This window comes from Triticum urartu, chromosome 7A (genome assembly GCF_056163025.1).
Source record: "Triticum urartu cultivar PI428250 chromosome 7A, HENAU_Tu73, whole genome shotgun sequence".
In the NCBI taxonomy this organism is placed as follows: Eukaryota; Viridiplantae; Streptophyta; class Magnoliopsida; order Poales; family Poaceae; genus Triticum; species Triticum urartu.
In genome coordinates, this window is record NC_141879.1 from 174,882,180 (window position 1) to 174,954,268 (window position 72,089).

At 46.8% G+C, this 72,089-nt stretch overlaps 2 protein-coding genes across 3 annotated transcripts; one reads left to right on the top strand and one right to left on the bottom strand.

Annotated features, from left to right (window-relative positions):
* Positions 1–25,386: 25,386 nt before the first annotated feature.
* On the bottom strand, positions 25,387–27,399 carry LOC147958845 (uncharacterized). Its single transcript, XM_087532331.1, has 4 exons — positions 26,894–27,399; positions 26,097–26,599; positions 25,933–25,987; positions 25,387–25,837 (listed from the first exon to the last, which is right to left on the bottom strand). The coding sequence occupies exons 1-4, from the start codon at positions 27,397–27,399 to the stop codon at positions 25,387–25,389; spliced, it is 1,515 nt and encodes a 504-aa protein (XP_087388457.1).
* Positions 27,400–55,474: 28,075 nt separating this feature from the next.
* Positions 55,475–57,090, top strand: LOC125524145 (acyl-[acyl-carrier-protein] desaturase 7, chloroplastic). 2 transcript variants are annotated; one of them, XM_048689217.2, is made up of 2 exons: positions 55,475–55,667; positions 55,775–57,090. In XM_048689217.2, the coding sequence occupies exons 1-2, from the start codon at positions 55,549–55,551 to the stop codon at positions 56,871–56,873; spliced, it is 1,218 nt and encodes a 405-aa protein (XP_048545174.2). In that variant the 5' UTR covers positions 55,475–55,548; the 3' UTR covers positions 56,874–57,090. The 2 variants fall into 2 exon arrangements, with proteins under 2 accessions (XP_048545174.2, XP_048545173.2); XM_048689216.2 differs by having other exon boundaries at positions 55,484–55,667; positions 55,772–57,090.
* Positions 57,091–72,089: the final 14,999 nt, after the last annotated feature.

Here is a 72,089-nt window from a genome sequence, read left to right on the forward strand (position 1 = left end):
CAAATCAAACAAATTATATATGAAAAATGATCAGAAAAATTCAATATTTCCATCTGTAATGGTTTCATGCATGACAAAATACTTTAGACTTGTTGTTTAGGTGAAACAAGCTAATACACTTATAATGCATAAGAACTTAAGCTTCCATTTGAATCTTTGATTCAAATGGACCCATTTCAACTTGTTTCACATTGCATTAGGCAGGACACCTCATTTTACCATGTCATAGCATGCATCATGTTGTTGCATATTGCCATGTGATGATTATATTCTGTGGTGTTTTTCGTGGTAGGTTCTGCCTCCGAGGATATCTCCGAGTATCCAACTGAAGGGCAGAACCCTACTACTACTCCATCAGGCAAGCAGCCCCATTGATCATATCGATACAATCCCATGTTCTCGCCTCTGCTCTCACTTACTGCCTTAAGACAACAACGTTTCAAACTGCTGTGTGCTACGGTAGTTGAACCCTTATCATCTGCATGACCTGTCATTGCCACAGTAACTAGATGAAACCCACTAGCATGTGTAGGAGTTGATTGAGCCATGTATGTGTTTCCTACCTTGCTATGCCTGCTATGCTTAGAGTTGAGTCAGGTCTGGTTCATCTGGGTGATGGGCTAGAGTGAAATGATTATGTCGGTAATGTGAGAGATGTGTTGAACATGATTTGGTAAAGGTATCGATGAGAGGCCATGTAGGAGTACATGGTGGGTTATTTCATTGAGGCCGTCCCTAAGAACTGAGATCTGTATGTGTGATTTAAGATTCAGTTACCACCATGCATTGGGATCCTTAATTGACCCTCTCGGCTTCTTAATCACCCTAGTACTCTGTCCAGGAGTTGCAACTAGTTTCTGGTGTTTGTAGGTTATGTGTTGGCGGCCGTGTGTAGCGCTGACCCTAGGGGTTGGCTATGATGCGGTAGATACACCGTGGCATGGTGTACCGAGTCACCCGTTTGGTGTCTCAGGAACCCTGCTCACATCGTTCGGGGCTGTATGTGGAAACCTCGGCCGGACACCCTGCGGATGGAACCTGGATAGGCGACAAACCTGGACTAGAGACTTGAGTGTTTAGGTAGGCCGTGGCCGACACCCTCGTTGGGCTTCCTCTTGAAGGTTGCCGAGTACATGTCGTGTAAACGACGGTAAGTGGTGAGAGCGTGTATGAAGAAGTACACCCCTGCAGGGTTAACATCATCTATTCGAATAGCCGCGTCCGCGGTAAAGGACTACTTGGTTGCCTATACAGTTCATAGACAAGTTAATGGTTACTACTAAAAGACTCAAGATAAGTGTGAGTACTGAGAATGGCCCTCTCGTAGGATGACGAGGGAGGATCCCCGGTGGAGTATTGTGTTGGTGATTAGTGGACTCGTGTGCGAAAACTATTTTTACTAGTGGTGTCTCGTAGGATAGCTTAGCCAAGAGTCAAAGCTGGCTTGCTGCAATAACTCCACCACCTTCTTGAGAATGAGCATGTATAGTAGGTTCTGTTGTTAGACTTGCTGAGTACCTTTGTACTCATGTTGCTTTAATTACTGTTTTCAGACGACAACACCGCCCCCTCCGATGGGTTTTATGTAGAACTCGACGTGGATGAGTAACTTGCCACCCAGGTGGTGATTCTGGCCCTGGAGGGCCCTATGTAGATAGGCAGACTTCGACAAGCCTTCTTTCTTTCTAGTGTCTGTACTCAGACTATTTGCTTCCGCATGTGCTTGTATGCTTGTATGACTTGAGTGTCGGGTCATGTGACCCCTACCTGTATGAACATGTTATGTATGGCTCTCTGGAGCCTTTAAATAAAGTACTTGAGTTGTAGAGTTTTGTCGTGATGCCATGTTGTATTTGCACATATCGAGCATATTGTGTGTATGATTGAAATGCTTGGTATGTGTGGGATTCGACAATCTAGTTTTTTATCCTTGGCAGCCTCTCTTATGGGGAAATGTAGTCTAGTGCTCCTTGAGCCATAGTAGTCCGCTACAGCCCGGTTCACCGGATCCTGCTAGCCCAGCACTACTGCTCAGGACACTTGACTGGCCGACATGTGTTTCACTTCGTTCCTATGTCTGTCCCTTTGGGGAAATGTCACGCAGTGACATCTGGAGTCCTGCCTAGCCTGCTACAGCCCGGGTTACCCGGAGTCCTGTTAGCCCAGTGCTACAGCCCGGATTCACACGCTGTTGACCGACATGCTCGATGTGATTCATGTATGCCTGTCTCCATAGGTCTGTGCCGCTTTGGGTTCACGACTAGCCATGTCGGCCTGGGTTCTCTGTCATATGGATGCTAGCGACACTATCATATATGTGAGCCAAAAGGCGCAAACGGTCCCGGGCCATGGTATGGCGACACCCATGGGGATACTGTGCGTGAGGCCGCAATGTGATATGAGGTGTTACCGGCTAGATCGATGTGACTTGGAATCGGAGTCCTGACAGCGTTGGCATCTTAGCCGGATTGCCTGTAGGTTCGTTGAGCCAAACTGGTCGATGTCGAGTCTAGAAATGCTTTAGTTATATGTACGGGAATTGATTGTGGGAGGGAACGTAAGGCTCTTTTACTCCTTTACCTTATGCCCTCTGATCCGAGTCATTCTCTTCTCATTCTACGTGGGTTAAGGACTAGGCTCTCTTCTTTCTATCAGGTTCACGTGTTACTAATCCGTAGTAGCTTATAGGATTGTTGTTACAAGCCTCAGTACAGTTTCTACTACTTTTAGTATGTTGTCAGTTGAATCAGAACCTTGATATGATGTTGTTGACTGGTATTGCAAACTTTTGTGGATGTCTCAAATCTTTTTCTGAGCATTTACAGCCGTTATGCTGTCCGATTTCCCCTAGAAAATTCTAATGCCTTTGCATTATTCTGTGCTTTCAGATGGCCACCCGTTCCCAGAACCAAGTGGTTCGTTTGACACGGTGCCTCGATGTGCCCGGCTACACGGCCATGTTGGTTCGAGTGATGGTCGAGTCAGGCTATCGGTGGTATCCGGAATATACCGTCGAGGAGCAGTTCAGAGACTTCAACCAGAGCCAGTACCTTTGTACCGTCAAGATATATCCCTCTTATCCTGGAGCCACTGAGCCCCTTCACTGTTCCTATGGACTTGGGGTCACTATTGAGATGTCTGTGAAGGATGCAGCTTACTCAATGATGACTATCATTCGAGCCAGGACTGCCTTGCTTCAAAACACCGATTTCCGTTACATGCCAGCCTTACTCCCTGGAGCACAGGGGTACTATCAGGCTTTGTACTATGACTCTACACATGAGGAGTCACTACTCCGCACCACTACCGAGATGCTCGAGGATAAGGACTGAAAAAATCGGGCCTTGCGTATGGAGCTTTTCCACACTCGTTCTGATCATTGGGCCACTTTGACTCGGTTTGCACCTGCGGTGTAGGCAGGATACATGGACATGAGGGACTTGTACCCTGTACGGTCTGGATTGCCAGATTGTATGGAGTGGCGCGATGTAGGAGGCATCACCCCTCCTCGTGGTCCCCGTCTGTCGTCGCCTGTGGGACCAAGGCCACATCCGAGCCCCTATGGTCCACAGGCTCCGCAGGACCGTCTGTTCCCAGATGATCATGTTCCACTTCCAGGCTTTGGTGGGGACTTTTATGAGGATTACTACGGAGCCGTCTGAGCTAGTAGTAGTTTCACTAGTATTGTAATAGTTGTATTCTCCACAGTCCTGCGTGACCGTGGGATACGACTTGGTGTGTATCACGCTCCGGAGGTGTAGAAAAATGATGTATAGGAGCTTGGAATGCCTCCGATGAGATGTAATGTCTTTCACCGTAGTTGTACTCTAGCTTGGGCTTGTTCTAAACTATGTACGGTGTGTATGACCAATGGTATTATATAGCAGTTTCTATATTACCATGTAGTGCAATGAACATCTTAGCATTCCATGTTATCCATTACATTCTGCACTTCCTTGCCAAGTTTGTGCCATCCTTATCTAAATCGTTGTCTTGTTTTTTCCTAGGATGGTCAACACCCGCAGCAACCCTGCTGCCCCGGAGCAGGGAGAAGCCAGTGCAGCTAGGGGTGAAAATCTGCCTCACCCGCCTTCTCTGGCCGAAGTTATGCTGGAGGCGGAAAGAAACAAGCGTGAGACTAACCGCTTGCTGGAGCAGATTGAGCAGAACACTGCACGCCATCAGCGAAATGACTTGGTGTCAATCAATGACTTCATCAAGTTGTACCCACCAAAGTTTAATCATTCCGTCAAGCCCCTCGACGCGGATGACTGGCTCCGCAGCATCACACACAAGCTACGTTCTGCCAACATAGCCGAAGCTGATAAGGTTACCTATGCTGCCTATCACCTCGAAGGCCCTGCTAGCCTTTGTTGGGAAAACTTTGGGGCTATGCGCCCGGTCGGCCAAATCACTACTTGGGCTGAATTCAGTGAGGCTTTCCGTGAGCATCACATCCTGGAAGGTCTCATAGATCGCAAGAGGGAAGAGTTCTGCAATTTCACCCAAGGAAGACTGACTGTGGATGCATATAGTCGTGAATTTGGGAATCTGGAACGATATGCTCCTGAAGAGGTATCCACCGACGCTAAGAAGCAGGCAAGGTTCCACAAGGGACTTAGCCCCGAGCTTCGCCGCGATCTTCGTCTGAACGAGTGCACCTCCTTTCAGAAGTTGGTCAATAAAGCTATCAGTGCTGAGACAGGCTAGTCTGACTATGACGCTTCACGCAAGCACTCTCGTGATTTTGGTTCTTCATCCGGCTCTGGATCTCAGAAGAGCCGGGTGTGGATTCCAAGCACGGCACTGCCACCCAGGTTCATTCCGAGGCCATCCTTTGAGGTGCCTCGCCCCAACCAGCAGTTTGCACCGTCTAAGCCCTATGCTGGCCCTACTGCTAATGCTGCTCCACGCCCCAATGTTGTGACATGTTTCAAGTGTGGAGAGCCGGGTCACTACAATCGAGAGTGTCCCCAGAACAACAACCCCAATCAGTCTGGAAAGTCCGTTGGCCGTGGTAAGCCAGCGGGAAAGACATTCTACGCCAAGCCAGCCACCACTGCATGTGGCCATGTCAACTATGTCTCAGCTAAGGAGGCTCATGAGGATCCTAACGTCGTCCTTGGTATGCTCCTTGTTAATTGCCATCCGGCATCTATTCTTTTCGATACTGGAGCATCTCATTCATTCATATCAGAGAGCTATGCTCGATTGCATAACACAACATTCCGTGACATGCCCACTTCCATGGTAATTCAAACTCCGGGTTCCAAATGGCAAACCTCTAGAGTAAGCCATGGGAATGAAATTCTTGTCGATAGACTTGTCTTCCTTGCATATTTAATAGCTCTCAAGTCCTCGGACATAAACATCATCTTGGGTATGGACTGGATGTCAGCTCATTATGCTAAGATTGATTGTGCCACTAAAACCGTTCAACTTACTCACCCATCGGGCAAGACAGTCAATGTCTTAACTCGAGTGGCCAAGCGCCAGCTTTACTCCCTAAATGCCAACCCCCTTCCAGACCTTGAAGATATTCCGATAGTCCGAGACTTCCCGGATGTCTTTCCAGAAGAACTGCCAGGTGTTCCACCTGACAGGGATGTCGAGTTTGCGATAGACATTGTTCCAGGAACCGTTCCAATTTCTAGAAGACCCTATAAGATGGCACCCTTAGAACTAGCCAAGCTTAAGAACCAACTCGATGAGTCCTTGAAAAAGGGTTTCATCCGTCCTTGTTCCTCCCCTTGGGCTTGCCCCGTCCTCTTCGTCAAGAAGAAGGATGGAACGGATCGGATGGTTGTAGATTACCGACCTGTCAACTTGGTCACTATCAAGAACAAGTATCCACTTCCTAGGATCAATGATCTGTATGACCAGCTCGCTGGATCCTCAGTCTTTTCCAAGATGGATTTGAGGTTGGGCTACCATCAAATCAAAATCAGAAATTGGGACATTCCCAAAACGGCCTTTGTTACCCGCTATGGCCAATACGAGTACACCGTCATGTCCTTTGGTTTAACCAATGCCCCAGCCACCTTCTCTCGGTTAATGAACTCAGTTTTCATGGAGTATTTGGATAAATTCGTTGTAGTATACCTCGATGATATACTCATCTACTCCAAGAGTGAGGAGGAACATGCCGAACATCTAAGGCTGGTATTGATGAAACTTCGAGAGCATCGCCTTTATGCCAAATTCTGCAAGTGTGAATTTTGGTTGCTAGAAGTGACCTATCTAGGCCATGTAATCTCTGGTAAGGGTATTGCTGTCAATCCCGAGCGAGTTCAAGCCATCCTTGATTGGACTCCACCTGAGACAGTCAAGCAAGTTCGGAGCTTCCTTGGCTTAGCAAGTTATTGCCGTCGCTTCGTCGAGAGTTTCTCCAAGGTTGCTAAACCCCTAACTGAACTCCTCAAGAAAGATAAAAAGTTCGAGTGGACCCCACAGTGCGAGTTCAGCTTTCAGGAACTGAAAAGACGCCTGACATCTGCTCCCATACTGGTACCACCAGATTTCTCCAAGGACTTTTTTATCTATTGCGACGCCTCGCGACAAGGACTAGGTTGCATACTCATGCAAGATCGTCAGGTAATTGCCTATGCCTCACGGCAATTACATCCACATGAGGAAAACTATCCCACACATGATCTAGAGCTTGCAGCGGTAGTCCATGCACTTAAAACTTGGCGACATTCGGTAATCGTTGCGAGATCTTCACCGATCACCAAAGTTTGAAATATATCTTCACCCAACCGGATTTGAATCTCAGGCAAAGACGTTGGGTCGAGTTGATCTTGGATTACGACTTAGGAATAACTTACATCCCGGGCAAAGCCAATGTCATGGCTGATGCGCTAAGTCGTAAATCTTATTGTAACAACCTGATGTTACAACAAAGTCAACCACTTCTCCACGAGGAATTTCGTAAGCTTAACCTTCACATTGTTCCTCAAGGATTCCTATCCACCCTGGTGGCGAAACCGACCCTTATAGATCAGATCATAACCTCCCAGCGGTATGACAAGGGGATATCTCGGATCAAGAAAAACATCGCTAGTGGAGTTGCTAAGTGTTTTTCCATGGATGAGCGAGGTGTTGTATTCTTCGAGAACCGCTTGGTGGTTCCCAAGAAACAACATCTACGCCAGTTGATTCTTAAGGAAGCTCATGAATCCCCTCTCACCATTCATCCCGGTAGTACTAAAATGTATCAAGACCTACGCCAGAGGTTTTGGTGGACTAGGATGAAGAGAGAAATTGCTCAATGCATTGCTAGTTGCGACATCTGTCATCGTTTTAAAGCAGAGCATCAACGGCCTGCTGGCACCCTTCAACCTTTGGCTATTCCTGAGTGGAAATGGGATAAAATTAGTATGGATTTCATTACTGGGTTTCCCAGGACCAAGAGAGGGAATAATGCCATCTTCATCATGATCGATCGTCTTTCCAAGGTGGCCCACTTTCTACCTGTTCGTGAGAGTATCACCGCTAGCTAGCTAGCTGACTTATACATCTCCCAAATAGTGTCTCTTCATGGTGTCCCATTGGAAATTAACTCAGATCGTGGGAGTCTCTTCACCTCCCGATTTTGGGAAAGTTTCCAAAATGCTATGGGAACTCGTCTCTCTTTTAGCACCGCCTTCCACCCTCAATCCAGTGGTCAAGTAGAGCGAGTAAATCAAATTCTGGAAGATATGCTCCGAGCTTCTGTCATCTCATTCGGAATGGATTGGGAGAAATGCCTTCCATTCGCGGAGTTTGCTTATAACAATAGTTATCAAGCTAGCTTGGGCAAAGCTCCTTTCGAAGTTCTCTACAGACGAAAATGTCGAACGCCTCTTAACTAGTCAGAAACTGGGGAAATAAAACTCTTTGGCCCGGATATGATTCAGGAAGCAGAAGAGCAGGTTCGCGTTATTCGTGAGAAATTGAAAACAGCCCAATCTTGTCAAAAGAGCCAATATGATCGTAAACATAAGCTCATGACTTATGAAGTCTAGGAGAAGGCTTACGTTCGGGTTACTCCGTTAAAGGGAACCCATCGTTTCGGTATCAAAGGCAAATTGGCTCCTCGTTACATTGGACCCTTTCGCATTCTTGCCAAACGAGGAGAAGTTGCCTACCAATTGGAACTACCTCCGCATCTTTCCAGAGTTCACAATGTCTTCCATGTTTCTCAACTCAGGCGTTGCTTCGCGGATCCTATCCGTGGAGTGCACCACGAAACGCTTGATCTACAAGATAACCTCTCATATCGGGAATATCCCGTTCGTATCCTTGATCAAGCCGAGCGTACCACTCGACGCCATAACATCAAGTTTCTCAAGGTTCAATGGTTACACCATTCCGAGAAAGAAGCCACTTGGGAAAGGGAGGATCGTCTTCGACTCGAGTACCCCACTTTCTTCCCAATGGATCCTGAATCTCGGGACGAGATTCTTTTGAGTGGGGGTGAGTTGTCACACCCTAGATAGTTCATGCATTAGAGTGATTGCATCATGTTTAAATTTCCCAGAAAGATGAAATGGGGATGATAGAACCCCCAGCACCCCCCTGGAACAACTAGGGTTTACTAAAAAACTTTTCAATGAACCTGAAATGCCCTTCTAAAAAGCCCACCCTTTTTGTTTTGGGTTAAAACCTTTGACAAAAATGGTGAACATTTTTCCAGGACATCTTAAGGTCATTGGATTAATTCATATAGTATTTGCATTTGGGCATTTAAATGCTATAAAATATTTTGAATGCTTAGATAATCATAAACTAAAATGTTTACTGTTGGATATGTTCTAAGCAGTAGCCATGATTAATTTTATGATTTTTGGAAATGCCCTGGCATTTTTAATAAAGCCCTAAAGTTACAGAAATAATAGAAAATATATAAAAACAGAAAAAGAGAGAGGGAAAGGAACTTACTTGGCGCAGCCCACCCAGCACACTGGCCGGCCCAGCACTGTGCTGGCCCGTGCCAGTCATCGCCTACCTCTGCCAGTAGGCAGAGGAGGGACACAGGTGCGTGCCCGACGCGCGCGCACCGCCGTGCGCCACCTCCTGCTTGCCGCTTCGCCACTGGACGGGCTGGACGACCTCCACGTCGCGCCCCCGACCCCCTGGACACATCCACTCTCCCACTGCCTCTCTCCCTCGTTCCCCTCCACCATGGCCGAAGCAGCCGCCACCGTCCCGCCACCGTAGCCGTAGCCACCGTCTTCTCTGCGCCGCCCTACCGTGTCCACGAGCTCCGCCACCCTCCTCTCTGTCGAGCAGGCCGAGCCCCGAGCGCTCGCGTGCCCCGAAGCCACCGCATCGACCTCGCCCGACTCCGCCACCGCCGGAGATCCCCCTTCGCCGTCACCGTCGTAGCAGGCCATCCCTGACCTCGCCGTCAGCTCCCTCGCAATCGCCATGAGCCTAGCTACCTCCCCACCCTCTTTGTTCCCTCTCTTGAGCCCCGTAGCGACTGCACGTAGCTCACCAGCACGCGCCGCCGCGGAGCTCGTCGCCGACGAGGCTCCGGCCACCCAACGGCTGCGCCACCTTGACCACTAGTCCTACCCCACCCCCGGGAACTCAACGCACTAACCCACGCGCCTCTCCGTGCCCCCTATCGACGAGTCCGAGCTCACCCAAGCTCCGGCCGCCGCCAAACTCGACGCCGGTGACAACTCCGGCCACCCCAGGCCCAACCGCCTACCCCACTCGACGCGGACGAGTGCCTGCGTCACGTAGATGCCCTCCGCCAGCCAAATGGTCGCACGGAGGAGGAAACCCGCGTCCCTCCTCTGTCCCTGGCCTTGCCGGCGATGAGCCCCGGGTCAACTCCGGCGAGTTTGACCCGGGTTGACCCCGCCTGAGTCACTGACATGTGGGGCCGGCTCCTAACTAAATTAGATTAGTTTTTAATTAGTGCTAATCACTCTATTAGAGGTTAATGACCTTGTTAACTAACCCTCTCTCACTGACATGTGGGCCCAGGGCCTAACTAATCGAGTTTAGTGCTAACTAAACATTAACTAACTCTGTTAGTTAGCTGAGACACTGACAGATGGGGCCCACCAGTCAGGTTTGACCTAGGCTGGTGCCTTTGACCCGCTGACATCACAGTGACGCAGTTAATTATTTTCTGGAATTATTTTTATATAGGAAATTCCAGAAAATAGCCAAAACTTCTAAAAATCATAGAAAATCAACCATAGCTCCAAATCAAACAAATTATATATGAAAAATGATCAGAAAAATTCAATCTTTCCGTCTGTAATGGTTTCATCCATGACAAAACACTTTAACCTTGCTGTTCAGGTGAAACAAGCTAATACACTTATAATGCATAATAACTTAAGCTTCCATTTGAATCTTTGATTCAGATGGACCCATTTCAAATTGTTTCACATTGCATTAGGCAGGACACCTCATTTTACCATGTCATAGCATGCATCATATTGTTGCATATTGCCATGTGATGATTATATTCTGTGGTGTTTTTCGTGGTAGGTTCTGCCTCCGAGGATATCTCCGAGTATCCAACTGAAGGGCAGAACCCTACTACTACTCCATCAGGCAAGCAGCCCCATTGATCATATCGATACAATCCCATGTTCTCGCCTCTGCTCTCACTTACTGCCTTAAGACAACAACGTTTCAAACTGCTGTGTGCTACGGTAGTTGAACCCTTATCATCTGCATGACCTGTCATTGCCACAGTAACTAGATGAAACCCACTAGCATGTGTAGGAGTTGATTGAGCCATGTATGTGTTTCCTACCTTGCTATGCCTGCTATGCTTAGAGTTGAGTCAGGTCTGGTTCATCTGGGTGATGGGCTAGAGTGAAATGATTATGTCGGTAATGTGAGAGATGTGTTGAACATGATTTGGTAAAGGTACCGATGAGAGGCCATGTAGGAGTACATGGTGGGTTGTTTCATTGAGGCCGTCCCTAAGAACTGAGATCTGTATGTGTGATTTAAGATTCAGTTACCACCATGCATTGGGATCCTTAATTGACCCTCTCGGCTTCTTAATCACCCTAGTACTCTGTCCAGGAGTTGCAACTAGTTTCTGGTGTTTGTAGGTTATGTGTTGGCGGCCGTGCGTAGCGCTGACCCTAGGGGTTGGCTATGATGCGGTAGATACACCGTGGCATGGTGTACCGAGTCACCCGTTTGGTGTCTCAGGAACCCTGTTCACATCGTTCGGGGCTGTATGTGGAAACCTCGGCCGGACTCCCTGCGGATGGAACCTGGATAGGCGACAAACCTGGACTAGAGACTTGAGTGTTTAGGTAGGCCGTGGCCGACACCCTCGTTGGGCTTCTGCTTGAAGGTTGCCGAGTACATGTCGTGTAAACGACGGTAAGTGGTGAGAGCGTGTATGAAGAAGTACACCCCTGCAGGGTTAACATCATCTATTCGAATAGCTGCGTCCGCGGTAAAGGACTACTTGGTTGCCTATACAGTTCATAGACAAGTTAATGGTTACTACTAAAAGACTCAAGATAAGTGTGAGTACTGAGGATGGCCCTCTCGTAGGATGACGAGGGAGGATCCCCGGTGGAGTATTGTGTTGGTGATTAGTGGACTCCTGTGCGAAAACTATTTTTACTAGTGGTGTCTCGTAGGATAGCTTAGCCAAGAGTCAAAGCTGGCTTGCTGCAATAACTCCACCACCTTCTTGAGAATGAGCATGTATAGTAGGTTCTGTTGTTAGACTTGCTGAGTACCTTTGTACTCATGTTGCTTTAATTACTGTTTTCAGACGACAACACCGCTCCCTCCGATGGGTTTTATGTAGAACTCGACGTGGATGAGTAACTTGCCACCCAGGTGGTGATTCTGGCCCTGGAGGGCACTATGTAGATAGGCAGACTTCGACAAGCCTTCTTTCTTTCTAGTGTCTGTACTCAGACTATTTGCTTCCGCATGTGCTTGTATGCTTGTATGACTTGAGTGTCGGGTCATGTGACCCCTACCTGTATGAACATGTTATGTATGGCTCTCTGGAGCCTTTAAATAAAGTACTTGAGTTGTAGAGTTTTGTCGTGATGCCATGTTGTATTTGCACATATCGAGCATATTGTGTGTATGATTGAAATGCTTGGTATGTGTGGGATTCGACAATCTAGTTTTTTATCCTTGGCAGCCTCTCTTATGGGGAAATGTAGTCTAGTGCTCCTTGAGCCATAGTAGTCCGCTACAGCCCGGTTCACCGGAGTCCTGCTAGCCCAGCACTACTGCTCAGGACACTTGACTGGCCGACATGTGTTTCACTTCGTTCCTATGTCTGTCCCTTCGGGGAAATGTCACGCGGTGACATCCGGAGTCCTGCCTAGCCTGCTAAAGCCTGGGTTACCCGGAGTCCTGTTAGCCCAGTGCTACAGCCCGGATTCACACGCTGTTGACCGACATGCTCGATGTGATTCATGTATGCCTGTCTCCATAGGTTTGTGCCGCTTTGGGTTCACGACTAGCCATGTCGGCCCGGGTTCTCTGTCATATGGATGCTAGCGACACTATCATATATGTGAGCCAAAAGGCGCAAACGGTCCCGGGCCATGGTAAGGCGACACCCGTGGGGATATTGTGCGTGAGGCCGCAATGTGATATGAGGTGTTACCGGCTAGATCTATGTGACTTGGAATCGGAGTCCTGACAGCGTTGGCATCAGAGCCGGATTACCTGTATGTTCATTGAGCCAAACTGGTCGATGTCGAGTCTAGAAATGCTTTAGTTATATGTAGGGGAATTGATTGTGGGAGGGAACGTAAGGCTCTTTTAGTCCTTTACCTTATGCCCTCTGATCCGAGTCATTCTCTTCTCATTCTACGTGGGTTAAGGACTAGGCTCTCTTCTTTCTATCAGGTTCACGTGTTACTAATCCGTAGTAGCTTATAGGATTGTTGTTACAAGCCTCAGTACAGTTTCTACTACTTTTAGTATGTTGTCAGTTGAATCAGAACCTTGATATGATGTTGTTGAGTGGTATTGCAAACTTTTGTGGATGTCTCAAATCTTTTTCTGAGCATTTACAGCCGTTATGCTGTCCGATTTCCCCTAGAAAATTCTAATGCCTTTGCATTATTCTGTGCTTTCAGATGGCCACCCGTTCCTAGAACCAAGTGGTTCGTTTGACACAGTGCCTCGATGTGCCCGGCTACACGGCCATGTTGGTTCGAGTGATGGTCGAGTCAGGCTATCGGTGGTATCCGGAATATACCGTCGAGGAGCAGTTCAAAGACTTCAACCAGAGCCAGTACCTTTGTACCGTCAAAATATATCCCTCTTATCCTGGAGCCACTGACCCCCTTCACTGTTCCTATGGACTTGGGGTCACTATTGAGATGTCTGTGCAGGATGCAGCTTACTCAATGATGACTATCATTCGAGCTAGGACTACCTTGCTTCAAAACACCGATTTCCGTTACATGCCAGTCTCACTCCTTGGAGCACAGGGGTACTATCAGGCTTTGTACTATGACTCTACACATGAGGAGTCACTACTCCGCACCACTGCCGAGATGCTCGAGGATAAGGACCGAAAAAATCGGGCCTTGCGTATGGAGCTTTTCCACACTCGTTCTGATCATTGGGCCACTTTGACTCGGTTTGCACCTGCGGTGTAGGCAGGATACATGGACATGAGGGACTTGTACCCTGTACGGTCTGGATTGCCAGATTGTATGGAGTGGCGCGATGTAGGAGGCATCACCCCTCCTCGTGGTCCCCGTCTGTCACCGCCTGTGGGACCAAGGCCACATCCGAGCCCCTATGGTCCACAGGCTCCGCAGGACCGTCTGTTCCCAGATGATCATGTTCCACTTCCAGGCTTTGGTGGGGACTTCTATGAGGATTACTACGGAGCCGTCTGAGCTAGTAATAGTTTCACTAGTATTGTAATAGTTGTATTCTCCACAGTCCTGCGTGACCGTGGGATACGACTTGGTGTGTATCACGCTCTGGAGGTGTAGAAAAATAATGTATAGGAGCTTGGAATGCCTCCGATGAGATGTAATGTCTTTCACCGTAGTTGTACTCTAGCTTGGGCTTGTTCTAAACTATGTACGGTGTGTATGACCAATGGTATATATATAGCAGTTTCTATATTACCATGTCGTGCAATGAACATCTTAGCATTCCATGTTATCCATTACATTCTGCACTTCCTTGCCAAGTTTGTGCCATCCTTATCTAAATCGTTGTCTTGTTTTTTCCTAGGATGGTCAACACCCGCAGCAACCCTGCTGCCCCGGAGCAGGGAGAAGCCAGTGCAGCTAGGGGTGAAAATCTGCCTCACCCGCCTTCTCTGGCCGAAGTTATGCTGGAGGCGGAAAGAAACAAGCGTGAGACTAACCGCTTGCTGGAGCGGATTGAGCAGAACACTGCACGCCATCAGTGAAATGACTTGGTGTCAATCAATGACTTCATCAAGTTGTACCCACCAAAGTTTAATCATTCCGTCGAGCCCCTCGACGCGGATGACTGGCTCCGCAGCATCACACACAAGCTACGTTCTGCCAACATAGCCGAAGCTGATAAGGTTACCTATGCTGCCTATCACCTCGAAGGCCCTGCTAGCCTTTGTTGGGAAAACTTTGAGGCTATGCGCCCGGTCGTCCAAATCACTACTTGGGCTGAATTCAGTGAGGCTTTCCGTGAGCATCACATCCCGGAAGGTCTCATAGATCGCAAGAGGGAAGAGTTCTGCAATTTCACCCAAGGAAGACTGACTGTGGATGCATATAGTCATGAATTTGGGAATCTGGAACGATATGCTCCTAAAGAGGTATCCACCGACGCTAAGAAGCAGGCAAGGTTCCACAAGGGACTTAGCCCCGAGCTTCGCCGCGATCTTCATCTGAACGAGTGCACCTCCTTTCAGAAGTTGGTCAATAAAGCTATCAGTACTGAGACAGGCCAGTCTGACTATGACGCTTCACGCAAGCACTCTCGTGATTTTGGTTCTTCATCTGGCTCTGGATCTCAGAAGAGCCGGGTGTGGATTCCAAGCACGGCACTGCCACCCAGGTTCATTCCGAGGCCATCCTTTGAGGTGCCTCGCCCCAACCAGCAGTTTGCACCGTCTAAGCCCTATGCTGGCCCTACTGCTAATGCTGCTCCACGCCCCAATGTTGTGACATGTTTCAAGTGTGGAGAGCCGGGTCACTACAGTCGAGAGTGTCCCCAGAACAACAACCCCAATTAGTCTGGAAAGTCCGTTGGCCGTGGTAAGCCAGCGGGAAAGACATTCTACGCCAAGCCAGCCACCACTGCATGTGGCCATGTCAACTATGTCTCAGCTAAGGAGGCTCATGAGGATCCTAACGTCGTCCTTGGTATGCTCCTTGTTAATTGCCATCCGGCATCTATTCTTTTCGATACTGGAGCATCTCATTCATTCATATCAGAGAGCTATGCTCGATTGCATAACACAACATTCCGTGACATGCCCACTTCCATGGTAATTCAAACTCCGGGTTCCAAATGGCAAACCTCTAGAGTAAGCCATGGGAATGAAATTCTTGTCGATAGACTTGTCTTCCTTGCATATTTAATAGCTCTCAAGTCCTTGGACATAAACATCATCTTGGGTATGGACTGGACGTCAGCTCATTATGCTAAGATTGATTGTGCCACTAAAACCGTTCAACTTACTCACCCATCGGGCAAGACAGTCAATGTCTTAACTCGAGTGGCCAAGTGCCAGCTTTACTCCCTAAATGCCAACCCCCTTCCAGACCTTGAAGATATTCCGATAGTCCGAGACTTCCCGGATGTCTTTCCAGAAGAACTGCCAGGTGTTCCACCTGACAGGGATGTCGAGTTTGTGATAGACCTTGTTCCAGGAACCGTTCCAATTTCTAGAAGACCCTATAAGATGGCACCCTTAGAACTAGCCAAGCTTAAGAACCAACTCGATGAGTCCTTGAAAAAGGGTTTCATCCGTCCTTGTTCCTCCCCTTGGGCTTGCCCCGTCTTCTTCGTCAAGAAGAAGGATGGAACGGATCGGATGGTTGTAGATTACCGACCTGTCAACTTGGTCACTATCAAGAACAAGTATCCGCTTCCCAGGATCAATGATCTGTATGACCAGCTCGCTGGATCCTCAGTCTTTTCCAAGATGGATTTGAGGTTGGGCTACCATCAAATCAAAATCAGAAATTGGGACATTCCCAAAACGGCGTTTGTTACCCGCTATGGCCAATACGAGTACACCGTCATGTCCTTTGGTTTAACCAATGCCCCAGCCACCTTCTCTCGGTTAATGAACTCGGTCTTCATGGAGTATTTGGATAAATTCGTTGTAGTATACCTCGATGATATACTCATCTACTCCAAGAGTGAGGAGGAACATGCCGAACATCTAAGGCTGGTATTGATGAAACTTCGAGAGCATCGCCTTTATGCCAAATTCTCCAAGTGTGAATTTTGGTTGCCAGAAGTGACCTATCTAGGCCATGTAATCTCTGGTAAGGGTATTGCTGTCAATCCCGAGCGAGTTCAAGCCGTCCTTGATTGGACTCCACCTGAGACAGTCAAGCAAGTTTGGAGCTTCCTTGGCTTAGCAAGTTATTGCCGTCGCTTCGTCGAGAATTTCTCCAAGGTTGCTAAACCCCTAACTGAACTCCTCAAGAAAGATAAAAAGTTCGAGTGGACCCCATAGTGCGAGTTCAGCTTTCGGGAACTGAAAAGACGCCTGACATCTGCTCCCATACTGGTATCACCAGATTTGTCCAAGGACTTTTTTATCTATTGCGACGCCTCACGACAAGGACTAGGTTGCATACTCATGCAAGATCGTCAGTTAATTGCCTATGCCTCACGGCAATTACATCCACATGAGGAAAACTATCCCACACATGATCTAGAGCTTGCAGCGGTAGTCCATGCACTTAAAACTTGGCGACATTCGGTAATCGTTGCGAGATCTTCACCGATCACCAAAGTTTGAAATATATCTTCACCCAACCGGATTTGAATCTCAGGCAAAGACGTTGGGTCGAGTTGATCTTGGATTACGACTTAGGAATAACTTACACCCCGGGCAAAGCCAATGTCATGGCTGATGCGCTAAGTCATAAATCTTATTGTAACAACCTGATGTTACAACAAAGTCAACCACTTCTCCACAAGGAATTTCGTAAGCTTAACCTTCACATTGTTCCTCAAGGATTCCTATCCACCCTGGTGGCGAAACCGACCCTTATGGATCAGATCATAACCGCCCAGCGGTATGACAAGGGGATATCTCGGATCAAGAAAAACATCGCTAGTGGAGTTGCTAAGTGTTTTTCCATGGATGAGCGAGGTGTTGTATTCTTCGAGAACCGCTTGGTGGTTCCCAAGAAACAACATCTACGCCAGTTGATTCTTAAGGAAGCTCATGAATCCCCTCTCACCATTCATCCCGGTAGTACTAAAATGTATCAAGACCTACGCCAGAGGTTTTGGTGGACTAGGATGAAGAGAGAAATTGCTCAATGCATTGCTAGTTGCGACATCTGTCATCGTTTTAAAGCAGAGCATCAACGGCCTGCTGGCACCCTTCAACCTTTGGCTATTCCTGAGTGGAAATGGGATAAAATTAGTATGGATTTCATTACTGGGTTTCCCAGGACCAAGAGAGGGAATAATGCCATCTTCATCATGATCGATCGTCTTTCCAAGGTGGCCCACTTTCTACCTGTTCGTGAGAGTATCACCGCTAGCCAGCTAGCTGACTTATACATCTCCCAAATAGTGTCTCTTCATGGTGTCCCATTGGAAATTGACTCAGATCGTGGGAGTCTCTTCACCTCCCGATTTTGGGAAAGTTTCCAAAATGCTATGGGAACTCGTCTCTCTTTTAGCACCGCCTTCCACCCTCAATCCAGTGGTCAAGTAGAGCGAGTAAATCAAATTCTGGAAGATATGCTCCGAGCTTCTGTCATCTCATTCGGAATGGATTGGGAGAAATGCCTTCCATTCGCGGAGTTTGCTTATAACAATAGTTATCAAGCTAGCTTGGGCAAAGCTCCCTTCAAAGTTCTCTACAGACGAAAATGTCGAACGCCTCTTAACTGGTCAGAAACTGGGGAAAGAAAACTCTTTGGCCCGGATATGATTCAGGAAGCAGAAGAGCAGGTTCGCGTTATTCGTGAGAAATTGAAAACAGCCCAATCTTGTCAAAAGAGCCAATATGATCGTAAACATAAGCTCATGACTTATGAAGTCCAGGAGAAGGCTTACGTTCGGGTTACTCCGTTAAAGGGAACCCATCGTTTCGGTATCAAAGGCAAATTGGCTCCTCGTTACATTGGACCCTTTCGCATTCTTGCCAAACGAGGAGAAGTTGCCTACCAATTGGAACTACCTCCGCATCTTTCCAGAGTTCACACCATGTTTCTCAACTCAGGCGTTGCTTCGCGGATCCTATCCGTGGAGTGGACCACGAAACGCTTGATCTACAAGATAACCTCTCATATCGGGAATATCCCGTTCGTATCCTTGATCAAGCCGAGCGTACCACTCGACGCCATAGCATCAAGTTTCTCAAGGTTCAATGGTTACACCATTCCGAGAAAGAAGCCACTTGGGAAAGGGAGGATCGTCTTTGACTCGAGCACCCCACTTTCTTCCCAATGGATCCTGAATCTCGGGACGAGATTCTTTTGAGTGGGGGTGAGTTGTCACACCCTAGCTAGTTCATGCGTTAGAGTGATTGCATCATGTTTAAATTTCCCAGAAAGATGAAATGGGGATGATAGAACCCCCAGCACCCCCCTGGAACAACTAGGGTTTACTAAAAAACTTTTCAATGAACCTGAAATGCCCTTCTAAAAAGCCCACCCTTTTTGTTTTGGGTTAAAACCTTTGAAAAAAATGGTGAACATTTTTCCAGGACATCTTAAGGTCATTGGATTAATTCATATAGTATTTGCATTTGGGCATTTAAATGCTATAAAATATTTTGAATGCTCAAATAATCATAAACTAAAATGTTTACTGTTGGATATATTCTAAGCAGTAGCCATGATTAATTTTATGATTTTTGGAAATGCCCTGGCATTTTTAATAAAGCCCTAAAGTTACAGAAATAATAGAAAATATATAAAAACAGAAAAAGAGAGAGGGAAAGGAACTTACTTGGCGCAGCCCACCCAGCACACTGGCCGGCCCAGCACTGTGCTGGCCCGTGCCAGTCATCGCCTACCTCTGCCAGTAGGCAGAGGAGGGACACGGGCGCGTGCCCGACGCGCGCGCACCGCCGTGCGCCACCTCCTGCTTGCCGCTTCGCTGCTGGACGGGCTGGACGACCTCCACGTCGCGCCCCCGACCCCCTGGACACGTCCACTCTCCCCCTGCCTCTCTCCCTCGTTCCCCTCCGCCATGGCCGAAGCAGCCGCCACCGTCCCGCCACCGTAGCCGTAGCCACCGCCGTCTCTGCGCCGCCCTACCGTGTCCACGAGCTCCGCCACCCTCCTCTCTGTCGAGCAGGCCGAGCCCCGAGCGCTCGCGTGCCCCGAAGCCACCGCATCGACCTCGCCCGACTCCGCCACCGCTGGAGATCCCCCTTCGCTGTCACCGTCGTAGCAGGCCATCCCTGACCTCGCCGTCAGCTCCCTCGCAACCGCCATGAGCCTAGCTACCTCCCCACCCTCTTTGTTCCCTCTCTCGAGCCCCGTAGCGACTGCACGTAGCTCACCAGCACGCGCCGCCTCGGAGCTCGTCGCCGACGAGGCTCCGGCCACCCAACGGCTGCGCCACCTTGACCACTAGTCCTACCGCACCCCCGCGAACTCAACGCACTAACCCACGCGCCTCTCCGTGCCCCCTAGCGACGAGTCCGAGCTCACCCGAGCTCCGGCCGCCGCCAAACTCGACGCCGTGACAACTCCGACCACCCCAGGCCCAACCGCCTACCCCACTCGACGCGGACGAGTGCCCGCGTCACGTAGATGCCCTCCGGCGGCCAAATGGTCACACGGAGGAGGAAACCCGCGTCAACTCCGGCGAGTTTGACCCGTGGGGCCGGCTCCTAACTAAATTAGATTAGTTTTTAATTAGTGCTAATCACTCTATTAGAGGTTAATGACCTTGTTAACTAACCCTCTCTCACTGACATGTGGGCCCAGGGCCTAACTAATCGAGTTTAGTGCTAACTAAACATTAACTAACTCTGTTAGTTAGCTGAGACACTGACATATGGGGCCCACCAGTCAGGTTTGACCTAGGCTGGTGCCTTTGACCCGCTGACATCACAGTGACGCAGTTAATTATTTTCTGGAATTATTTTTATATAGGAAATTCCAGAAAATAGCCAAAACTTCTAAAAATCATAGAAAATCAACCATAGCTCCAAATCAAACAAATTATATATGAAAAATGATCAGAAAAATTCAATCTTTCCGTCTGTAATGGTTTCATGCATGACAAAACACTTTAACCTTGCTGTTTAGGTGAAACAAGCTAATACACTTATAATGCATAATAACTTAAGCTTCCATTTGAATCTTTGATTCAAATGGACCCATTTCAAATTGTTTCACATTGCATTAGGCAGGACACCTCATTTTACCATGTCATAGCATGCATCATATTGTTGCATATTGCCATGTGATGATTATATTCTGTGGTGTTTTTCGTGGTAGGTTCTGCCTCCGAGGATATCTCCGAGTATCCAACTGAAGGGCAGAACCCTACTACTACTCCATCAGGCAAGCAGCCCCATTGATCATATCGATACAATCCCATGTTCTCGCCTCTGCTCTCACTTACTGCCTTAAGACAACAACGTTTCAAACTGCTGTGTGCTACGGTAGTTGAACCCTTATCATCTGCATGACCTGTCATTGCCACAGTAACTAGATGAAACCCACTAGCATGTGTAGGAGTTGATTGAGCCATGTATGTGTTTCCTACCTTGCTATGCCTGCTATGCTTAGAGTTGAGTCAGGTCTGGTTCATCTGGGTGATGGGCTAGAGTGAAATGATTATGTCGGTAATGTGAGAGATGTGTTGAACATGATTTGGTAAAGGTATCGATGAGAGGCCATGTAGGAGTACATGGTGGGTTGTTTCATTGAGGCCGTCCCTAAGAACTGAGATCTGTATGTGTGATTTAAGATTCAGTTACCACCATGCATTGGGATCCTTAATTGATCCTCTTGGCTTCTTAATCACCCTACTACTCTGTCCAGGAGTTGCAACTAGTTTCTGGTGTTTGTAGGTTATGTGTTGGCGGCCGTGCGTAGCGCTGACCCTAGGGGTTGGCTATGATGCGGTAGATACACCGTGGCATGGTGTACCGAGTCACCCGTTTGGTGTCTCAGGAACCCTATTCACATCGTTCGGGGATGTATGTGGAAACCTCGGCCGGACCCCCTGCGGATGGAACCTGGATAGGCGACAAACCTGGACTAGAGACTTGAGTGTTTAGGTAGGCCGTGGCCGACACCCTCGTTGGGCTTCCGCTTGAAGGTTGCCGAGTACATGTCATGTAAACGACGGTAAGTGGTGAGAGCGTGTATGAAGAAGTACACCCCTGCAGGGTTAACATCATCTATTCGAATAGCCGCGTCCGCGCTAAAGGACTACTTGGTTGCCTATATAGTTCATAGACAAGTTAATGGTTACTACTAAAAGACTCAAGATAAGTGTGAGTACTGAGGATGGCCCTCTCGTAGGATGACGAGGGAGGATCCCCGGTGGAGTATTGTGTTGGTGATTAGTGGACTCGTGTGTGAAAACTATTTTTACTAGTGGTGTCTCGTAGGATAGCTTAGCCAAGAGTCAAAGCTGGCTTGCTGCAATAACTCCACCACCTTCTTGAGAATGAGCATGTATAGTAGGTTCTGTTGTTAGACTTGCTGAGTACCTTTGTACTCATGTTGCTTTAATTACTGTTGTCAGACGACAACACCGCCCCCTCCGATGGGTTTTATGTAGAACTCGACATGGATGAGTAACTTGCCACCCAGGTGGTGATTCTGGCCCTAGAGGGCCCTATGTAGATAGGCAGACTTCGACAAGCCTTCTTTCTTTCTAGTGTCTATACTCAGACTATTTGCTTCCGCATGTGCTTGTATGCTTGTATGACTTGAGTGTCGGGTCATGTGACCCCTACCTGTATGAACATGTTATGTATGGCTCTCTGGAGCCTTTAAATAAAGTACTTGAGTTGTAGAGTTTTGTCGTGATGCCATGTTGTATTTGCACATATCGAGCATATTGTGTGTATGATTGAAATGCTTGGTATGTGTGGGATTCGACAATCTAGTTTTTTATCCTTGGTAGCCTCTCTTATGGGGAAATGTAGTCTAGTGCTCCTTGAGCCATAGTAGTCCGCTACAGCCCGGTTCACCGGAGTCCTACTAGCCGAGCACTACTCCTCAGGACACTTGACTGGCCGACATGTGTTTCACTTCGTTCCTATGTCTGTCCCTTCGGGGAAATGTCACGCAGTGACATCCGGAGTCCTGCCTAGCCTGCTATAGCCCGGGTTACCCGGAGTCCTGTTAGCCCAGTGCTACAGCCCGGATTCACACGCTGTTGACCGACATGCTCGATGTGATTCATGTATGCCTGTCTCCATAGGTCTGTGCCGCTTTGGGTTCACGACTAGCCATGTCGGCCCGGGTTCTCTGTCATATGGATGCTAGCGACACTATCATATATGTGAGCCAAAAGGCGCAAACGGTCCCGGGCCATGGTAAGGCGACACCCGTGGGGATACCGTGTGTGAGGCCGCAATGTGATATGAGGTGTTACCAACTAGATCGATGTGACTTGGAATCGGGGTCCTGACAAAATGCGACTATCCTTCTACCACACTTGTGCTTCAAAGTAGCACCATGATCTTCATGATAGAGAGTCTCCTATGTTGTCACTTTCATATACTAGTGGGAATCTTTCATTATAGAACTTGGCTTGTATATTCCAATGATGGGCTTCCTCAAAATGCCCTAGGTCTTCGTGAGCAAGCGAGTTGGATGCACACCCACTTAGTTTCTTTTTGAGCTTTCATACACTTATAGCTCTAGTGCATCCGTTGCATGGCAATGCCTACTCACTCACATTGATATCTATTGATGGGCATCTCCATAGCCCGTTGATGTGCGGCTATCTTCTCTTTTTTGTCTTCTCCACATCCACCATTCTATTCCACTTATAGTGCTATGTCCATGGCTCACGCTCATGTATTGCGTGAAGATTGAAAAAGTTTGAGAACATCAAAAGTATGAAACAATTGCTTGGCTTGTCAACGGGCTTGTGCATGATTTAAATATTTTGTGTGATGAAGATAGAGCATAGCCAGACTATATGATTTTGTAGGGATAGCTTTCTTTGGCCATGTTATTTTGAGAAGACTTGATTACTTTGTTAGTATGCTTGAAGTATTATTATTTTTATGTCAATATTAAACTTTTTTCTTGAATCTTTCGGACCTGAATATTATTGCCACAATAAAGAGAATTACATGAATAAATATGTTAGGTAGCATTCCACATCAAAAATTCTGTTTTTATCATTTACCTACTCGAGGACGAGCAGGAATTAAGCTTGGGGATGCTTGATACGTCTCCAACGTATCTATAATCTTTGATTGTTCCATGCTATTATATTATCCATCTAGTATGTTTTATATGCTATTTTATATGATTTTTGGGACTAACCTATTAACCTAGAGCCCAGTGCCAGTTTCTGTTTTTTTCCTTGTTTTTGAGTATCGCAGAAAAGGAAAACCAAACAGAGTCCAATTGACCTAAAATTTCACGGAGATTATTTTTGGACCAGAAGAAGCCCACGGAGTATCGGAGATGGGCCAGAAGAGTTCCGAGGCACCCACGAGGGTGGGGCGTGCCCTACCCCCTGGGCGCGCCCCCTACCTCGTGGCCGCCTCGGGGACCCCCTGACTTGTTCCCGACTCCAACACCTCTTATATATACCCAAACTTCTAGAAAGAAACCTAGATCGGGAGTTCCGCCGCCGCAAGCCTCTGTAGCCATCGAAAACCAATCTAGACCCGTTCCGGCACCCTACCGGAGGGGGGAATCCCTCTCCGGTGGCCAGCTTCATCATCCCGGCGCTCTCCATGACGAGGAGGGAGTAGTTCACCCTCGGGGCTGAGGGTGTGTAGCAGTAGCTATGTATTTGATCTCTCTCTCTCTCTCTCATGTTCTTGATATCACACCATCTTGATGTATCGTGACCTTTGCTATTATAGTTGGATCTTATGATGTTTCTCCCCCTCTACTCTCTTGTAATGGATTGAGTACCCTTTGAAGTTATCTTATAGGATTGAGTCTTTAAGGATTTGAGAACACTTGATGTATGTCTTGCATGTGCTTATCCGTGGTGACAATGGGATATCACATGATCCACTTGATGTATGTTTTGGTGATCAACTTGCGAGTTCCGTGACCTCGTGAACTTATGCATAGGAGTTGGCACACGTTTTCGTCTTGACTCTCTGGTAGAAACTTTGGGGCACTCTTTGAAGTTCTTTGTGTTGGTTGAATAGATGAATCTGAAATTGTGTGATGCATATCGTATAATCATACCCACGGATATTTGAGGTGACACTGGAGTATCTAGGTGACATTAGGGTTTTGGTTGATTTGTGTCTTAAGGTGTTATTCTAGTACGAACTCTAGGATAGATCGAACGGAAAGAATAGCTTCATGTTATTTTACTACGGACTCTTGAATAGATCGATCGGAAAGAATAACTTTGAGGTGGTTTCATACCCTATAATAATCTCTTCGTTCGTTCTCCGCTATTAGTGACTTTGGAGTGACTCTTTGTTGCATGTTGAGGGATAGTTATATGATCCAATTATGTTATTATTGTTGAGAGAACTTGCACTAGTGAAAGTATGAACCCTAGGCCTTGTTTCAACGCATTGCAATACCGTTTATGCTCACTTTTATCATTTTTTACTTTGCTATTTTTATATTTTCAGATTGCAAAAACCTATATCTATCATACATATTGCACTTGTATCCAATGTTTCCGAGTCGACGAGTCGACGGGTCGCTCGGGGGGGGGGGCGACTCTAGACTAGTCGTGACTAGTCTAGACTCACGGTCGAGGAGTCGACATGGCGACGAGTAGACGTGAGTTAAGAAGTAGGTAGTAGGGTAGTAGTTAGTAGGTACATTAAGTAAATGCAACCTGATTCAAATGCAAGGAAATAAGTTCAACACTTCAAGTATTCAACACCAAAACATGAATGGCAGATTCAAATGGAAGGAAATAAGTTCAACACTTTAAATCTTCAAGCAATCAAGCCTCAAGCTCCATGTCTTCAAGCTGAAAATCTGTGTCTTCATCATCTGGTGATTAAACATCGTCTTCATTGCTGCTCTCCATGTCTGTGTCATATTCTGCCGCTTCTAATTCAGCCCTCTACTCTTCATTATGCACAACCAGCCTTGTTCTTGCATTGTTCCGAGTGTAGGTGATATAAGGGCCTATGGGTCGTGCAATAGACTCACTAGGATCACCACATGCTCTCCTAGGATAGTTGCGGCCTGCTAGAGAAGTTGATACAGCCATGGCTTCATCAACCTGAGACCAAAGTAGTGGTGTTTCACCGTCCATGACTTGAGCTTGATCTTCATGTACCATTTCAGCATTGATATCAACCCATTCATTATCCCATTCGAATTCTTCTAAGGCAAGTGGACTAGATTTCTTTGCTTTAGAACCTTGGTCACGCAGATTCTGAAACCTAGCTTCCATTTTCCGGTTGTACGAGACATATGATAGCTTGTTCAATCTCTTGTACTCTAGACGGTTTCTCCCTTTGGTGTGGATCTGAAAGCACACAAATATGTGAGAAGCTACTGCAATTAGCCTATCAAACCAGCCAACTAATGGCTACTTACATGAGCAAATACACTCCAATTGCACTCGCAGCCGGATGCTAAACAGCATAGACTAATGATTCACTTTGCAAGAGTTTGGAGGTCAAAAGCAAGGCCACCATAAGCATTCCACCAAAGAACTACAAAACCAAGAAGTCCCACATTAAAGAGAAGGCCACAATAACCAGCAATTAGTGGAGTAATTGAGCTGAACAAGAAGACACAAGCTGCCATAAAATTTATACTTACAAGGGATTTTTTTGTCACGGTCTTTAATTGACAATGGCTTTGAGAAACATTCACTGCCCAGCTCATAGTCATCAGCTTCCCTACTTATAGTTGTTTGCTGCTCATCATCGGGCACCATCTTCCATAGCACATCATTGAACATTGAACAGAGACGGGAAGCTTGTCTTCTGTTGGACTCCTTAATGGCAAAGAATTTATTTGGGTTCAAGAACAAAGCAACCCCATGTAGCTTTTGTTCCATCTGATTATCCCACCTCTTATCAACAATAGCTACCACTTGACCTAGGAGGTTTGGCTTATGTGTCAGAGCTTCCTTTATGTGTGTCTTTGCAAAATCCATGGCTGCCCACATTTCTACCATAGCCGAAGTCTCGTCACCATCAGCGCTCCTCAAAGCTCTAAGAAGTGGTTGTGAAGCTCTCATGCAATGCTCCACTGATTGCCAAAATGACACGGAGATCACAGTTGCTTCAGCCGCCTTCCCTCCTTCGCTGTCCTTTAATCTGTTTGCATACCATTATGGGCTAACAAAGAGAGTTTTCAATGTTTGTCTTTGCTTCCACATGCTTGCCAAAGTAAGGAATGACGTAGTGAAATGAGTTGCTCCAGGCCTCACAATTTCTTGCTTACCATTCAAGCTTCTCATTAAATCAAGAACCTTTCCATGGGCATAAATAAATCCGGGTGTTCTCTTTGCTTTAGCAATGCAATGGCTGAACTCTTTGATCTTCCCAACGTCCTCTAGCATAAGATCCAAACAGTGGGCAACACAAGGTGTCCAATACATTGTAGGATACTTTTCCATTAGAAGTCTACCGACTGCCTTGTAGTTAGACCCATTATCGCTAACTACTTGGACTACCAATTCAGGGCCAATTGCGTCAATTTGTTCGCTCAACAGCTTTTCCACCAGATTTGCATCAACTGTTTCAGAAGAAACATTGGCTGTCCCTAAGAAGAAGGTACCTTCTGGACTATTGACGAGGAAGTTGATCAAGTGCCGCCCGGTCATGTCCGTCCAGCCATCTGACATGAGTGAGCAACCATATTCTTTCCATGCAACTTCATGCTTCCCTTTCAAGTTGTCGGTCTTGATCTTTGCCTTCTCTAGCAATGGTTCCCCCACTTGATGATAAGTACGAGATATATAATCAGAGCCATACTGCCCTATAGATTCTAATAGAATCTCCCAACTCCTTGAATTGACAATATTGAGTGGAAGGCAATTCTCATACAAAAAGTCAGCTACATGACCATCTACATCATTTTTTTGCTCCTTTGTCTTCTTGTTGTAATCCTTCATGTTCTTTTGAGTGCCCTTTGACATATGTCTCTCGGCCACCTCTTCCGATGTCTTCCGAATCTAATCTGCAATGGACTTTCCTTGCTTCTTTGCCATCGTCGCTGCCAAATGAGTAGTCCCCTCTGATTTCATTTTCGTGGAGGCATTGGAGTTGGAGTTGGAAGCTCTTGAACTTCCTGCACAGTTCTCTTGTTCAGCACCTTCACCATCTTCTTCACCACCTTCATCTCCATCAAGATTTTTGAAACGGAATGAGCGAGTCTTCAAGTAGTCGTGCATCTCCTTTCGAATTGCAGGGGTTGTTTTGGTGCACATACTCACAATTGTAAACCCCCCAACAAGGTGTTTCTTCATCCTACAAGGTCCAGAGGTAATTTGCTTGCCGCACAAATTACACTGCAGCAACAACCTCTTGTTAAGATCTGGCCAGAATGCATATTTCCCTGCTGGATCCTTGCTCTTTGTTGGCCTCCTCTTAGGATCTTTGAATGGATCATAGTGCTCATCAGCTTCTTCTGCAGCTTGAGCTGATCGAACAACTTGGGCTATCTCGGGCTGGGAGGACATGGTGCTTGCAGTGAATCTGTGATATAAGGAAAGATAACTCCACTTAGTTGTTTTTTCACCAAATCAAGCCCTAAGCTACCTAGCAGAAACACTAGAGGTCCTCCCAGCAGCAGAAGCATCTAGATCAGAGCAAAAGGAAAAGAAAGGAAAAGGGATACATGATAGTACTTACCAAGTTACCAGGGGAGGAGCACACAGTAGCAGCAACAACCAGGGGAGGAGTGGAGGAGCACAACAGCAGCAACATCAACCAGGGGATGAGTGGAGGAGCATAGCAGCAGCAACCAGAGGAGGAGGGAAGGAACACATCAGCAGCAGCAACAACCAGAGGAGGAGGGGAGGAGGAGCACACCACCAGCAGCAACCAGGGGAGGAGGGAAGGCAGCCGCCAGGGAGAAGGTTAGGTCATGGTGAGGGGGTGGATCCTCTATAGGGTTTCCAGGGGTGGGATGGGCTGATGGGCCAAGCAAATATAGTTAAAAACACATAACTGTTGGGGGCCCAAAATAGTGAGTCGTTCAACTCAGACACAGCAACTAGTCGTGACTAGTCGAGACTAGTCGCTCGAGTCGCTCGACTCATGCCAGGAGTCGAGTCGAGAGCCTGAGTCGCTCCTGCACTGGCGACTCGTCGACTAGTCGACGACTAGTCGCGACTAGTCGAGCGACTCGAAAACAGAGCTTGTATCACCATCTCTTCGCCGAACTAGTGCACCTATACAATTTATCATTGTATTGGGTGTGTTGGGGACACAAGAGACTCTTTGTTATTTGGTTGCAGGGTTGTTTGAGAGAGACCAACTTCATCCTACGCCTCCCACGGTTTGATAAACCTTAGATCATCCACTTGAGGGAAATTTGCTACTGTCCTACAAACCTCTACACTTGGAGGCCCAACAACGTCTACAAGAAGAAGGTTGTGTAGTAGACATCAGAACGCATTAAAATTCAACGGAACAATAGCACGGGCCATCTATCTACAACAACATAGACATGCAAAATACTATCAGTTACTAAGTTCATGATAAATTAAAGTTCAATTAATCAAATTACTTAAGAACTCCCACTTAGATAGACATCTCTCTAATCATCTAAGTGATCACGTGATCCATATCAACTAAACCATGTCCGATCATCACGTGAGATGGAGTAGTTTTCAATGGTGAACATCACTATGTTGATCATATCTACTATATGATTCACGCTCGACCTTTCAGTCTCAGTGTTCCGAGGCCATATCTGCATATGCTAGGCTCGTCAAGTTTAACCCGAGTATGTTGTGTGCGCAAAACTGGCTTGCACCCATTGTATGTGAATGTAGAGCTTATCACACCCGATCATCATGTGGTGTCTCGGCACGACGAACTGTAGCAACGATGCATACTCAGAGAGAACACTTATACCTTAAAATTTAGTGAGAGATCATCTTATAATGCTACTGTTGAACTAAGCAAAATAAGATGCATAAAGGATAAACATCACATGCAATCAATATAAGTGATATGATATGGCCATCATCATCTTGTGCCTTTGATATCCATCTCCAAAGCATCGTCATGATCACCATCGTCACCGGCTTGACACCTTGATCTCCATGGAAGCATCGTTAAGGTTGTCTCGCCAACTATTGCTTCTACGACTATCGCTACCGCTTAGTGATAAAGTAAAGCAATTACATGGCGATTGCATTTCATACAATAAAGTGACAACCATATGGCTCCTGCCAGTTGCTGATAACTTCGTTACAAAACATGATCATCTCATACAATAAAATTTAGCATCATGTCTTGACCATATCACATCACAACATGCCCTGCAAAAACAAGTTAAACGTCCTCTACTTTATTGTTGCAAGTTTTACGTGGCTGCTACGGGCTGAGCAAGAACCGTTCTTACCTACGCATCAAAAACCACAACGCGGTATAGTGATTGCTTTTTGATCTTCAGAAAGAACCATGTTCATTGAATCCGATTCAACTAAATTTGGAGAAACTGACACCCACCAGCCACCTGTGTGCGAAGCACGTCGGTAGAACTAGTCTCGCGTAAGCGTACGCGTAATGTCGGTCTGGGCCGCTTCATCCAACAATATCGCCGAATCAAGAATCAACTAGTGACGGCAAGCAATATGTATATACCCACGCCCACAACTCCTTTGTGTTCTACTCGTGCATATAACATCCACACATAAACCTAGCTCGGATGCCACTGTTGGGGAACGCAGTAATTTCAAAAAAATTCCTACGCACACGCAAGATCATGGTGATGTATAGCAACGAGAGGGGAAAGTGTTGTCTACGTACCCTCGTAGACCGTAAGCGGAAGCGTTATGACAACACGGTTGATGTAGTCGTACGTCTTCTCGATCAACCGATCCTAGTACCGAAAGTACGGCACCTCCGTGATCTGCACATGTTCGGCTCGGTAACGTCCCACGAACTCATGATCCAGTAGAGTGTCAAGGGAGAGCTTCATCAGCACGACGGCATGATGACGGTGATGATGATGCTATCGGAACAGGGCTTCGCCTAAGCACCGCTACGATATGATCGAGGTGGATTATGTTGGAGGGGGGCACCGCACACGGCTGGAAACAATCAACTTGTGTGTTCTAGGGTGCCCCCTGCCCCCGTATATAAAGGAGCAAGGGGGGAGGCCGGCCGGCCCTTGGGGCACGCCAGGAGAGGAGTCCTCCTCCTAGTAGGAGTAGGACTCCCCTTTCCTACTCCTACTAGGAGGGGAAAAGGAAGGAGGAGAGGGAGAAGGAAAGGGGGGTGAGGGAGTCCTGGATTAGGGGGTCTCTGGACAGCCGGACTATATCCTTTGGCCGGACTGTTGGACTATGAAGATACAAGATTCAAGACTTCGTCTCGTGTCCGGATGGAACTCTACTTGGCGTGGAAGGCAAGCTAGGCAATACGGATATGTATATCTCCTCCTTTGTAACCGACCTTGTGTAACCCTAGCCCCTTCCGGTGTCTATATAAACCGGAGGGTTTTAGTCCGTAGGACAACATACAATCATACCATAGGCTAGCTTCTAGGGTTTAGCCTCTCCGATCTCGTGGTAGATCAACTCTTGTAATATCCATATCATCAAGAATAAATCAAGCAGTATGTAGGGTTTTACCTCCATCAAGAGGGCCCGAACCTGGGTAAAACATCGTGTCCCCTGCCTCCTGTTACCATCCGTCTTAGACGCACAGTTCGGGACCCCCTACCCGAGATCCGCCGGTTTTGACACCGACATTGGTGCTTTCATTGAGAGTTCCTCTGTGTCATCGCCGTTAGGCTTGATGGCTCCTATGATCATCGATAGCGGTGAAGTCCAGGGTGAGACTTTTTTCCCCGGACAGATCTTTGTGTTCGGCGGCTTCGCACTGCGGTCCAACTCGCTTGGCCATCTGGAGCAGATCGAAAGTTACGCCCCTGGCCACCAGGTCAGGTTTAGAAGCTTAAACTACACGGCCGTATCCGCGGAGACTTGATCTTCGACGGATTCGAGCCCCTGCCTTGGGCGCCACGCGGTCACGATGAGTATGATTTAGCTCTACCATTGGACAATGTTCGAGAAATGGCACCGGCAGCCGCTCCGACCCTCAATTCAGAGCCAGTTGCGCCATCCATGGACGGGTGGATAGACCCCGCCACGGAGGTCGTATCCTCTTCGGCGATCAAGCCGAATATCGACCTTAGCCTTCATGAGAGCCGTGTCGTCAAACTGCCGGATCCTTCTCCGGCCACGGACTCCGAACCACCTGCGCCCGTTCCTATCGAATCCGATTGGGCGCCAATCATGGAGTTTACCTCCGCGGATATTTTTCAGCACTCGCCCTTCGGCGACATACTGAACTCATTAAGGTCTCTCTCCTTGTCAGGAGGATCCTGGCCAAACTATGTCTGGCGGGATTGGGATGCGTATGACGAAGAAATTCGCTGCCCACCCACCACCCACTTAGTAGCCATTGTCGACTACTTAATCAACATGCTCGACTTCGACTCCGAAGACATCGACGGTATGGACGACGATGCAGGAGACGAAGAGAAACCACTGCCCACAGGGCACTGGACAACCACCTCATCATATGATATATATACATGGTGGACACACCCAAAGAAGGCAATGGCGATGAGACAACGGGGGATGACCCCTCCAAGAAGCAACCCAAGCACCGGCGTCAGCGGCGCCGCTCTAAGTCCCGCCAAGGCAAAAGCGGTGATACCGGCGCAGGAGATAATAGCACTCCGGACAGTGCCGAAGACGGCAAAAATCCCCTCCAGCAAGATTTAGGGTGGGAGGATGGAGAAGCCAGCCCTCCAAAGAGAGCAGCAGATGGAGAGGCGGAGGATGATAATTACATGCCTCCCTCCGAAGACGAGGCAAGCCTCGACGATGATGAATTCGTCATGCCTGAGGATCCCGTCGAACAAGAGCGCTTCAAGCGCCGGCTTATAGCCACGGCAAATAGCCTTAAGAAAAAGCAACAACAGCTTCAAGCTGATCAAGATTTGCTAGCTGACAGATGGACTGAAGTCCTAGCGGCCGAGGAATATAAACTCAAACGCCCCTCCAAGAGTTACCCAAAGTGCAGGTTGCTACCCCGACTGGAGGAGGAAGCACCGAAACCTACATCCCCGGCGTATGACGCGGCTAATCGGCCACCTCATGGCCGCGACAGAGAGGCATTCCAGCCAAAAGCTCAGCCCACACCCCGACGCCATTCAAATAAAAAGGCATGGGGAAATACGCCAGACCTACGAGACGTATTGGAGGACAAAGCAAAACATGCAAGATCGATCTACGGATCACGAGGGCGCGCCACTATGCGAGACGATAATCATCACGTCAGATACAGTAAAAGTAAGTCCGGTCGGGCCGAACACAGCGGGCAAGACCCATTCGAGCTGCGTCGCGACATAGCCCAGTACAGAGGCACCGCACACCCCCTATGCTTCACAGACGAAGTAATGGATCATCAAATCCCAGAGGGTTTCAAACCCGTAAATATAGAATCATATGACGGCACAACAGATCCTGCAGTATGGTTCGAGGATTTCCTCCTGCATATCCACATGGCCCACGGTGATGATCTACACGCCATTAAATACCTCCCACTCAAGCTCAAAGGACCAGCTCGACATTGGCTCAATAGCTTGCCAGCAGAGTCCATTGGCTGTTGGGAGGATCTGGAAGCCGCATTCCTCGACAACTTCCAGGGCACTTACGTGCGACCACCAGATGCCGATGACTTGAGCCACATAATTCAGCAGCCAGAGGAATCGGCCAGGCAATTCTGGACATGGTTCCTAACAAAGAAAAATCAAATCATCGACTGTCCAGATGCAGAGGCCCTAGCAACTTTTAAGCACAACATCCGCGATGAGTGGCTCGCCCGGCACCTTGGTCAGGAAAAGCCAAAATCTATGGCAGCCCTCACGACACTCATGACCCGCTTTTGTGCGGGAGAAGACAGCTGGCTGGCTCGCAGTAATAACATATCAAAGAACCATGGTACTTCGGATACTAAGGACGGCAATGACAGGTCACATCGCAACAAACATAAGCGCCGCATTAACAGCGACAATACCAAGGATACGACAGTCAATGCCAGATTCAAAGGCTCTAAACCCGGTCAGCGGAAAAAGCCATTCAAAAGAAGCACTCCGGGACCGTCCAGTTTGGACCGTATACTCGATCGCTCATGCCAAATACACGGCACCCCCGACAAGCCAGCCAACCACACCAACAGGGATTGTTGGGTGTTCAAGCAGGCCGGCAAGATAAATGTCGAAAACAAAGATAAGGGGTCACATAGCGATGACAAGGAGGAGCCCCGGCAGCCGAACACCGGAGGACAGAAGAGGTTCCCCCCACAAGTGCGGACGGTGAACATGATATACGCAACCCACATCCCCAAGAGGGAGTGGAAGCATGCGCTCAGGGACGTATATGCGCTGGAGCCAGTCACCCCAAAGTTCAACCCATGGTCTTCCTGTCTGATCACCTTCGACCGCAGAGACCACCCCACTAGTATCCGTCATGGCGGATTCGCCGCATTGGTCCTAGACCCAATCATTGACGGATTTTACCTCACTCGAGTCCTTATGGATGGCGGCAGCAGCCTGAACCTGCTTTATCAGGACACAGTGCGCAAAATGGGTATAGACCCCTCAAGGATCAAACCCACAAAAACGACCTTTAAAGGCGTCATACCAGGTGTAGAGGCCCATTGCACAGGCTCAGTAACACTGGAAGTGGTCTTCGGATCTCCGGATAACTTCCGAAGCGAAGAGTTAATCTTCGACATAGTCCCATTCCGCAGTGGCTACCATGCACTGCTCGGGCGAACCGCATTTGCGAGATTCAATGCGGTACCGCATTATGCATATCTCAAGCTCAAGATGCCAGGACCTCGGGGGGTCATCACAGTCAATGGAAACACAGAGCGCTCTCTCCGCACGGAGGAGCACACTGCGGCCCTCGCAGCGGAAGCGCAAAGCAGCCTCTTAAGGCAATCCACTAGTTCGGCGATTAAGGACCCGGACATCTTCAAGCGCGCCCGGAGTAATCGGCAACAGGACCGCCTGGCACGTTTCGAGCTCGCATAGCAATGCGGCCCTCACCCCGGTCCCAGCCAAACGGCGAAATCCGTGCCACACGTACATAATTACGCATTAAAAATACCATGGGCACAGGCGGGGAGGGGGGCACGACTGCGGCACGCTCCAAGTCACGGCTTAAACCACACTAGGGGCTTCCTGCTTTCTTATTTTTCTCTTTCAGGACTTTAATCTCTGGAAACCTTGTACGGCAGCATGATTGCCGAACACATGATGCAGGAAGGCAGAAAGCTACGTCACACCACGGAACTCTCAGGTGGATTACGATAACGAGTGAAATATTTGCTTTAATACTATTCCTCAGCTTGCCCTTGGAAGGGACATTTCAAATAGTCCTACTTTTTGCTTATCGCACTACTTGTATCATCCTGCTTTAACGCACCTTTTTGAATAAACAATGCATAGCATTAAGACTATTATTGCATTCTTCCTTTCTATATACATATATATATATGTTCATTCATGACATCTAGCACCCGTACACTCTAGTACGGCCAATACGCCAGGGGCTTAAGCATACCCCATAATGCGGCGTGAGAAGTCTGAACACTTTCAACAGTGCGGCACCCCGAACTTATAGCATTATATGCATCAGCTCCGAATCATGTCTTGTGTCAATAGTTGGGTTTGCCCGGCTCCCATGTTTTGGTACCTTACGTTCTGCTATATCGGCTAAGGTAGCACTGGGAGAACTACTGCGATTGTGCCCCGGTTTTGCTAGGCTAAGCACCTGAGTAGAGAAAGCTAAAACTGACTGTCATGATAAGGCGAGAGACTGGTCGCTGTTCAAGAGGTTTCAAGTCCCTAAAGACTTATGTCGCTTAGAGCGAGGAGTCGGCTCTGTCCGGCTTAAGGCGTGTATCACGCCCCGAATTCGGCCTTTCGAATACTAGGGGCTTTGCCGAAATTTAAAATTGTAGAATTCTATGGCTAAGTGAGAGTGATAACGCATTATAGTCCGATTGCGTTGTTCGTTGTGCTGAGCACCTCCCTCGAAGGACCCAAAATGGGAACAAGAGTGCTCAGGTTTATCCCGAACACCCCAGCACTCGTGGCGTGGGGGCAGAAGCCGACGACTATCCATCTCTCAGATTTGATAAACAGCCGAATAGAAGGTAATATTTTAAATTCAAACAAGCGTTGCATAGCGCATATGAACATGTTTTCATAATACGGGATTACACGAGCAAGTTTACTCAAATATTACATCTTTCGTACACTCGTCCGCTACGAGACGGGCACCCTTCAGGAAACCCTCATAGTACATCTCGGGGTGGCGATGCTCCTTGCCCTGCGACAGCCCTTCCTTCACCAGCTTCACGACGTCCATCTTGGCCCAGTGCACCTTCGCACGGGCGAAAGCCCGGCGTGCACCTTCGATGCAGACAGACCGCTTGATGACTTCCAGCCGTGGGCAGGCATCCACAAGCCGCCTCACCAGGCCGAAGTAGCTGTTGGGAAGGGCGTCACCAGGCCACATCCGGACTATAAAGCCCTTCATGGCCTGTTCGGCCGCCTTGTGTAGCTCGACTAGTTGCTTCAGCTGGTCGCTCAGAGGCATCGGGTGTTCGGTCCTAGTATACTGAGACCAGAACAGCTTCTCCGTTGAGCTTCCCTCCTCGGCCTGGTAAAACTATGCGGCATCCGACACGCTGCGGGGCAAATCTGTGAATGCTCCTGGAGAGCTCCGGATTCAGGTAAGTAACAAGTAATTTACTTTCACATGCTTGCTTTGCATATAGAATTCCTTACCCGCCGCTATCTTCTTCATCGCATCAATCTCCTGGAGGGCCTTTTGGGCTTCGGCCTTGGCACTCTTTGCACTCTCAAGGGCCGCGGCAAGCTCGGACTCTCATGTCTTCAAGTCAAGCTCCAACGCCTCGTGCTTCGTCACGAGAGCGTGGAGCTCTTGCTGTAGCTCGCCCACCCGTGCCTCTTGTTTTTCCCACTCGGTGCGCTCCTGGGCCGCTTTGTTTTTGGCCTCGGATAGCGCTTGCTTCAGGGTTGCCACTTCGGTCGTGGCCCCTGGCAAATTCACGATGATCCTGTCATTTTGCAATCGCATTCTTTATATATATATCCATAGACTAGGTACTACTTACCTTTGTTCTCCTCGAGCTGCCTCTTGGCAAGGCCGAGCTCTTTCTTGGACCCTTCGAGGTCCTGCTTCAGTGCAGCGACCTCCGCAGTCAGTGCGGCAGAGGCCAGCAGCGAAGCCTGCATACGCATATAGACATACTTATATTAGACTCCTGCGATATTATTTGATCCCCTATTCGGCTTTTCTTTGTGAACACCGAATAGAGCATCAGGGGCTACTGTCTATGCAGTAATATTTTTCCTATATTTCAAATACTTACCTCAAAGCCTGTTAGAAGGCTGGCACAGGCTTCAGTCAGTCCGCTCTTGACGGACTGAACCTTCTGGGTCACCGCACTCATAATAGTGCGGTGCTCTTCGTCGATGGAAGCACTGCGAAGCGCTCCCAACAGATTGTCCGATGCCCCTGGATGGGCAGAGGTCACCGGCACAGGCGTCTTGCCCCTTTTGGAAGGAGGCCGCCTGCCTGAGTCTGGAACCACTGGAGGTTCCGACGCGGTGTTCGGCTGAGGGCCGAACTCGGAGCCCTCAGGAGCCTTACTCCCTCTGCTCCTGGAGTCCGGAAGGTAGCTCTGAGGTGCCTCCGGGATTGTCTCCCCTCGACCCGGTGCCTCTTGAGACAATACCTCGGCATTGTCCGTAGGGCAAGGGGAGGTGGCAGTCGAAAGTGAATCGCTATCCATATCTGACGAGTCCAAGGAGCCGCCCGACGAAGATACGTCGATACGGGCTTGGGGCGGTCTGCATAATCATATTCGGCGTTAGGAGAAGCAGTGCGACAAAGGTATGCTATGAGTTACTCTGGTATCCGAATACTTACAACTTCGCCAGGGGCTCGGCCCTGAGCAGCCACTTGTCTTTGCCTTTGGCGGCGGTGGTGGAGTAGTCCGGAAGGAGGGTCCTCCCCTTCTTGGACCCTTCGCCCCCCCCCCCCCCGGTCGGGGCGGCCTTCCTTTTCTTGTCTCCCCCGACTGAAGGGGGAGAATCTTCATCTTCCTCCTCGTCTTCGGGGGAGGAGTGCATCGCGGAGTTATCGGATGATGAGCCCGATACCACCTGGTGCCGGGAACTCTTTCGGGTTCCCTTGGCCTTCTTGGTCTTCTCTGGCACCTTGTAAGAAGCCGGAGTCAGCATCTCCATCAGGAGAGCGTCCGCAGTGTCTTCGAGCAGAGGGGCCGGACAGTTAATCTGCCCCAACGTTTCCACCCAGTCCTGTCAAAGGCATGGAGCTCAGACCCCGCACATGGTTAAGCTAGGGGAAATAAATATCCTACCGGATGTATAGAACTCACCGAATGCGCTAGGCGCTTCGCGCTTAGCCCGCGGTCCTTGGTAAGAGAAGGAGGGACCTCGACGCCCTTGAACAACACCCTCCAGACGTCCTTGTGCGTCGTGTCGAAGAGCTCGCTTAGGGTCTGGTGCCGGGCCGGGTCGAACTCCCATAAGTTAAAATCCCGTTGTAGACACAGGAGGATCCGGCGGAAGAGCATGACCTGGACTATGTTGACAAGCTTGCTTCTTGCTTGCCATATTCCGGATACATTTCTGGAGTCCGTCCAGCTCCACTGAAGCAGGACCACCACCCTTCTCTTTCAACATGTCATCACATGGTCGTCTCACCAACTATTGCTCTTGCAACTATTGTTATCGCATAGCGATAAAGTGAAGCAATTATTTGGCGCGAAGCCTGCATACGCATATAGACAATCTTGAATCTTGTATCTTCATAGTCTAATAGTCCGAGAAGAACCTTCTCTTTCCAGGAGGTGAGCCGCGTGGGGATTCCGGATCGAAACTTGGGGGCCACCACCCAGTTGGTGTCGCGCGGCTCAGTGATGTAGAACCACGCCGATTGCCATCCCTTTATGGTCTCCACGAAGGAGCCTTCGAGCCATATAACATTGGGCATCTTGCCCACCATGGCTCCACCGCATTCCGCTTGTTGGCCTCCCATCACCTTTGGCTTGATATTGAAGGTCTTCAGCCACGGGCTGAAGTGGGGTCGGATGCGGAGGAAAGCCTCACACACGACGATGAATGCCGAAATGTTGAGGATGAAGTTCGGGGCCAGATCATGAAAGTCCAACCCGTAGTAGAACATGAGACCACGGACGAATGGATGGAGGGGAAACCCCAGTCCGTGGAGGAAGTGGTGGAGGAAAACTACCCTCTCGTGAGGTTCCGGGGTAGGGACGATTTGCCCCGCAGCGGGCAGCCGATGCACGATATTCGCGGCTAAGTATCCGGCCCCGTGCAGCTTTTTGATGTGTCCCTCCGTGATGGAGGAAGCCATCCATTTGCCTCCCGATCCGGACATGTTTGGAGAAGGTTGAGGGGAAGGATGTGGACTTGGGCATTGGAGCTCGAGTGCGCGAGAATGGATGAGCAAGGAGGAAGAAGGCGTGGGTAGAGAAAGGTTAAACCCTATCCCCTTATAAGGGCGGCCGAAACTATGCGCCCCCACTAGCCTGGTAAAACTCGCTTATCCCCCAAGCGCCGTAATTGATGGCGCGGTTGGGTTACCCACGCCCGTATTGATGATAATCCCGTAATAAGAGGGACACGATCTCTGCTTTGACAAGACGTGTCAAGAAACTGCCTTGCATTATGTGCGGGGCTAGTTAAAAGAAACGGTTCGAATAATCACCGGGCCACGACATGATGTCATGTTGCCGAAACATGTCAGCAGATTAGATTTGTGGAAATATTATTCTCTCTACAGTTGTATGTGAAACTTATTTTGCAGGGTTGGACACTATCCTTGTATTCAAATTCTTCTGTGGTGTATTCGGAGGAGGAACCCGCCTTGCAATGCCGAAGACAACACTGCATGCCGGACTCATCGTCATTGAAGCCTAGTTCAGGGGCTACTGAGGGAGTCCTGGATTAGGGGGTCTCCGGACAGCCGCACTATATCCTTTGGCCGGACTGTTGGACTATGAAGATACATGATTGAAGACTTCGTCTCGTGTCCGGATGGGACTCTACTTGGCGTGGAAGGCAAGCTAGGCAATACGGATATGGATATCTCCTCCTTTGTAACCGACCTTGTGTAACCCTAAGCCTCTCCTATGTCTATATAAACCGAAGGGTTTTAGTCCGTAGGACAACAACCACACCATACAATCATACCATAGGCTAGCTTATAGGGTTTAGCCTCTCCGATCTCGTGGTAGATCAACTCTTGTAATATCCATATCATCAAGAATAAATCAAGCAGGACGTAGGGTTTTACCTCCATCAAGAGGGCCCGAACCTGGGTAAAACATCGTGTCCCCTGCCTCCTGTTACCATCTGCCTTAGACGCACAGTTCGGGACCCCCTACCCGAGATCCGCCGGTTTTGACACCGACAGGGGGCACCGCCCCCCTTCCCTAGTCCAATTCAGACCAAAGGGGGAGGGGTGCACGGCCTACCCTGGTCGGCCCTCTCTCTCTCTACTAAGGCCCATGTGGCCCATTAGTTCTTTCGGGGGGTCCGGTAACCCTATGGTACTCCGGTTTTCTCTGAAATCACCCGGAACACTTTCGGTGTCCGAATATACCCGTCCAATATATCAATCTTTATGTCTCAATCATTTCAATACTCCTCGTCATGTCCGTGATCATATCCGGGACTCCGAACTACCTTCGGTCCATCAAAACACATAAACTCATAATACCAATCGTCACTGAACGTTAAGCGTGCGGACCCTATGGGTTCGAGAACTATGTAACATGACCGAGACACGTCTCCGGTCAATAAACAATAGCAGAACCTGGATGTTCATATTAACTCCCACATATTCTACGAAGATCTTCATCGGTCAAACCGCAAAATGATATACGTTGTTCCCTTTGTCATCGGTATGTTACTTGCCCGAGATTCGATCGTCGGTATCTCAATACCTACTTCAATCTCGTTACTGTCAAGTCTCTTTACTCGTTCCGTAATGCGTCGTCCCGCAACTAAATCATTAGTCACATTGCTTGCAAGGCTTATAGTGATGTGCATTACCAAGAGAGCCCAGAGATACCTCTCCGACAATCGGAGTGACAAATCCTAATCTCGATCTATGCCAACTCAACAAATACCATCGGAGACACCTGTAGAGCACCTTTATAATCACCCAGTTATGTTGTGATGTTTGGTAGCACACAAAGTGTTCCTCCGGTATTTGGGAGATGCATGATCTCATAGTTATAAGAACATGTATAAGTTATGGAGAAAGCAATAGCAACAAACTAAATGATCATCGTGCTAAGATAACGAATGGGTCTTGTCAATCACATCATTATCTAATGATGTGATCCCGATAATCAAATGAAAACTCATGTCTATGGTTAGGAAACGTAACCATCATTGATTCAACGAGCTAGTCAAATAGAGGCAAACTAGTGACACTCTATTTGTCTATATATTCACACATGTACTAAGTTTCCGGTTAATACAATTCTAGCATGAATAATAAACATTTATCTTGATATAAGGAAATATAAATTACAATTTTATAATTGCCTCTAGGGCATATTTCCTTCAGTTATGGCTGAAGTGGGGGAGAACAGGAAGAGATCATCGGGGGGACAAAAGGAGGGTGCAACTTTGGCCCTCCCGTCAACCTTGGAAAACAACTTGGCACTTGTCTCTGCAACGGTGCCGGACAGTCCCTCGTCAAAGCAAGATCTGAAAAGACCACGTGTCATCTCGGATAAGAGCAGTTTGAAGAAGGGTGTTGTCCCAGAGAAACTACATGATGCAAAAACGGCTACCTCCCATGTGGAGGATCGCCGAGCATAATGAATCTCCTATGTTGGAATTGTCGCGCCGCGGGCAAAGCCGCGACAATTCGAGAGCTTCGCGAGTTAGCGAAGCAATTTGCCCCTACCATGCTGTGTATAGTTGAAACTCAAATATCAAAAGCACAAGTGGAAAGTCTTGCTGGTACGTTAGGATTTAATCATGCTTATGTAGTTAGTAGCTCTGGACGTAGCAGAGGCTTGGGACTTTTTTGGAATGATGGAATAAAGTTGGAAGTTTTTGGGTACTCTGAGTATCATGTGATGCGAAAGTGGCTATACCGAACTATGCTGACTGGAGACTCACGTGTGTTTACGGTGAGGCACAAGTCGGAGAGAGACATAAAACATGGGACAAGCTCAAGGCTATCTCTAGTGCTAGCTTGCTGTTGGGGAACGCAGTAATTTCAAAAATTTCCTACGCACATGCGAGATCATGGTAATGCATAGCAACGAGAGGGGAGAGTTTCGTCTACGTACCCTCGTAGACCGTAAGCGGAAGCGTTATGAGAACGCGGTTGATGTAGTCGTACGTCTTCACGATCCGACCGATCCAAGTACCGAACGTACGACACCTCCGAGTTCAGCACACGTTCAGCTTAGTGACGTCCCACGAACTCCGATCCAGCAGAGCTTCGAGGGAGAGTTCCGCCAGCACGACGGCGTGATGACGGTGATGATGATGTTACCGACGCAGGGCTTCCCCTAAGCACCGCTAAGATATGACCGAGGTGGATTATGGTGGAGGGAGGCACCACACACGGCTAAAAGATCAACTGATCAACTTGTGTTTCTATGGGGTGCCCCCTGGCCACGTATATAAAGGACTGGAGGAGGGGGAGAGGCCGGCCCTCCTAGGCGCGCCCCAAGGAGAGTCCTACTCCCACTGGGGGTAGGATTCCCCCCTTCCATGTAGTAGGAGTAGGAGAGAAGGAAAGGGAAAAGAGAAGAGAAGGAAGGAGGGGGCGCCGCCCCTCCCCCTAGTCCAATTCAGACTAAGCATTGGAGGGCGCGCAACCTCCCCTCTCTCTTTCCCCTAAAGCCCAATAAGGCCCATATACTCCCCGGCGAATTCTCGCAACTCTCTGGTACTCCAAAAAATACCCGAATCACTCGGAACATTTCCGATGTCCGAATATAGTCGTCCAATATATCAATCTTTACGTCTCGACCATTTCGAGACTCTCGTCATGTCCCCAATCTCATCCGGGACTCCGAACTACCTTCATTACATCAAAACACAAAAACTCATAATGCCGATCGTCACCGAACGTTAAGCGTGCGGACCCTACGGGTTCGAGAACTATGTAGACATGACCGAGACACGTCTCCGGTCAATAACCAATAGCGGAACCTGGATGCTCATATTGGCTCCTACATATTCTACGAAGATCTTTATCGGTCAAACCGCATAACAACATACGTTGTTCCCTTTGTCATCGGTATGTTACTTGCCCGAGATTCGATCGTCGGTATCTCAATACCTAGTTCAATCTCGTTACCGGAAAGCCTCTTTACTCGTTCCGTAATGCATCATCCCGCAACTAACTCATTAGTTGCATTGCTTGCAAGGCTTATAGTGATGTGCATTACCGAGAGGGCCCAGAGATACCTCTCCGAAAATCGGAGTGACAAATCTTAATCTCGATCTATGCCAACTCAACAAGCACCATCGGAGACATCTGTAGAGCACCTTTATAATCACCCAGTTATGTTGTGATGTTTGGTAGCACACAAAGTGTTCCTCCGGTACTCGGGAGTTGCATAATCTCATAGTCATAGGAACATGTATAAGTCATGAAGAAAGCAATAGCAACAAACTAAACGATCATCGTGCTAAGCTAACAGATGGGTCAAGTCAATCACATCATTCTCTAATGATGTGATCCCGTTAATCAAATGACAACTCATGTCTATGGTTAGGAAACATAACCATCATTGATTCAATGAGCTAGTTAAGTAGAGGCAAACTAGTGACACTCTGTTTGTCTATGTATTCACACATGTACTAAATTTCCGGTTAATACAATTCTAGCATGAATAATAAACATTTGTCATGATATATGGAAATAAATAATAACTTTATTATTGCCTCTAGGTCATATTTCCTTCAGTCTCCCACTTGCACTAGAGTCAATAATCTAGTTCACATCCTTATGTGATTAGTTCACATCTCCATGTGTCTAATACCCAAAGGGTTTACTAGCGTCAATAATCTAGTTCACATCGCTATGTGATTAACACCCAAAGGTGATCATGTTTTGCTTGTGAGATAAGTTTAGTCTACGGGTCTGCAACATTCAGATCCTTATGTATTTCGCAAATTTCTATGTCTACAATGCTCCGCATGGAGCTACTCTAGCTAATTGCTCCCACTTTCAATATGTATCCAGATTGAGACTTAGAGTCATCTAGATCGATGTAAAAAGCTTGCATCAACATAACTCTTTACGACAAACTATTTTATCACCTCCATAATCGAGAAATATTTCCTTAGTCCTCTAAGGATAATTTTGACCGCTGTCCTGTGATCTACTCCTAGATCACTATTGTACTCCCTTGCCAGAATCATGCTAAGGTATACAATAGGACTGGTAAATAGCATAGCATACTTTATAGAACCTATGACTGAGGCATAGGGAATTACTTTTCATTCTCTTTCTATTTTATGTTGTGGTCGGGTTTTAAGTCTTTACTCAACTTCACACCTTGCAACACAGGCAAGAACTCCTTCTTTGACTGTTCCATTTTGAACTACTTCAAAATCTTTTCAAGGTCTGTACTCATTGAAAAAACTTATCAAGCGTCTTGATCTATCTCTATAGATCTTGATGCTTAATGTGTAAGCAGCTTCATCGAGGTCTTTCTTTGAAAAACTCCTTTCAAATACTCCTTTATGCTTTCCAGAAAATTCTACATTATTTCCGATCAATAATATGCCATTCACATATACTTATCAAAAATGTTGTAGTGCTCTCACTCACTTTCTTGTAAATACAGGCTTCACCGCAAGTCTGTATAAAACCATATGCTTTGATCACTTTATCAAAGCATATATTCCTACTCTGAGATGCTTGCACCAGTCCATAGATGGATCGCTGGAGCTTGCTCACTTTGTTAGCACCTTTAGGATCGACAAAACCTTCTGGTTGCATCATATACAACTCTTCTTTAAGAAATCCATTAAGGAATGCAGTTTTGACATCCATTTGCCGGATTTCATAAAATGCGGCAACTGCTAACATGATTCGGACAGACTTTTAAGCATCGATACGAGTGAGAAAATCTCATCGTAGTCAACACCTTGAACTTATCGAAAACATTTTTGTGATAATTCGAGCTTTGTAGATAGTAACACTACTATCAGTGTTCGTCTTCCTCTTGAAGATCCATTTATTTTCTATGGCTTGCCAATCATTGAGCAAGTCAATCAAAGTCCATACTTTGTTCTTTATACATGGATCCCATCTCAGATTTCATGGCCTTAAGCCATTTCGTGGAATCTAGGCTCATCATCGCTTCCTCATAGTTCGTAGGTTCGTCATGGTCTAGTAACATGACTTCTAGAAAGGATTATCGTACCACTCTCGTGCAGACCATACTCTGGTTGTCCTACGAGGTTCGGTAGTAACTTGATTTGAAGTTTCATGATCATCATCATTAGCTTCCTCACTAATTGGCGTAGAAATCACTAGAACTGATTTATGTGATGAACTACTTTCCAATTAGGGAGAAGGTACAATTACCTCATCAAGTTCTACATTCCTCCCACTCACTTCTTTTGAGAGAAACTTCTTCTCTAGAAAGGATCCACTCTTAGCAATGAATGGCTTGCCTTCGGATCTGTGATAGAAGGTGTACCCAACTGTCTCCTTTGGGTATCCTATGAAGACACATTTCTCCGATTTGGGTTTGAGCTTATCAGGATGAAACTTTTTCACATAAGCATCGCAACGCCAAACTTTAAGAAACAACAACTTTGGTTTCTTGCCAAACCACAGTTCATATGGTGTCGTCTCAACGGATTTAGATGGTGCCCTATTTAACGTGAATGCATCTGTCTCTAATGCATAACCTCAAAACGATAGTGGTAAATCGGTAAGAAACATCATAGATTGCACCATATCTAATAAAGTACGGTTACGATGTTCGGACAAACCATTACGCTGTGGTGTTCCAGGTGGCGTGAGTTGCGAAACTATTCCGCATTGTTTCAAATGAAGACCAAACTCGTAACTCAAATATGCGCCTCCGCGATCAGATCGTAGAAACTTTATTTTCTTGTTACGATGATTTTCCACTTCACTCTAAAATTCTTTGAACTTTTCAAATTTTTCAGACTTATGTTTCATTAAGTAGATATACCCATATCTGCTCAAATCATCAGTGAAGGTCAGAAAATAACGATACCCGCCGCGAGCCTCAACACTTATCGGATCGCATACATCAGTATGTATTATTTCCAATAAGTCAGTTGCTTGCTCCATTGTTCCGGAGAACGGAGTCTTAGTCATCTTGCCTATGAGGCATGGTTCGCAAGCATCAACTAATGCATAATCAAGTGATTCCAAAAGTCCATCAGCATGGATTTTCTTCATGCTCTTTACACCAATATGACCTAAACGGCAGTGCCACAAATAAGTTGCACTATGATTATAAACTTTGCATCTTTTGGCTTCAATATTATGAATATGTGTGTCACTATGGTTGAGATTTAATAAACCATTCACCTTGGGTGTATGATCATTGAAGGTTTTATTCATGTAAACAGAACAACAATTATTCCGTGACTTTAAATGAATAATTGTATTGAAATAAACATGATCAAATCATATTCATGCTTAACGCAAACACCAAATAACATTTATTTAGGTTCAACACTAATCCCGAAAGTATAGGTAGTGTGCGATGATGATCATATCAATCTTGGAACCACTTCCAACACACATCGTCACTTCACCCTTAACTAGTCTCTGTTCATTTTGCAACTCCTGTTTCGAGTTACTAATCTTTAGCAACTGAACTAGTATCAAATACTAAGGGGTTGCTATAAACACTAGTAAAGTACACATCAATAACATGTATATCAAATATACCTTTGTTCACTTTGCCATCCTTCTTATCCGCCAAATACTTGGGGCAGTTCTGCTTCCAGTGACCAGTCCCTTTGCAGTAGAAGCACTTAGTCTCAGGCTTAGGTCTAGACTTGGGCTTCTTCACTTGAGCAGCAATTTGCTTGCTGTTCTTCTTGAAGTTTCCCTTCTTCCCTTTGCCCTTTTCTTGAAACTAGTGGTCTTGTCAACCATAAACACTTGATGCTTTTCTTGATTTCTACCTTCGTCGATTTCAGCATCATGAAGAGCTTGGGAATCGTTTCCATTATCCCTTGCATATTATAGTTCATCACGAAGTTCTAGTAACTTGATGATAGTGACTACAGAACTCTGTCAATCACTATCTTATCTGGAAGATTAACTCCCACTTGATTCAAGTGATTGTAGTACTCGGACATTCTGAGCACATGCTCACTAGCTGAGCTATTCTCCTCCATCTTGTAGGCAAAGTGCTTGTCAGAGGTCTTCTACCTCTTGACACGGGCATGAGTATGAAATACCAATTTCAACTCTTAGAACATCTAATATGCTCTGTGGTATTCAAAACGTTTTTGAAGTCCCGGTTCTAAGTCGTAAAGCATGGTGCACTAAACTATTAAGTAGTCATCATACCGAGCTTTGTCAAACGTTCATAACGTGTGCATCTGCTCCTGCAATAGGTCTGTCACCTAGCGGTGCATCAAGGACATAATTCTTCTGTGCAGCAATGAGGATAATCCTCAGATCACGGATCCAATCTGCATCATTGCTACTAACATCTTTCAACTTTATTTTCTCAAGGAACATATGAAAAATAAATGGGGAGCTACATCGCAAGCTATTGATCTACAACATAGATATGCAAATACTATCAGGACTAAGTTCATGATAAATTAAAGTTCAATTTAATCATATTACTTAAGAACTCCCACTTAGATATACATCCCTCTAGTCATCTAAATGATCACGTGATCCAAATCAACTAAACCATGTCCGATCATCACGTGAAATGGAGTAGTTTTCAATGGTGAACATCAATATGTTGATCATATCTACTATATGATTCACGCTCGACCTTTCGGTCTCAGTGTTCCGAGGCCACATCTGCATATGCTAGGCTCGTCAAGTTTAACACGAGTATTTCTACGTGTGCAAAACTGGCTTGCACCTGTTGTATGTGAACGTAGAGCTTATCACACCCGATCATCACGTCATGTCTCGGCACGACGAACTTTGGCAACGGTGCATACTCAAGGAGAACACTTGTACCTTGAAATTTAGTGAGAGATCATATTATAATGCCACCATCGAATTAAGCAAAATAAGATGCATAAAGGATAAACATCACATGCAATCAAAATATGTGACATGATATGGCCATGATCATCTTGCGCCTTTGATCTCCATCTCCAAAACACCGTCATGATCTCTATCGTTACCGGCATGACACCATGATCTCCATCATCTTGATCTCTATCAACGTGTCATCACATGGTCGTCTCACCAACTATTGCTCTTGCAACTCGCATAGCGATAAAGTGAAGCAATTATTTGGCGCTTGCATCTTATGCAATAAAGAGACAACCATAAGGCTTCTGCTAATTGCCGATAACTTTAACAAAAACATGATCATATTATACAACAACTTATATCTCATCACGTCTTGACCATATCACATCACAACATGCCCTGCAAAAACAAGTTAGACGTCCTCTACTTTGTTGTTGCAAGTTTTACGTGGCTGCTACGGGCTGAGCAAGAACCGTTCTTACCTACGCATCAAAAACCACAATGCGGTATAGTGATTGCTTTTTGATCTTCAGAAAGAACCATGTTCATTGAATCCGATTCAACTAAAGCTGGAGAAACAGACACCCACTAGCCACATGTGTGCGAAGCACATCGGTAGAACCAGTCTCGCGTAAGCGTACGCGTAATGTCGGTCTGGGCCGCTTCATCCAACAATGCCGCTGAATCAAGAATCAACTAGTGACGGCAAGCAATATGTATATACCCACGCCCACATCTCCTTTGTGTTCTACTTCTGCATATGACATCTACGCATAAACCTGGCTCGGATACCACTATTGGGGAACGCAGTAATTTCAAAAATTCCCTACGCACACGCAAGATCATGGTGATGCATAGCAACGAGAGGGGAGAGTATCGTCTATGTACCCTCGTAGACCGCAAGCGGAAGCCTTATGAGAATGCGGTTGATGTAGTCATACGTCTTCACGATCGGACCGATCCAAGTACCGAACGTACGGCACCTCCGAGTTTAGCACACGTTCAACTCGGTGACGTCCCACGAACTCCGATCCAGGAGAGCTTCGAGGGAGAGTTCCGTCAGCACGATGGCGTGATTACGGTGATGATGATGCTACTGACGCAGGGCTTTGCCTAAGCACCGCTACGATATGACCAAGGTGGATTATTGTGGAGGGGGGCACCGCACACGGCTAAAAGATCAATTGATCAACTTGTGTGTCTATGGGGTGCCCCCTGGCCACGTATATAAAGGAGTGGAGGAGGGGGAGAAGCCGACCCTCCTAGGCGCGCCCCAAGGGGAGTCCTACTCCCACCGGGAGTAGGATTCCCCCTTCCATGTAGTAGGAGTAGGAGAGAAGGAAAGTGAAAAGAGAAGGAAGGAGGGGGCGCCGCCCCTGCCCCTAGTCCAATTCGGACTAAGCCTTGGGGGGCGCGCAACCTCCCCTCTCTCTTTCCCCTAAACCCCAATAAGGCCCATATACTCCCCGGCGAATTCCCGTAACTCTATGGTACTCCGAAAAATACCCGAATCACTTGGAACCTTTCCGATGTCCGAATATAGTCGTCCAATATATCGATCTTTACTCTCGACTATTTCGAGACTCCTCTTCATGTTCCCGATCTCATACGGGACTCTGAACTACCTTCGATACATCAAAACACATAAACTCATAATGTCGATCATCACCGAACGTTAAGCATGCGGACCCTACGGGTTTGAGAACTATGTAGACATGACCGAGACACATCTCCGGTCAATAACCAATAGCGGAACCTGGATGCTCATATTGGCTCGTACATATTCTACGAATATCTTTATTGGTCAGACCGCATAACAACATACGTTGTTCCCTTTGTCATCGGTATGTTACTTGCCTGAGATTCGATCGTCGGTATCTCAATACCTAGTTCAATATCGTTACCGGCAAGTCTATTTACTCGTTCCATAATGCATCATCCCGCAACTAACTCATTAGTTGCATTGCTTGCAAGGCTTATAGTGATGTGCATTACCGAGAGGGCCCAGAGATACCTCTCCGAAAATCGAAGTGACAAATCCTAATCTCGATCTATGCCAACTCAACAAGCACCATCGGAGACACCTGTAGAGCACCTTTATAATCACCCAGTTACATTGTGACGTTTGGTAGCACACAAAGTGTCCCTCCGGTACTCGGGAGTTGCATAATCTCATAGTCATAGGAACATGTATAAGTCATGAAGAAAGCAATAACAACAAACTAAACGATCATCGTGCTAAGCTAACGGATGGGTCAAGTAAATCACATCATTCTCTAATAATGTGATCCCGTTAATCAAATGACAACTCATGTCTATGGTTAGGAAACATAACCATCATTGATTCAACGAGCTAGTTAAGTAGAGGCAAACTAGTGACACTTTGTTTGCCTATGTATTCACACATGTACTCAGTTTCCGGTTAATACAATTCTAGCATGAATAATAAACATTTATCATTATATAAGGAAATAAATAATAACTTTATTATTGACTCTAGGGAATATTTCCTTCACTCGCTGTCGTGGCTTTGCATCGGTGACTTCAACGAAGTTTTGTATTTACATGAACATGTGGGGTCGGGGCAGAGGAGAAGATCCCAAATACAAGGATTCTGGGACGTGGTGGATATATGTGCATTGGTCGATCTGGGTTACATTTGGAAGCCTTGGACCTATGAGAAAAATTGGCGGGTGGCGGTTACTGCCGGGTACAGCTCGATAGGGCTCTGGCCAACTCTGACTGGAATACCACCTTTCCCCATGCACACCTGACACATGAGACAGGCGCCTCGTCAGACCACTGTCCTATCCGATTGCAGTTCGAGCCCGCAAGTGCACCACTTGCAGGAAGCAGACCATTCTGGTACGAGTGTTACAGGGAGCGCCATGACAGCTTTAGCGCGTCACTGGAAGCCATGTGGAGCAGGACCCCTGGGAGCCAGTTAGCGACAGACTTGAGTATTAAATTAGAAAACTTGTCGCCATCCTTGCGGCAGTGGAGTGGGGACAATATCGGCTATGTGTCCAGGGAGATAAAGAAACTAAAGAAAGAACTTGCACTTTTGCAGAACGACCCTCAGCGTTTGTCACTGTCACACGCAGAGACGAAAATTACAGATCAACTAGTTGAGCTATATCACATGGAGGAAATTCTGCAGCGACAACGTTCTAGGGTTGACTGGCTAGTTGATGGTGACAAGAACACTAAGTATTTTCATAGAAGGGCTAGTATGCGGAGGAGGAAGAATCTAATCAAGAACTTGCAGAGACCTGATGGGACGTTGACACAAGATCCGGCGGAGATGGCTTCCCTAACAAACGCGTTCTACAAAGATTTATTCCATTTTGAAGGCACTATGGGCATCAACGAAGTGTTGAATACAGTGCCTGTGAAGGTGACAGCTAGGATGAACGCTGACTTGACAGCTCCGTTTACTCGGGATGAAGTCAAAAACGCCTTGTTTCAAATGTACCCTACAAAGGCCCCCGGCCCTGATGGATACCTGGCCCATTTCTTACAAAGGCATTGGGAGCTTTGTGGAGGTGAAGTTACAAGTGTGGTCCTGCGCATTCTCCGAGGGGAAGAAAGCCCGGATGTTATCAACAAAACACTCCTGGTCCTTATTCCTAAGGTGAAGGATCCGGTCCTACTAGCACAGTTCAGGCCAATTAGTTTGTGTAACGTCCTCTACAAGATAGCCTCAAAGGTGTTGGCTAATAGACTAAAGTTGATCCTTCCGAATATAATATCAGAGGAGCAATCATCGTTTGTGCCGGGGAGGTTAATCACAGATAATATCATTACAGCATATGAATGTATGCATTTTATGAAGAGAAACAAGGCAAAGAGGAATAGATTCTGTGCGGTCAAACTTGATATCATGAAAGCCTATGACCGAGTTGAGTGGAGTTATCTGGAGGCGATCATGACCAAGTTGGGTTTTGCACCATCTTGGGTTGCCTTAATAATGAGGATGGTGAGCTCAGTTAAATTCTCTGTTTTGTTTAACGGTGGCAAGTTGGAAGAGTTCGTTCCATCAAGAGGGGTCCGCCAGGGGGACCCAATTTCTCCATATCTATTTTTGCTTGCAGCAGAGGGCCTTACGTGCCTCCTTAAAACACAAGATGAATCATCGCACCTCAGTGGTATTCTAGTGGCTCCATCGGCTCCGCCGGTAAGCCATTTACTTTTTGCTGATGATAGCCTACTGTTGTCAAAGCCAGTTCAAATGGTGCTATTGAGTTGTCCTCCTTGTTGGATCGGTACTGCAATGCTTCGGGACAAAGGATCAATCTGTCAAAATCTTCAGTGTTTTTTAGCAAGGGGTGTCCCAACTCCTTGCGAACTGAGGTAATGAATATTCTCAGTATTGCAAATGAATCTCTTTCGAAAAAGTATTTGGTTTGGGTATGCCCACGGATGTTGGGAACAACAAAAATGGTACCTTCAAGTTTTTAAAGGATAGGGTATGGAGTAAAGTGAAGGGGTGGTTGGAAAAACTCCTATCTTCAGGAGGAAAGGAAGTTCTTATAAAATCTGTGGCTCAGGCGGTACCTGTCTATTCAATGTCTTGTTTCAAGCTACCACATGGATTATGTGAGCATATAAACACACTAATACGTAAGTTTTGGGGGGGAGCAAAGAAGGACAGAGGAAGCCGAGTTGGGTCTCGTGGAGTACTATGACAAGGCCGAAACATTGTGGAGGTTTGGGGTTTCGTGACATAGAACTTTTTAACCTTGCACTTCTCGCAAGACAGACATGGAGGGTAATGATGGATCCGGATTCACTAAGTGGTCGTGTGTTGAAGGCAAAATACCATGTGAATGCAGATTTTCTCCAAGCTGATCTGGGCCAGCGCCATCCCAAATCTGGAGAGAAATTATCGAAGGTCGTGATGTTCTCACTCAAGGTTTGATCCGCCGCATCGGGACTGGAGAGAGAACTTTGATATGGCAACACAACTGGTTACCAAGAGTGCATAATATGAGACCAACTGTAAGTAGAATCCAACCCCCCCCCTCAAGTGTGGATGAACTCATATTGTCGGGAGCTGAGTGGAATAGAGCACTGATAGATGAGGTGTTTTTGCCCTCGGATGCGTGGGCAATCTATGAAATCCCATTATGCACAAGATACATAGAAGATTTTTGGGACTGGGTACATGAGAAGAATGGAGTCTTCTCTGTTCGCTCGGCCTACCGCATGCTTGTTGATACGAAGATGAGGAGGGAGGCCTGGCTTGAGGGACGGGCTGATGTGTCAAATAATGAAGGTGAGCAAAGATCTTAGTCTAAGCTGTGGAAGGTGGATGTACCCTCAAAGGTCAAGATTTTCTTGTGGCGATTAGCTCAAAATTCAATCCCAATAGCTGACTTACTACATGACAGAAACATGTCGACAACTACTACATGCAAGCTTTGCGGTGCAGAGGATTCTTGGCGACACTCATTGCTACATTGCAGTGTAGCAAGATGCGTTTGGGCTCTCCAGGACTCTGACCTAGTTGAAGTCCTTAATTCTACCCCTGAACCAGATGCAAAGAGATGGGTCATTGCGATCAGAGAGCTTCTCTCTTCCTCTGAATTCACTCAGGTTGTGGTGACTCTATGGGCTATATGGTATGCGAGGCGACAGGCTACCCATGAGAGCGTTTTCCAAAGCCCTTTGGCGACACACAATTTCATCATGAAATATATCTGCGAACTGAAGGATTGTAAACCGCCACAACCACCTCGCCAGGCTGTGGCAAGCCCAACCCGAAGCAGAACAAGATGGATACCCTCTTCGCCCGGGGTGGCAAAGCTGAGGGTGGACGGGGCTGTTTCCAGAGATTTAAGCGAAGGGTCCTTCAGTGTTGTGTGCAAAAATTCGGATGGTGTGTTCCTGGGGGCCTCATGCATGAATTATAGCGGGTTGTCTGATCCAGCTACATTGGAGGCGTTGGCATGCCGTGAAGCGATGGCATTAGCAGCAAATCTTCAGCTGACGAGAGTGGTGATTGACACTGGCTAGTGACTACCAAGGTGTTGTTCGAGCTATCAATGAACGCACTGGAGGAATGTATGCACCGGTAGTTAAGGAGATCAATGAGACTATAGCCGATTTTTAGCAGCGCTCCTTCATCTTCGAAAGACGAGAGACAAATGTCGAGGCATATAGCCTCATTAAACATGCTTTTGGTCTGGGGCCCGAGCGTCATTTGTGGCTTATAAACCCGCCAGATATCGATTGTATTCCTATGAACTTTGATTAAATAAAGCAAGCGTGTTTAGATTAAAAAAACATACAGTATGCCATTTCGATCACCCGCTCCATGAAATAAACCTACTTTTGTCATTTCGGGTGCATTAGCGGTTAATTGCCTGCCCGGTACCCTTGTCAGACTTGGACCCCACTCATGCCAGGGGAAAAACGACAAATTCAAACGTGCCCAGTGCTCACATTTAATATTCACACTGTTGACGGCAGATTTTGTACGGGCTGCATATATTTCTATGTCATGATAGATACCGTTAGAGCACATCTCAAAAAAATTATCAAGAAAAACATGATGCTCAAGAAAATTATCAATGAAAACATTACTCAGCACAATAAAAACAACTATTTTCGTATAAAGAAAAGATAACTGCATGCAGAACTACGAGTAAAGAAAATAGAACTGCACTGAAAATTATATTAACCCTTCTTTCTTTGGTCAACCGCCGCCTACGAGAGATTGAATATTACGATGAACCAGCGGTAAAAAAAAGGGACACGTGCAAACGCCCTTGCAATAGAAGATTCTAAAGACTGAAATAGTCACTCGTTGCTTAAGATGAGATATAGAAATCACAGAAGAAACATCAAAACAGTATTGCAGTCCATCAACACTTGTTCAAAAAGTTTGAGAAATAAGACCATACGCCGTAGAAATAACACGGAAAAAATGACAAAGTTGTCGCATTCTAACCAGGCAATTATTGTGCTTGACAGACACAATAACAGGAAACGAAAACCAGTTTGTGTCAGCTGACGACTATCCCTTTACCTTTTCTTATAACGCTTGGAGGAGAAGAAAAGAGACGGGAAGAAGAATCTGCGTTGGTAAGACGCAGCGTAGCAAAACCTGTGCCTACGTGGCCTCCACAAGCACCGCATCGAGCAGTCAAACAATGGTTGCTCCGCATTCTCTCCGCATACTGAGGTGAGGCTGTGGAAGTCACACGTATGGTGTGTGTGTGTGTGGCTTGATGGAAATAAAATGGCATTTTTACTTTTACAAATGTTGCTTGGAGCAAAATGACTGCCATGTGACGGGCCTGTGCGGGCATGCAAAGTTAAGAGTCGCGCATCAATCCAAAGAGTACAACAGCAGGTAACCGGATAACTGCGGCTTCAAAATGTTTTTAATGTGCATCTGACCTACGGTTTCATCATCCATTAATGTACGTTAATGCACGTCTGTCCCAGCATGCTGGAGCAACGCCTGACATAACCCTACGTGTAAAAACCATCGCAGAAGAAAAAAAAAACCTATGCGTAAAAGGACTAGTGGTAAAAGTTGCAGTACATGTTTACGTACAATGATAGCTTTCCGAATTTACGAATGCAGTAACTCGGTGCCAACCAGGGTGGGTGGTAGGGTACGTCTCGTCTATACATACGCGAGGCTGCCTGCTTCCATTTGATCCGGTTCATATCATCTGATCTGATACGGACATGGCGACGGCGGCGGCAGTAAAAATGTCGCCTAGGTCGACCGGATACCCTCCGTCGTGCAAACCAAGCAACACCGGCTGCTACTGCAAGCCACCGGCCGCAGCTCCGATGAGCACCTTGTAAGTGGAGTGATCGATTATCTTGTTTTTGTATGGAGAACATATGTGGTGGCGTAAGTGCACGCATGCATGCAAGCAAGATGATTAACTTTGCATGGGGACAGAAGGTGCAGGAGCGCTGTGAGCAGCAGAGGAGGGCCGACGGCCGGGCGGCGGGAGGAGGAGGAGGAGTGGAGGAGGTACCTTGCGCCGGAGAGGCTGGAGGTGCTGGCGCGGCTGGAGCCGTGGGCGGAGGCGAACATGCTGCCGCTGCTCAAGCCGGCGGACGAGGCGTGGCAGCCGGCGGACATGCTCCCGGACGCGGCGGCGCTGGGCGCGGACGCCTTCCACGCGGCGTGCCTCGAGCTGCGCGCCAGGGCGGAGGGCGTGCCGGACGCGCAGCTGGTGTGCCTGGTGGGGAACATGGTCACGGAGGAGGCGCTCCCGACGTACCAGAGCATGTCCAACCGCTTCGAGGGCACCCGCGACACCACCGGCGCCGACGGCACCGCCTGGGCGCGCTGGGTCCGCGGCTGGTCCGCCGAGGAGAACCGCCACGGCGACGTGCTCAGCCGCTACATGTACCTCTCCGGCCGCCTCGACATGCGCCAGGTGGAGCGCACCGTGCACCGCCTCATCGCCTCCGGGATGGCCATGCACGCGCCGGCGAGTCCCTACCACGGCTTCATCTACGTAGCCTTCCAGGAGCGCGCCACCGCCATCTCCCACGGCAACACGGCGCGCCAGGTGCGCGCGCACGGCGACGCCGCGCTCGCGCGCATCTGCGGCGCCATCGCCGCCGACGAGAAGCGGCACGAGGCGGCCTACACCCGCGTCGTGGCGAAGCTCTTCGAGGTGGACCCGGACGCCGCCGTGCGCGCCATGGCGTACATGATGCGGCGTCGCATCACCATGCCGGCCGCGCTCATGGACGACGGCCGCGACGCCGACCTCTTCGCGCACTACGCCGCCGCCGCGCAGCAGGCCGGGGTGTACACCGCGTCGGACTACCGCGGCATCCTGGAGCACCTCATACGGCAGTGGCGGGTGGAGGAGCTCTCGGCGGGGCTGTCCGGCGAGGGGAGGCGTGCGCGGGACTACGTCTGCGCATTGCCGGAGAAGATCCGGAGGATGGAGGAGAGGGCCCATGACAGGGTGCGAAAGGAGCCCACCCCGGTCCCGTTTATCTGGATCTTTGATAGGCCTGTCAGTGTCGTGCTCCATTGATTCCAAGAAACCCGGACTCCCATTGCTGCAGCGAGTGAGGCAGCTCGAGGCGAGAAGCTACAGTGTAGAATATGTTTCATGGCGCCGTCTTATTGCGTAGGACATGTATTTATCTTTCTAAAAGATGGACATGTATTTGTTTTTTCTTGGTTCTTGTGTCTGTTTCTCTGTTCTCGGCTATTATTTTACCGCATGCATATACATATATGTGTTCTAATTTTTCCCTGGTAGACATTTTCTATGTGGTCATATTTATCTTAATTCTTCTAATAATATGAGTATTGAACATATATTGTTTCAGTTTAACTATGGAATTAACGAAATGAATCTCACATGATAATGATGTGTCCAGAACATTTTTGGAGAAATGTGAGATTAAACCGTTAATTTTATGAGAGGTATCAACCATTTAATTTGAGAGCTTATGCTACACCTATGCATCAAAATATGTGTTCATGTACTAGAAAACTATTCATATTTTTGAAAAGTCTTCTTATATATGAAAAAAAATGTTTACATAAGTGTTCATGTATTTCATACAAACATTTGTATACTTTAACCAAAAGAATATAAAAAATAAAAATTAGTGAATACCTAGAAAAAAGAACAACAATCTAAAAAACAAATAGTACAAAAAAGGAAGTGTTACTTTTTTTTGAGTAACAAAGGAAGTGTTACTAGGACGGCCCATGTTGTGGGACGTATCTTTTTTTTTTAGCATCAGTACAGACACAAGCGCTTATATACACGCGCATACACTCACCCCTATGAACGCACACACGCACACCCTATCCCTATGAGCACCTCCGAGAGACTGAGCCGGCATATCATCTTGAGATTTACGAAGTCACCGTAGGCGCCTCGTCGTCGACGGGAACGTCTCCTCCCACTGAAAGCGTATCGCTGGAAATCCTGAAATAAATCCAGAAATAATGCGAGCACCAGGATTTGAACCCTGATGGGTTGGGGATACCACTGTCCACCTAACCAACTCAATCATAGGTTGATTCGCATGTTGTGGGACGTATCTGAACTGAGCGCTATGCCTGGGAGCGGCTTTGTCTCGCCCACTGCGTTTTTTTTTTGAATCATTTGTCTCGCCCCCTGCGTTGCCAATGAGCCCTCCCCTGATCCAACCCCACATGTTCTATTTTGTATTCTACTCATGTGTTTTTTCAGTAATAAATTTGGCGATACCCTAAAAAATAAAAACTAACGAGCCCTCCCAAGTTGCTTCCAAGTTCGTTTGTCTTCACTGTTTTTTTAATTTGTGCTTTTTTTGGTGTATAATTTTGATTTTTAATACATATATTCAAAACTTATTTTTCTAAACCATGAATTTAAAAGTTAACAAAGTGTAAAAAAATTGTTAGAATTAAAAATTGATAGCACTATTTTTTGAAATTATAAAAATGGACAAGCACTAAAAAACAATGTACGTGGTATTAAAAAATATTAGTACAAAAGATATTCTAATTCAAAGAAAATGTTTCATGCCACAAAATAACATGTATACTAAATGTAAAAATGTTCTTACATATCAAAAATATGTTTGCGACACTTAAAAAAACTATACAATGAAAACAAATTGTATTGTTTAAAAAGATGTATCATATACTTCAAATGTTCCGTTAGTTATTTGAATATTTTAACATGTATCAGAAAAATGCTCAAAAACATGTATTTGAAAATATGTTAAACATGTATAAAAATATTGTTTCAGATGTGTATGAAAAATGTACAATAAGTATGAAAAAACTAGACATCAAAACATATATTTGAAAGGGTGTTAGTCATTTACTGGAAAAACGTTAAACATGCATAAAAAATTATCTGATGTGTACAAAATTGTAAAATGTGTATGAAAAAAGTAGACATGTGTTGAAAAAATAAAAATAATAAAGAGAAACGGTGAAACCGGGAGAAAGAAACAAGGAAAACCAAAAAACCAAAAGGAAAAAAGAATAATGAAACAAAAAAACTGAAAGTAGAGAAAACCAAAGAAAAAACCGATGACAATGAAAACAGATAAGATTTTTTTTGAGACAAAAAAACCGATAAGATAAAGACACAGAGAAAAGATACTTGTGCCAGAGGAGCTATAGTAATGGGCCGGCCCACTCCCTTGCACCCAAGGCGAGTCCGAGTTACGTCTCGATACAACGAGAAATGAGAGCAACTAGTTAACGAGCGCTCCTTCGGAAGCCTCACAACGATCAGCACCACTTGGCGCGCTCTCGGCCATTCGCTACGTGTCGCGCTCTAGACGCTCCCTCCGGATTTTGTTTTTATTTTTAATTTTTCCGCACGCGTTTTTGGCTTTTTAAACAGTTTTTTCCGATTTTTTCGACGTTTTGATTTTCCACCGGTCTTCCTTAGCTTTTCAATCAAAATTTTTTGGGGAAAAATATTTTGGGCGATAAAACACATTTTCTTTTTTTTTTCTTTCATGAGAGTCACGGTTTTTCTTCCGCGAGAGGCATGGTTTTGCTTTCGCGAGAGTCACGGCCGTGCCTCTCGAAAACGAAAAAAATACGTTTTCTATTTTTTTTTCTTTCGCGAGAGTCACGGTTTTGCTTCCGCGAGAGACATGGGTGTGCTTTCGCGAGATTCACGGCCGTGCCTCTCGGAAACGAAAAAAACGTGTTTTCTGTTTTTTTTCTTTTGCGAGAGTCACGGTTTTGCTTTCGCGAGAAGCACGGTTGTGCTTTCACGAGAGTCACGGCCGTGCCTCTCGAAAAGGGAAAAACAACGCGTTTTCTGTTTTTTTTCCTTTCTCGAAAGTCACGGTTTTGCTTCCGCAAGAGTCACGGTTGTGCTTTCACGAGAGTCACGGCCGTGCCTCCTCGGAAACGGAACAAAAACGCGTTTTCTCTTTTTTTTCCGCGAGAGTTATGGTTTTGCTTCTGCGAGAGGCACGGGCGTGCCTCTTTCGAAAAGAGAAAAAACCCGTGCTCCCGGTTCGGTTTTTTCGTCCATTTTTTTCATGAAAAAAAGTTCATCAAAACCTATCAACATGGGATCTAGTTTTGAAAATCTTGACACGAGGAATCCAACGGTGAAAGGGGTTCGAGATTTGGACGCACAGTTTGAGAGTTAAACGTTTTGAATAAACGGATGTACGAAAAAAAAAGAAAACTCTCAAGTTGCAACAAGTGGCACGGTGCATGTGCGCCATTTGTCACAACTAGAGAAATTGGAATGATCTTTGCAAAGGATACTCCTTAATTAGTGATTTCGGCGAGAAATAGTTCTCGCACGCAAATAAAGTTCTAATGGGCCATATGATTGATAGACATGGCCACAAAGCTTGCTTGGAACCTTGTAAACCCCGTCACCAAGTCATCGACATCATCACTTCAATAGTACAATCGCGGGCCACTCCTCTTCTGTGGTAGAAACAAAAATCTACAACTAGTTCTGTGTATAGCACATTGTCAAAATATATTTTGTCAGCTGTAAAAGTATATAAAAATGTAGAATTCGAATTTGTTGTAATATACTTGTTTTTTTTGCGGGGTATACTTGTTTTTGTTATGAAAAATAACTTTTGACTAGGGGGTATTCGAAGCACAATCACAAGTAAAGTTAGCCAACGTGTGTATGATAGCCTTATGCGAAGATCTTCGTACACGATCAGAAATAACATAATGCTATTTTTAAATAGGTCACCTGGAGAGCCCGGCCTAATCCTATTTAGGAAGGCCTCGGGTGGAATTGCACAGTCGAAGGCTCTGAGTGTAACATGACTCCTTGACTCCTTTGAACCCTCACCCGAACTCATATTCGAGGTTGGCCGTAGTCGTAATGTGACTCCTCGAACTTGACCCGAGAGCCACTTGGAGCTAATAAAAGAGGTCCAAGATCCCTAGTGCCCTAATTTGGATGACACATGGTCTGGAGGCACGTACTCTTCGCCGTGAATGCCAGGTTCTTGGCGCGTCCCAAACCGCTTCTCTTTGCAAGTTTGGTTGATCTCCCCCTGTTTGGCGATGATGGTTAATATGGTGTGGTGTTGTGCTGCCGTACAAAGCGTCTTCTATGCTCATTGGGGATCGGTGGATATTTTTCTTTGTTGATACTCGCATGGAATGTCGGTGCATTTGGTGGTTCATTTTTTCTTCAACTTATGTGACCTTGGCGATCAGTTTAATGGGTATTTTGTGCCTTAGTATATGGATTTTATCAAAATAATAATAATAAATTGGATGAATCTATTCCTCTCCTGAGAAAGTTTTTAAATAGATCAAAAGTAAAAGGAAATTGACTTTTGGGCTGGGCTTGCAAAAGTGTGCCCTTCAATTGCCCCGCCTAAGCCGAGTCCAAGACCAAAAATTATGCCTCCTAGCCGGGCCCCACTAAAACCAGACTTGTCTAACAAAACTAAAACCAGACACCAATGATGAGGTAAAAACAACATTATTTCAGATGTTTCCAACGAAAGCCCCGGGGCCAGATGAATTTCCCGCTCATTTCTACCAGCGACACTGGGATATATGTGGTGAAGAGGTCACCAATATTGTTTTGAGGATAGTTCGAGGAGAAGAGAGTCCAGAGTGCATCAATGACACAGTCCTCGTTCTTATCCCAAAGGTAACGAACCCAACTGTTTTGGCTCAATTTAGACCTATAAGTCTCTGCAATGTTCTATACAAAATAGCTTCAAAGGTAGTTGCAAACAGACTCAAAGTTATACTGCCAGAGATTATATCTGAGGAGCAGTCTGCGTTCGTGCCTGGGAGGCAAATCACAGATAATATCATATGTGCCTATGAGTGTTTGCACTTCATGAAGCGCTCGAGATCAAAATCTAACAGTTTTTGTGCTTTGAAGTTGGACATGATGAAAACCTATGATAGATTGGAATGGACCTACTTGAGAGCGATCATGACAAAACTTGGTTTTGCAGAGCAGTGGATCAATACAGTAATGGCTATGGTATCATCAGTCTCTTTTTCTGTTATGCTGAATGGAGAGAGACTTGAATCTTTCAACCCTACAAGAGGGATTCGGCAGGGAGACCCAATTTCCCCCTACTTATTCTTGATTGCAGCAGAGGGCCTATCGTGCCTCCTGAAATCCAGTTCTCAGTCATCATCTTCATCATGTATTAAGGTGGCCCCCTCGGCGCCATTGATTAATCACTTTTTATTTGCAGATGACAGCCTGTTGCTCTTCAAGGCTAGTGTAGAGGGGTCAGTTGCAGTGTCAAACCTACTGAACACTTATTGTGGAGCTTCAGGACAGAGGGTCAACCATGACAAGTCATCCATATTTTTTAGCAAGGGTTGCCCAGTCCCAGTCAGAGAAAGAGGTGAAGAATCATTTACAGGTCCAGAATGAGTCTTTATCTGAGCGTTATCTGGGGATGCCAACCGACGTGGGTCACTGAAAGAACGGGACCTTCAAATATTTGAGGGACAGGGTGTGGGAAAAGATCAAAGGGTGGATGGAGAAACTATTGTCTGCTGCGGGAAAGGAGGTGCTTATCAAATCTGTAGCGCAGGCCATCCCGGTCTTTTCTATGTCCTGTTTCAGATTACCACGGGGTCTATGTGATAGCATCACAGCTATTATTAGACAATTTTGGTGGGGAAGTAAGTGTGGAAAAAGGAAGCCAAGCTGGGTGGCATGGGACATTATGACCATGCCAAAACATATGGGGGGCCTTGGTTTTCGTGACTTGGAGATCTTTAACCTTGCATTACTTGCACGTCAGGCTTGGAGAACTTTAACTGATGAAGCATCACTTAGCTCAAAGATCCTCAAAGGAGCGTACTTCCCACAATGTTCATTACTTGAGGCAGAGTTGGGATCGCACCCATCACAGATTTGGAGAGCTATACTTGATGGACAGGATGTTTTGATGCAAGGCTTAGTCAGGAGGATAGGAGATGGAGAAACAACGTCAATATGGGATCGCAACTGGATTCCAAGGGACAGCTTTAAGCGCCCAATCACCTCCCTTTCTTTGAACCCACCTTCGCTGGTGAAACATCTCATTGATGCCACTACGGCTACATGGAAAGAGGAGGTGATCAGCGGTGTTTTTACCCCGTTTGATGCCCAGGAAATTCTCAAGATACCATTATGCACACGTAGAGTTGATGATTTTTGGGGCTGGCATGAAGAAACCAGTGGAAAATTCAGTGTCAGGAGTGCATACCGTATGATATTGAGGACAAAAATTCATCGGGAAGCTTGGCTGGACGAATATGAAGGTTCATCACATGTCCAGCATGAGAGTAAGCAGTGGAGCAGCATATGGCATATACAAGTTGTTGGGGAACGTAGCAGAAATTCAAAATTTTCCTACGTGTCACCAAGATCTATCTATGGAGAGACCAGCAACGAGGGGAAGGAGAGTGCATCTACATACCCTTGTAGATCGCTAAGCGGAAGCGTTCAAGTGAACGGGGTTGATGGAGTCATACCCGTCGTGATTCAAATCACCGATGACCAAGTACCGAACGCACGGCACCTCCGCGTTCAACACACGTGCAGCCCGGTGACGTCTCCCACGCCTTGATCCAGCAAGGAGAGAGGGAGAGGTTGAGGAAGACTCCATCCAGCAGCAGCACAACGGCGTGGTGGTGATGGAGGAGCGTGGCAATCCTGCAGGGCTTCGCCAAGCACCACAGAAGAGGAGGGAGAGAGAGATGCAGGGCTGCACCAACGAGAGATCGAATCGCCTCTTATGGGCAGCCCTATGCCTCATATATATAGGGAAGGGGAGGGGCTGCGCCCCCTCTAGGGTTCCCACCCCTAGGGGGGGCGGCAGCCCTAGATGGGGAGCAAGGGGGCGGCCAAGAGGGGATGGGAGAGGGAGGCGCACCAATATGGGCCCTAAGGTCCATATCCCATTAGGGTTTGCCCCCTTTCCATCTCTTAGGCGCATGGGCCTTAGTGGGGCTGGTGCCCTTGGCCCATGTAGGCCAAGGAACACTCCCTACAGCCCATGTGCCCCCCCGGGGAAGGTGGCCCCACTTGGTGGACCCCCGGGACCCTCCCGGTGGTCCCGGTACGTTACCGATAAACCCCGAAACTCTTTCGGTGACCAAAACAGGACTTCCCATATATAAATCTTTACCTCCGGACCATTCCGGAACTCCTCGTGACGTCCGGAATCTCATCCGGGACTCCGAACAACATTCGGTAACCACATACAAACTTCCTTTACAACCCTAGCGTCATCGAACCTTAAGTGTGTAGACCCTACGGGTTCGGGAGACATGCAGACATGACCGAGACGTTCTCCGGTCAATAACCAACAGCGGGATATGGATACCCATGTTGGCTCCCACATGTTCCACGATGATCTCATCGGATGAACCACGATGTCAAGGACTTAATCAATCCCGTATTCAATTCCCTTTGTCTAGCGGTACGATACTTGCCCGAGATTCGATCGTCGGTATCCTGATACCTTGTTCAATCTCGTTACCGGCAAGTCTCTTTACTCGTTCCGTAACACATCATCCCGTGATCAACTCCTTGATCACATTGTGCACATTATGATGATGTCCTACCGAGTGGGCCCAGAGATACCTCTCCGTTTACACGGAGTGACAAATCCCAGTCTCGATTCGTGCCAACCCAACAGACACTTTCGGAGATACCTGTAGTGCACCTTTATAGTCACCCAGTTACGTTGTGACGTTTGATACACCCAAAGCACTCCTACGGTATCCGGGAGTTGCACAATCTCATGGTCTAAGGAAATGATACTTGGCATTAGAAAAGCTTTAGCATACGAACTACACGATCTAGTGCTATGCTTAGGATTGGGTCTTGTCCATCACATCATTCTCCTAATGATGTGATCCCGTTATCAACGACATCCAATGTCCATGGTTAGGAAACGATAACCATCTATTGATCAACGAGCTAGTCAACTAGAGGCTCACTAGGGACATGGTGTTGTCTATGTATCCACACATGTATCTGAGTTTCCTATTAATACAATTATAGCATGGATAATAAACGATTATCATGAACAAGGAAATATAATAATAATCAATTTATTATTGCCTCTAGGGCATATTTCCAACACAAGTACCGTCTAAAGTAAGAATGTTCGTGTGGAGACTCGCGAGACAGTCTATGCGTACTGGCGAGCTCCTGCACCACCGCCATATGTCATCAGAGTTTACCTGCAATCTTTGTGGGGCAAGGAACACTTGGAGGCATGCTCTTTTCACTTGCCCGATGTCCAATAGTGTCTGGGCGTTGGCGCCAGAACACCTCGTCGAAATCCTGGCCCAGGAGGAATGCTCTAATGAATGCCCCAAGGATTGGTTGTTTCACATACATGAAATAATGACCAAGGAGGACTTTGTGAGGACAATTGTCACGGTGTGGGCAATATGGAATGCGCGGCGCAAGGCGATTCATGAGGCCATTTTCCAGTCACCGGTGATAGTGAACGGCTTTATCACAAGGTTGATTTCTTAGCTACAAGTAGTCCATACGCCGAAGACAAGGACGGCTACCGCAAGAGCACCCAGGCCGATGCAGTGGCAGCCACCACTGGCGAACTGCGCCAAAGTAAACGTTGACGCGGCGCTTTCTCGTCATGGAGGCTACGGGGCCGTAGGAGCTATTAGTCGTGATGCAACGGGCAGTCTTTTGGGAGCTTCAGTGCTAGCTTTTAGACACATTGCCGACCCTCAAGTGCTTGAAACCCTGGCTATGCGTGAGGCACTTGCCCTTTCAGATGATCTTTACCTAAGGCGGATTCATATAGCCTCAGACTGCAAAGGAGTAATAGAAGATATCCAGAAGAAGAATGCCCCTAGTTATGGAGCAATCATGCACGAAATCTTAGAGCATTCAGCGTCATTTGAATTTTGTATTTTTAGTCATGAATTTAGGAGCTCAAACTTTGAAGCTCACAATCTTGCAAAGCATGCACTCTCTCTTGGAGGTGGCCGCCATGTCTGGTTAGGCCATCCCGGAGATCTTCCATCCGTCCCTGTAAACATTGTGACGATTTAATAAAGCTTTACAAGTTTGTCTAAAAAAAACTAAAACCAGACAGAAATCCCAAATTGGAAGTGGGAGTCACAACAGTTGTGGTACTTTTTTTTTACGGGGAACAGTTATGGTATTTACTTGGTATGCAAATATTCGGACCAAGCCTACATGGGTGATAACCAGCCACCATGAGTGTTGGTAGAATGATACGTAGTATTGAATTTGTAACTACTCTTTCCGGGCTACTTGGAGTACAAGCCCTTCTTCCTCTGCATTGACTTGTAGCGGGGTTTGTCGACATTTTATATGTTTCGTGTCTATCGGCTCTAATCTGCTCGTGATAAGTTCTTTTTCTACTTGTGATAAGAAATGTTGGAGTGCAACTATAGCTGACTGATGTGGCAAAATGACTTCTTGATCAAGGCAAAGAAATCTGGGTAGTGGCGCCTTACAGAAAGTGTGTCCAGAAAAAAAGACTTGTTTTACTACTTGCTTTCCAAGAAGCTGTTTCATTATGGCGATTTTTTTGTTTCATTAGTATAATTACTTCTCTTAAGTTTGACTTGATAAAAAAAGCCAACTATGGGTCCAAAGTCAGCAAAAGGAGCGTTGGTGGAGGCTTTTTATTTTGACATACTTCTTCGGGTCCAACGTAGCAATCAATGACATATTTTTTTAACACAGTACAGAAACGAGCGCTCATATATACGCGCATACACTAACCAATGAGCATTTTTGAAAGACCGAGCCGGGTTATCATCTTAATATTTATGAAGCCATCGTAGAGGCCTCATCGTCGCCGGGAATGTCTCCTCCCACCGAAAGCACATCAGCGAAAATCCTGAAATAAATTTAGAAATAATACGAGCATCAGGACTTAAACCATTGTAACACCCACAATGCGGCTATATCTCTCACGTGTCAGAGCACGACTTAGAGACATAGCCGCATGGTAGGCATGTCACAAGAGGGGTAATCTTTGCACATTCCATGTACTGAATAAGAACGGGATAAAGAGTTGGCTTACAATCGCCACTTCACACAATACATAAATAGTCATACATCATCCAGAATACAAACAAGGTCCGACTACGGAACCAAAATAAAAAAAGACAACCCCAAATGCTAGATCCCCGATCGTCCCAACCGGACTCCTCTACTGATCATCCGGAAAAGAAACATAGTAACGGCCCGAATCCTCGTCGAACTCCCACTTGAGTTCGGTAGCGTCCCCTGCACTGGTATCAACGGCACCTGCATCTGTTTGGAAGTATCTGTGAGTCACGAGGACTCAGCAATCTCACACCCTCGCGATCAAGACTTTTTAAGCTTAAAGGTAGAAAAGGGGTAGTGAGGTGGAGCTGCAACAAAGCACTAAGCATATATGGTGACTAACATACGCAAATGAGAGCGAGAAGAGAAGCAACACAACGGTCGAGAAGCTAGAAGTGATCAAGAAGTGATCCTGAAACTACTTACGTTCAAGCATAACACAAGGCCGTGTTCACTTTCCGGACTCCGCCGAAAAGAGACCATCACGGCAACACACGCGGTTGATTCATTTTAGTTAAGTTAAGTGTCAAGTTCTCTACAACCAGATATTAACAAATTCCCATCTGCCACATAACCATGGACACGGCTTTCGAAAGTTCAAACCCTGCAGGGGTGTCTCAACTTAGCCCATCACAAACTCTCACGGTCAACGAAGGATATTCCTTCTCCCAGGAAGACCCGATCAGACTAGGAATCCCGGTTAGAAGACATTTCGACAATGGTAAAACAAGACCAGCAAGACCGCCCGGATGTGCCGACAAATCTCGATAGGAGCTGCACATATCTCGTTCTCAAGTCACACCGAATAAGCTAAGCGTACAGGTACCAACATAACCCAAGTTGCCAAGGGACGGTCTCGCACGGTGCTCTGGTTCGGGCCAACACTTAGAGAAGCACTGGCCGGGGGGGGGGGGTTAAAATAAGATGAACCTCGGGCTCGCGAAAACCCAAGGGAAGGTTATAGGTTGTTAGGCAAATGTAAAACCAAGGTTGGGCCTTGCTGGAGGAGTTTTATTCAAAGCAAACTGTCAAGGGGTTCCCATAACACCCAACCACGTAAGGAACGCAAAATCAAGGAACATAACACCGGTATGATGGAAACTAGGGCGGCAAGAGTGGAACAAAACACCAGGCATAAGGCCGAGCCTTCCACCCTTTACCAAGTACATAGATGCATTAATTAAAATAATAGATATTGTGATATTCCAACAATATCCATGTTCCAAATAGGAACAAACTTCAACTTCACCTGCAACTAGCAACGCTATAAGAGGGGCTGAGCAAAGCGGTAACTTAGCCAAACAAAGGTTTGCTAGGAAAGGTGGGTTAGAGGCTTGACATGACAATATGGGAGGCATGATATAGCAAGTGGTAGGTAGCGCGGCATGGCAATAGAGCGAACAACTAGCAAGCAAAGATAGAAGTGATTTCGAGGGTATGGTCATCTTGCCTGCAAAGTTCTCAGAGTTGACGAAAGCTTGATCCTCGTTAGCGTACTCAACAGGTTCCTCAATCACATACTTGTCTCCCGGCTCTACGCAAAGCAAGAACACAAGCAAATGTCCAACAATCAATCACGGTGCAATGCGCAAACAACATGATGCAAAACATGGGATGACATGCGAGATGTGATATGCAATGCATATGCGTGCTCCGGAAGGGAAAGAATGATAAAGGCATCAACTTGGCAAACCAAGTGTTCCGCTGGAAAGATGAGATGATTTCGGTCGAAATCGATATAAGGATCACCGGAAACGGATGCACGGTTTACAAATGGCAAGCAAAACAAGAATGACACAATTCTGCGATTAACAACACGATGCCATCTAGAATGCAACAAGAAACTAAGCTACTGCACTCAAACATAGCAACAAAGCATAAGGCAGTGATTTACTCAAGATGCTTGACAAAACATGAACACTGAGCTACGGCTAAATCACACTAGAATAGGTTCAAACAAGCATGGCAAAAGTGCAAAAGATATCAGCTTCACAGACTTAGAGAAATTACTAACATGCCAGAAATAACATCATGAAGCAATGTTTAGAGCAAGCAAACAACATGCTACAGGAACATATTATAGCAATACAAGGCATGGAATGAATCTACTAAATGCATAGAACAAAAGTCCCTTACAGATCATGAGCCAAAAAGGCACAAAAGATATGATGGCACACATGTAAACATAGCAAGTTTTATTAACAGTTTCAGACTTAGCAGAAAACAGAGCATGGCATAAATAGAGTTATGAAGGCATCTTTGCGAGCTCAAACCACTCACCACAAAGACTTTCATGACAAAACAAGCATACCAACAACAAGATGACATGTTCATGAATATAACCATGGCAAGAGCAAGTTCATAGCATGCATGGATCAACAAAAACAACCATGGCAAAATTGATTAACATGTAAACAATTTGCTAGAAACATTTTAGAGCAAAAGTAGAGCAAGATTAAGACATGCTAGGGCACTCCATAATTGCAAACAGGGGCATGGATGGATAGAGAATAACCATATGTTCAAAATATCCTTACTGAAGCAACTCAAAACAAGCATGGATCTCACTGTAGCACCAAGTTTACATGGCATAAAAAATAACAGCAGGAAAATGACTTGGTAAAATCCTAAGTCCCCGAAGATAGCAATATCACGAAGCCTAGTTTGCATGCTTGTGCTAGTCACCACGATGATCACAAAAATACATGGCAAGCACCTCTGTAAAGATGGCATGGCATAGCTCAAAACACATGTAGAGCTCATGCCCATATGAAGCACACAACAAATGTGACAAAAATGACAAAACATCATAAACTAATAAGCAACAGGAGTAAACATTTTATAGCACTCTCGCATCAATGATTAGGGCATCAAGATTGACTCAAACAAGCACACCACAATGGAATGAAATGAAGAGCATCTCCCAATGAACATTTTGATATCTCATGCGCATGAAACGGAGCTACGGTCATGGAGATATGGCATGATGAATAGGGCAAAAAAGTAATAGAGAGCTCCGAGACTTGGTGGAATTTTACCCTCCGAGAAGTCAACGGGACGAGGATATCCGGGACGGAGAGATCTGGGGCGCGGGCAACGCGTTTGGTTGAGATCCCGGTGGATCTCATCTCGATCCACCGGATCCGGCCGATGAGCTCCGGCGATGACTCCGGCGAGGCGCTGTAGCACACGGCGGCTGCGCCGGCGAGGCGAGGAGGTGGCGCGTGGAGCAGGGGCGGCGGCTGGCGGGCGGAGGATGCGCGGTGGAGGCGAGGCGGGGTCGCGAGGGCGGCGTGGCGGCGCCAGTGCGATGCGGGACCGGTGAGGCGCGCTATAACGCCCTCGATGCGGCTATATCTCCCACGTGTCGAATCACGACTTAGAGGCATAACCGCATTGAAATCAATGTCGCAAGTGAGGTAATCTTCACACAACCCATGTAATACATAAGGGAAAGAGATACATAGTTGGCTTACAATCGCCACTTCACACAATACATGAATAAAGCATTACATCATCCAGATACAAACAAGGTCCGACTACGGAACCAAAATAAAATAAGACTACCCCAAAAGCTACATAGATCCCCGATCGTCCCAACTGGGCTCCACTACTGATCAACTGAAAACGAAACAACATAACGAACACAATCTTCATCGAGCTCCTCCTTGAGCTCGGTTGCGTCACCTGTACGGTTTGATCGGCACCTGCAAACTGGTTTTGGAAGTATATGTGAGTCACGGGGACTCAGCAATCTCACACCCTCGCGATCAAGACTATTTAAGCTTATAGGTAGGGTAGAAGGTATGAGGTGGAGCTGCAGCAAGCGACTAGCGTATTTGGTGGCTAACATACGCAAATGAGAGCGAGAAGAGAAGGCAAGGCACGGTCGAGAAACTATGATCAAGAAGTGATCCTAGAACAACCTACATCAAGCATAACTCCAACACCGTGTTCACTTCCCGGACTCCGCCGGAAAGAGACAATCACGGTAACACACGCGGTTGATGCATTTTAAATAAGTTAAGGTTTCAGGTTTTCTACAACCGGACATTAAGAAATTCCCATATGCCCATAACCGCGGGCACGGCTTTCGAAAGTTCAAATCCCTGCAGGGGTGTCCCAACTTAGCCCATCACAAGCTCTCACGGTCAACGAAGGATATTCCTTCTCCCAGGAAGACCCGATCAGGCTCGGAATCCTGGTTACAAGACATTTCGACAATGGTAAAACAAGACCAGCAAAGCCACCCGAATGTGCCGACAAATCCCGATAGGAGCTGCACATATCTCATTCTCAAGGCACACTGGATTGTCCAAGATTCCGGTAGGCCAGCCCAGAGTTGCCCTTGGTGGCCACCGGCAGCTGACAGGTTGGACCAACACTCAAAGGAGCACTGGCCCGGGGTTTAAATAAAGATGACCCTTGGGCAGGCCTACCCAAGGGAAAGAAAAGGCTAGGTGGCAAATGGTAAAACCAATGTTGGGCCTTGCTGGAGGAGTTTTATTCAAGGCGAACTATCAAGGGGTTCCCATTATAACCCAACCGTGTAAGGAACGCAAAATCCGGGAACATAACACCGATATGACGGAAACTAGGGCGGCAAGAGTGGATCAAAACACCAGGCATAAGGCCAAGCCTTCCACCCTTTACCAAGTGTATAGATGCATTAAAATAAATAAGAGATATTGTGATATCCCAACAAAATAACCATGTTCCAAACATGGAACAAGCTCCAATCTTCACCTGCAACTAACAACGCTATAAGAGGGGCTGAGCAAAGCGGTAACATAGCCAAACAACGGTTAGCTAGGACAAGGTGGGTTAGAGGCTTGGCTTAGCAATATGGGAGGCATGATAAGCAAGTGGTAGGTATCACAGCATAGGCATAGCAAAAGAGCGAGCTTCTAGCAAGCAAAGATAGAAGTGATTTCGAGGGTATGGTCATCTTGCCTGAGATCCCGCAAGGAAGAAGAACGAGTCCAAAAAGAAGACACCACGACAAGAAAGCAAACAACATAGTAAACAAACATCACATAATCATGGCACGATGCGCAAACAAGTATGATGCATGTTCGGTTTAATGAGGCATGGCATGGCAAAGTGCACAAACAACCCTACGAATTAAGTGGAGCTCAATATGCAACTCCGTTGCATATTGACGAAACACCACGACAAGTTATTTAG

Coding starts and splice junctions, on each gene's coding strand:
- LOC125524145 (XM_048689216.2), top strand. CDS start 55,549: ATGGCGACGGCGGCGGCAGTAAAAATGTCGCCTAGGTCGACCGGATAC. Junction 55,668..55,771: donor GCAGCTCCGATGAGCACCTT/GTAAGTGGAGTG, acceptor GCATGGGGACAG/AAGGTGCAGGAGCGCTGTGA.
- LOC147958845 (XM_087532331.1), bottom strand. CDS start 27,399: ATGAAGGATTACAACAAGAAGACAAAGGAGCAAAAAAATGATGTAGAT. Junction 26,600..26,893: donor GGTAGACTTCTAATGGAAAA/GTATCCTACAAT, acceptor GTATGCAAACAG/ATTAAAGGACAGCGAAGGAG. Junction 25,988..26,096: donor CCGTGACAAAAAAATCCCTT/GTAAGTATAAAT, acceptor TTGGTTTTGTAG/TTCTTTGGTGGAATGCTTAT.